Source organism: Protopterus annectens, chromosome 7.part0 (genome assembly GCF_019279795.1).
Source record: "Protopterus annectens isolate FY-2018-M chromosome 7.part0, PAN1.0, whole genome shotgun sequence".
NCBI lineage: Eukaryota > Metazoa > Chordata > Ceratodontiformes > Protopteridae > Protopterus > Protopterus annectens.
Genome location: NC_056739.1, coordinates 1,916,430,599 through 1,916,502,687, shown reverse-complemented (window position 1 = coordinate 1,916,502,687; position 72,089 = coordinate 1,916,430,599).

The following is a 72,089-nucleotide window of genomic DNA, read 5'->3' as shown; positions in this document are numbered from 1 at the left end:
GAAGTACAGAGAAGGTCAGAAGGAGTTGCATTGTGTCTTTGTGGACTTAGAGAAAGCATATGACAGGGTGCCTAGAGAGGAATTGTGGTATTGTATGAGGAAGTCGGGAGTGGCAGAAAAGTATGTAAGAGTGGTACAGGATATGTACAAGGGTAGTGTGACAGTGGTGAGATCTGCAGTGGGAGTGACAGATGCGTTTAAGGTGGAGGTGGGATTACATCAAGGATCAGCTCTGAGCCTTTTCTTATTTGCACTGGTGATGGACAGGTTGACAGACGAGATCAAACAGGAGTTTCCATGGACTATGATGTTTGCAGATGACATTGTGATAGCGAAAGTAGGGAACAGGTTGAGGAGAGCCTGGAGAGGTGGAGATATGCTCTAGAGAGGAGAGGAATGAAGGTCAGCTAGACTAAGACAGAATACATGTGTGTGAATGAAAGGGAGGATAGAGGAATGGAGAGGATGCAGGGAGTAGAGTTGACAAAGGTGGATGAGTTTAAATACTTTGGATCAACAGTTCAGGGTAATGGCGAGTGTGCAAGAGAGGTGAAGAAGAGAGTACAGGCAGGGTGGAGTGGGTGGAGAAGAGTGCCAGGAGTGATTTGTGACAAACGAGTACCAGTAAGAGTGAAAGGGAAGGTCTACAAAAGGGTAGTGAGACCAGCTATGTTATATGGGTTGGAGACAGTGGCATTGACAAAAAGGCAGGAGTCAGAGCTGGATGTGGCAGAGTTAAAGATGTTAAGATTTGCACTGGGTGTGACGAGGGTAGACAGGATGAGGAAAAGTATATTAGAGGGTCAGCCCAGGTTGGACAGTTTGGAGATAAAGCCAGGGAGGCGACATTGCATTGGTTTGGACATGTGCTGAGGAGGGATGCTGGGTATATTGGGAAAAGGATGCTAAGGATGAAGCTGCCAGGTAAGAGGAAATGAGGAAAGCCTAAGATAAGGTTTACGGATGTGGTGGTGAGAGAGGACATGCAGGTAGCTGGTGTGACAGAGCAAGATGCAGAGGACAGGAAGAAATGGAAACAGGTGATCCGCTGTGGCGACCCCTAACCAGGAAAAGCTGAAAGAAGAAGAAGAAGAAGATGAAGTTTATATCACATGGGATCACCCATTACAAGCAGCTCAAAAAACAGATGCAAGAAAGCCAGATATAGTAGTCCATGAAAAGAAGACAAAAGTAGCATTGATCATTGAAATCGCTACACCCACTGACTACAGTGCCTTAAGCACAGAGAGAGACACAAAGTCATAAAATACCTGGATTTTCAGGCAGTGTGGAAAAGATTTCCTGACAGTTCCAATAGTAGTTGGAGCAATGGGTCTTATAAAAAAAGAATTTACAATCGTACTTAGATGTTACTGATATATGTAACTGCATATGAGTTGTAGAAGGAGTCAGTACTGGGCACACTGCAGGTGCTGCAAAGGGCACTTCTGGCTAACATTAAAGAGTGAAACAATACTAATTTCATGAACTTTAAATGTAGTATGACTTAGGAATGGGTTCCGTTCCCATCATGGTATTAGAAACCCAAAAAACTTGAAGAAAGTAATTGAAGATGATCTTTTTAACAATGATACTGTAACTACCTTCTCCACTCCACCATCCAGAAAATAGCTGCACTTTGTACATACCTCAGACATTTCAGTGTGATAAATCATAAAGAAATTATGACCATTGTAATGTATTTGAACTTGCTCTTCTCAAGAATGTGCACTGAAACTTTCCTGGCCAGCCACATCACTGACTAATTAACAGGAGGGCAAAACTGCTTTCACATGCATACTATATACCTCTTCAAAACATTGCTATACTTTGTATACACTTCTGATGTTGGACTCTGATGAATAGATGGAAGGTCCAGCAAAGTAATATATTTCATCTTGCTGTTGTCAGAGTAACATGGTCAGGTGCCCTTACTTTGCCAAAACATCTGAACTGCTTGTACCTATTTATTTGTTTATTTATTTGGCATTTGTTTACTGGGATAGTCAGACTGGGTCAGAAAGAACCCATTTTTAGCGGAGGCCTGGGGAGTAAAGCTCAAATAACTTATTGTACTCTGACAAGCACCCCCTCTTATTCCATTCATGTGTCTTTCCTTATTCTTTATGCTACCAATTTCTGTGTTTACCACTTCTCAACAATATATCCCTCTTTGAAGGACAAAGCTGTTTCCAAGAAAGGAGTCTAGGTCTTTTAACTGCTCATTGTTTGTCACCATATTATCCTCCATCTGGGAAACATTTGGGATGTTAACAGTCTTTATATCTTTTAGCACTATGACTGGGTATCACCCTTCTAATAAGATATCCCTTTTCCTGTTAAAACTGTTCTTTTCATTTAGACCATTTTTATTTCTGTGTTTTTAACTTTTAAAGTTCACCTTTCCTTCATGGTTCCAAAACAGTTACTGGACTTTTGCTCACTCTCTTCATTTACACCTGTATTTATCTTTCAGTTTGACAGGCGGAGAGATTCATTCTCTAAAGAGACATTTAACAACTCAGACAACTGGGAGTCCAAGAAATCCCTTGAACAAAGCTTGTTTCTGTTCTTCGCTGATGGACTTCTGCAAGACGTTTGGAGACTGCAGCTGTCCTTCTGTCTGTCCCATTTGTGCCTCTGCATGGAATATGATTTACTGGCCTCCAATGGCTCTTCATTCTCCTTCAGTACAGGAGCCAAAACTTCTTCTCAGATGCAGAGATCTTTGCCTTGTTTCATGACTTGATTTCCCTGAAGGTCTGGAACAGCTGAATTCTCGGCAGCCAACATCACCAAGTTTGTTACCAAAATCACAGGCTACTGCACTCCCCCACAGACTGTGGCCCAAACTCACATGTGTCTTCTCTTCACCCTTCCAAACTTCTATGGATTTATTCAGTTGGTATAGCTGCATAACTCTATTGTGTACAATGGTTATTCACTCAGCAGATGCACATAGGTATCAGGAAACCATATTAATCTACAGAAACTCTGCACAACTGGACAACTGTATTGTGTGATGTGCAATATCCCAACAAAGATGTGGAAACTGGATGTTTGCTCTCAGCTTGGTAGTGTGTTGTAAAGCTGTGAATGACGTCTGCAAGCTTGTTAGGCCACAATAAAGCCACGTCACAGGTTTGACTTATTTGAAATAGACGGCATATCAGTTGGGTCCAAAGGATAGGTAGCAGGGGTCTGCAGGTAGCAGTCTCTGGAATGGAAGGAAAAAAAATAAGAGAATGGTTTTGGATTTTTGATGTGAAAACATGCGACTGACCTGTAATGTTACCATATGTCTAACATAATTTCCCCTCACAAAAAGAAAATGTTGAAAAAAATTATAAAAAAAAAAATTTAAATATGCATGATAAACTATTTGTTGAGTGCAAAAAATATGGACTCCAGTGGAAAACATTCATAACGTGCATACTATATTATCTGTCAAAAGGTAGACAAACATTTGAGCAATTGACAAGAGATTATGTTAGCAGTGGAAGTGACATAATCATGGCCTGCCAGAATAGCTATCACCTTTTATTTTGGCCTGTCAATAAAAATCTCCCTTCCTCAGATATGATAGTGTAGTATTCTGTCTCTCCCTGTCTTGTGCAATAGCTATGGGGCCATTAGTTGATTGTGGGCATGTTTAGATGGCTTAGGGCCTGTGCTGTATCTCCTCCGCATTTATGTCAAAGATGTATATGCCGTAGAGACTAGTATCAGGTCAGGGCCACTAGAGGTGCTGGTTATAAATGCAACTGCTGTCTTTCATTTAGGTATAACCTGATTTATGTTAGTCCCTGTACATTTAAGTATGCCACTGTAAAATACCACAGTGAACAAATCCTCCACATTTAATCCCAGGAGTTTATTAAAGTACCTAATGTAATCTTAGAAAGTCACTATTATCAGCTGATCTGCACATCACAGTAACCTGTTGCTTGTGTAGGCAGTGAAATCCCCTGTCCAGTCCTTCTTGCACACACTGTTACATAAACATAAACACAAGTGCACACACAAACACACACACACACACACACACACACACACACACACACACACACACACACGCACGCACGCACGCACGCACGCACACACACACACACACACACACACACACACACACAAACACAGCACAGTCCCTGTACCTGTCTCTACCCTCTCATGCTTCTCCCACCCCATAATAGTTTAGTGTCATTAAGGCACATAAATATCATGCCATGGTAGTATAGTGTATCACCCCAGCCCATCACCCATATGACATGTGTGCTATTGCTTCACTTATTCCTAGTGTCCAGTGGTTCTCCCCACTCTGCAATCCCCTAGCACTGATGCTTTTAAGACACTTTAGAGTGTGTCCATTGGTTCCCATCCATGTTGGTTATGCTGGTCAGTGCCTGAGGACACTTTATACAGTAATACTTGGTGCCTAGTGTATCCCCCCTACATGATAATCCCTATTGTAAAATCACTGCCATCATTACACAAAAAGTATTACCTATTGTCTAGTGTATCTCCCACCCACCTGATCTCCATTATAATGTTGGTGTCATCATGGCACTTAAAACCAGTCTCTGGGGTCTAGTTTATCTCCCTGATCTACCATTATGGCACTTCACTTTATCCCTGGTATCTAGTGTATCTCTCCACCCCCCCTGTGTCTGTTTCAATATTAGTGTCAGTAGGGCACTTCATAGGTTCATAGGTTCATACTAGGCTATCTGCCCTAGGGCATTTATAAGCCTAGCCAGAGTGTGTTTGGCTTTCGCCACCCATTTTAAATGAATTTTGCTATGCCCTTTTTCGAGGTTAGTATACTGTGCCTCTGTCTAACAGTTACAAAGAAGTGATACCCTGGGTAAACCTACGATCCCCCATCCACTCATCAAGATTCCTCTTGAAGAGAGTCAATGAAGGACTTTAAAGTTAAGCCTGAGTGTTTAGTGCTTCAGTACCATATGGTGCGGATGGCTTTCTTGAATTGCTCGGCTATGTAGATGGCTTTTTGGAGGAGATTCAAGGGAGAGACCACATGGCTTATCAGCATATGTCCCTCCTCCCAGAATGCCTCATCAGCATGGCTGCAGTGCTAGCCCTTTGTGGTGCTGCATGTGATTGTGTTGGAGAATCATGTAGCACCATGTAAGGATGCTTGCTGAATAGCAAAAAAGCTACAGAGAAGTGTACACAGCAGTGTTCACGTTGTAGTGCATTTTTGAATCCGGTCTTAACATTTTGTCATCTTCTGCAATGTCTTTCACCTTTCTTATTACAAATGGAGTCATCAGTATATTTATTCTCAGTGATAACACCAGATGTTTCCACTTACTTACTTGCATTGAATACTATTTGCAGATGACTCACATTCTTCTTCCACAACTACTGAACACGTCATCACTTTGGATATTCATTTTGGAAGTTCCATCACTGCTGATTTAGTGCAAACAAAACTATATAGAAAACTTTAAGTGACTTGGGGGGGGGGGGGGTAATAATTGCAAAGTTTCCATCCTTTCACCACAGTGTTACTAAATATCGTTGTCCTCTAAGCTGAAACAATGATGACACCAAATATGCTTTTGCGACCATTTTTTGAATAACATTAGACAACACTAACCACATCATGCAAAACTAAGTCATCATTATCCTCTACCAGTTGGTGTGACCAAACCCACTCTGGCTAAAGTATGAGGTCTGTGTGCATAACCAAAGCTGCCTTGGACCTATTTAACAAAGACCCTTAGGGTTATCCTCCCAGTCCAAACACCATAGGTCTTGGGCAAGGCATAATACTACACCGAACCTGACCATAATGAATAGGCCACTGAATTACAACCAGAGTAGAAAACAAAGGAGAAAACCACAAGGCAGTTACCTTTATTGGAGAAGCCTTAAATTATGGGAGGGATGGGTAGGATCCTGTGTGCTGCTGCTGAAAGGTTTACAATGGAATGAGTGGCTCACTTAAATATAATTGAAGGACTCCTGCAATGCCCTTGTTGAGCTCTGAGGATAAACACACTTACTGGTAAGCCTTCCTTGCCCTCTAACCTTAGTCAGTGATGACACCATTTATTGAATAACATTAGACAACACCACAGATGCCAAAACAAAATAACATTTTAACCACATCATGTAACACTCAGTAACCTTTATGATGAAACCAAATATGCTGTTGTGACCATTTATTGAATAATGTTAGACAACACTAACCGCATCATATAAAACTCAGTAACCTTTATCCTCCTCCAGTTGATGTAACCAACCCATTCTGGCTGAAGTTTGAGGTCTGGGTGCATACCCCAAACCTGTTTAATAAAGACACTTAGGGCTTGCCAACTAGCTCAGACATAATATGTCTTGGCCAAGATATTATACTGAACCCAACCTGATCATAATGAAGAGGCTGTTGAAATACAACCATGAGGGAAACAAAGGGGGAAGCTACAAGGCAGCCACCAACCAGGCATGGGAATGGCCTTGGTCTTGGGATTAACTGAATTTGTCATATCAAAGAAAATAATTTCATCTTTTCAAATAATTCTTCAACTGACAGGGTAATGTCCAAATTAAATAAATGAAAACCTGGGTTGTTCCGGTGCACCCCATTAAGGAGATGAAAGTCTTTGTCTGATTTCTCCAAATCTGGGTATTTGAACACCTGGACCCCAATTTAGCTGGATTCCTGAGCCACTCTGTGATTGATAAAACATCTGAACATCTCAATAGCTCCATTCCTTCTGGCTTTCTTCCACTGAAGCCCTAGATTATCTGAAAATCAGAAAATTACCATTTCAGGATACAATAAACAAAGCCTGTGAAGGTTGCAGAGAATTCTCGCCGAATTAATTCTCTTAGAGGCTGTGGTTAAGTCATTCTCCCATGGGTAGTCTCTTGTGTGTTAACAACTGACACGAAACCTCTCAAAAATAAAAACAGGAGACACACAAAAAACAAAATGTTATACTAGCAAATTATTACACTATAAAGACGCCACGTGGTTGTTGAATGAGACAAAACTTGAAGGGCTGCTCTCCTGGTGAAGGAATGTTCCAAGATCCAGATAATTTCTTGCCCTGTAAACAACAATGGTTTTATTGCCTAAATAAGACAAAAAGACATCAGGCAACCGCCTTCACATTCTTTTCAGTACCATTGGGGAATGACCCTCCATGTCTAGGTCAGATGTATGCCCTATAGAATGAGAAGAGTACCCCTGAGGATTTATGCCTTGGGATGAAAGAACTTTGGGTTAGGTCAAGTTAGCGTTCACTAGTTTAAATAGCCTGCTAGATGCTAAAGGTAAATGCAGTGCCTACTTATACCATTATTGGAGTTATATTGTGCAACAGTCTAAACCAGTGGACTGGACAGATAACCAGATATCTAAACCTGTCTAGTTGGACTTGATGTCCTTGCCTTGCCTGGTCCATTTTGGACTTTCCCACTCATTTGATATGAAACTCTCTGTGAATAATCACATCCATCCAGCATAAAGAGGTTAACATTTCACTAGCACGAAAGCCCCACCATAAAGGCAGGTGAACAAGGTTGCCAAAATGGTAAATTTATGAAGACTGACTGATGACAGAAACAGACCCCTGACAATAACGGTGAAAAGAATGCATCGTATTGGCTTCCTGGGAACCTTAGTGGCCCCTTTGTCATTTTCACAATCTTTAAGAATTCGGATGGTAACCCAATGGCCTGAGTACTCTTTGAGCCTAATAAAATGAGCCAACCAGCCTAGGGCTGCCAAATGTATCCATAGAGTATTAGGATAATCCCCCTTAGAACATCTGTGTACCAAAAATGTTATGACCAAAGGGAGTACCCAGCATCTGTGATTTTGGGACATGGAGTTATAAAAACCTCTAAAGGTCTGCATTGAGGAAAATAATCCCTTCTTGTATTCTGAGCCCAGGACTTGGCAACTATTGATCCAGCTATCCTTCTCCAATTAACCAAACTTCTGGAGAAATGGAGGTTCTCAGCCAGCTGTTCTGCATCCAAGGCCAACTGACAAAATCTGCTAAACTGAAAATGGGAAAGGCTATCAGCTATGGCATTGTCACTGCCATGTACATGCTTCCTAGTGAAAGATAAATTATTATGCAAACTCAATAAAACTAACAACCTAATGACAGAGTGTACCCATTTGGTCTTAGAAGTGTGCTTGTTCAGGGCATGAAGTACAGAAGTACAGTGATAATGTATGAACTAAAGGACATCCTGCAATTCTCCCACTGGTCTTTCCACACCAAGGTGGCTACCCAGATAGGGAAGATCTCAAGGAATGCAATGTCCTTCCCTCATTCAGCTGACCACAATGTAGACCATCTGCTGGCAGACCAGCTCCCCTGAAAATATCCACCCATCCTAGTGCCTCCTACCACATCCATGAAAAGGTCAGTTCAGTGGATGAGAACTAAAGTGATTGCAGAAGAGACACTCCATTAAATTGGTTCAAAAAGGTGTACCAAAGGTGAAGGTCATCCTTGACTCTATGTGTTAGGCATATCCTATAGTGCTTGAGTTTGTTACCTTTTAGTAAAGTAGAAATGGGCCACAGGAAAATCCTGCCAGGACCAATGGCCCTGCAGGTAAAGTTCAATAGACTGTGAAATTGCATGATATCTCCTATGTGGACCTTCTTGGCGCCAAAAACTTCAGACTTCCGAGTCTCAGTGGATCTACTTTGTTCACTAGATGGTTGAATGCCCAACCTGGCACATCCATTACCAGATCCAGGAATGTCAGCTCCTGTCTCTGCCCTTCAAACTTATCCCCAGCCGGGGGTACCACCAAGGAAGAACAAATGTCTATAAAAACTTATATCCTTTCAGTGGCCCCTTCCTTGCCTTCCACCCCTATCAAAAAATCATCTAGATAATGAACCACTGATTGCCAAAGTGCTTTTTGTTTACAACTCCAACATAAGGCTGCACTGAAAACCTCAAAGGTAATGCAAATCAATGAGCACATCATGGGCATCACTGTCTCAAAAAAGAGATGACCATTAAATTGAAATCACAGTATGGGCCAGTCTTCCAGCCTGATGGGAAGCTAATGAAAAGGTGCCTGGATGTTTAATTTACAGAGCCAAGGGTCCAAGTACCTCAAAATTACTTCTGCTACATGCTCCAGGGTGGGAAAATAGTCTTTAATTTGATCCCTGAAAATGAAATTATTGACTGCACACCCTCCGGGTGGGAGAGATGGTGAATCAGCCAGTATTCCCCTTCTTTCTTTTTCAGGACTAGGCTATAGGGGGAAATTTTAAAGGTAGACCAAGGGGTGTGCACAAAAGGATCATTTACCGTACCTGCTAAAAATTCCTTTTCAGTTAATCTGGAGGCTATGTGCTCATGTTCTTTAATGAATGAAAAATTACTGAGTGGCTTAGAATGTAATGGAACTGTCGAACCACTTCTGAACTGTTTTTCAAAACCTTCAATAAGAAAGGCAGCCGCATCCCTGTTGGGGTAATCTGCCAGCAAATGAATCACATTATGTAGATTGATTGGGGAGTGAGGGTGATGGAGAATGAGCTTGGTTCCTTGCTGGATTGACTAAATCAAATAGGACCACAAATTCTCCTATACAAATTTTAATCTTGATATTGGTTAGAACGTGAGCGGTAATATGAGAACCCAGGGAACTGGAACTTAAAGCAATTATCACAGCGGTAGGAAGGTTCATAAACAGAGTGATACAGAGATCTGGGTCAGGCTCAGTAGACTCCTTTGCAGCACGGGAACGTTGTAAAAGAGAAACTGGTGTCAGGAAAACCCTTCCTTGCTGAATAGAGGGCAATGCATGCGTGGTACTAAAATTCCTCTCCAGAGCAATGTCATATATTTTATCCCTACCTTCCTCAGGAAAGGAGTTAATAAACTCATCAAGGTACTCATCTACAGTCTTCCCTCTATACATTCTCCCTGCATCTGACACCCTATGACACATTATCTTCTGGTTCAGCTAAAACCTCCACCAATAGTGAAAGGTTTTGTCCTGCTGTGGTGGTGTCCCTTTTAGCCCTTCTCCCTGTTTTCTTTGGAGGATTCCCCCCCTGGATTGTCTCCTCTTCTGAAACTGGTAAAGCTCTCTTTCTGCCAATCTACCCCTGGTCTTGTAATTTGACTGTCTGTAATCAGAAAATAACAAAGCACACTGAACAAAACAGCAACCAAAAGGAAAACATCACAAAACACAACACCTCACTCCTCAGACCAAAACTGGCAGTTATAATATGTACAATAATTTGGCACCAGCTAATATCTGGGTAACACTGACATTGGTTCAAGCCAAAGATATTTAATAGTTACCAGTTCCTTACTTTTTGTTTTTACTTAACTCTCCAATCATTGTGACATTACCTCATCAAATGCCAACCTAAAAGACAAGCCAAACCTTGCATCTTTCACACATTATAACTCTCTCTCTCTTTATATGTATTGGAAAAGGGGTTGAGGACGGATGTATATATGTGTGTGTGTGTATATATATATATATATATATATATATATATATATATATATATATATATATATATATATATATATATATATATATCTACACACACACACACACACACACACACACACACACACACACACACACACACACACACACACATACATATATATATATATATATATATATATATATATATTTACACATATATGCATCCGTCCTCAACCCCTTTTCCAATTTTGCACATGGGGTCACTTCCACAGTGACAATTATCTTGAGCCAAGGTAGCCCTGCCGCAGTAGTTCATTCGTACCACTCACTCACGCACACACTCTCACCTATGGCCAATTTAGAGTGTCCCATCCACCTACTGCTTGTCTTTGGAATGTGGGAGGAAACTGGAGCATCCAGAGGAAACCCATGTGACCGCAAGGAGAACATGCAGACTGCTCACAGAAGGCTATATGTGTGTGTGTGTGTGTGTGTGTGTGTGTGTGTGTGTGTGTGTGTGTGTGTGTGTGTGTGTGTGTGTGTGTGTGTGTGTGTGTGTGTGTGTGTGTGTGTGTGTGTGTGTGTGTGTGTGTGTGTGTGTGTGTGTGTGTGTGCGGTGTACTGAGTTGACTGAGACTGTGCTACCATAATATAACTGCACTATCTAGCAGAGGGGAAACTTCCCCTCAGTACATAGTGCTTGTGGGTTTGGAGAAGCTGCTGGGGGAGTGGGTACTCCCATGGGGAGAGTGTAGGCCACTGCCCACGACCAACAAGCTGGTCTGTTTACTACTGCCTATTATCATGGTGAACTGAAGGCTAATGGAGATTCACTGGAGGCAGCAAATGGACCATAGGTTCTAGTCCACCTTAGGAAAACCCAGTTCCCATTCTGTGAAAAGAATTGGCCAGTTCCATAAAGATAGAGGAGGCATTGAAAAATGTCCAGGAGGGAGTGCAAACAAACTAAAAAAAACCTAAAATAATTAAGATTAGAGAGTCAATAAACTGTGGTGATGCATAATGAGCAGTAGCAGATATGATATCTAAGTGTATATTTAGGTAATTAAGGCCTTCCATAAGAATGATAGGTATATTAAAAGTAAGCAAGTCTGACAAAAGTCAATGGACTAAGTTAACAACTCTGCTTAAGACTGCATTTTATGAATGCAAATACCTTTCCCCTAGCCATCAATTAGTCATAGGTGTTACATGTGTTATACGTGACATTATGCATAGGTAATGACATCAAATCGTAAAGGTGTTCACATCTATTATCTTATACATTTCTGATTTCTGAATGTGCAGCATAACCTAGTTAAGGTGTTCCAGTACAGTCCACCCTTTCATATTTCTTTCTTTGCCAGTCCCGCACCACCATTTCTTCCTAAATGTTATTAACAATCCAGTTTAGCAAATATAACTGTAAGACAGGGGTTAACAGTTTATAGTCAGCATTAAGTAGGTTGATAGTCTCAAAGGCTCTGATACATTTCTGTACCACTGTGTGTACTTCTTTCCTACTTTCTTTTAGCAGAAACATTAAGTAGATAACTTTGGAGTAAATGTGAAATGCCTGGACCAATTTAATGATATCAACACTGCACTGGATAAATTCACTACAATTCAACTAATCTTGTTAAACAAATATTCAGGACTTCACTGCATCAGAATAAAAACAACCCCCTAAAAAAATGATATCAGTTGACATAATTCTTAGAAAATAATGGCCTGTAGAGCTACAACATGGAAAACCTACAAGTATAACACAGATGTTAAGTCTTTAACCAAATATTGAGAAGCGAGAAAGAAATATTTTTTCTGTTATTCTTCTTGAGCAAAGTTGTGCCTGAAAAGTGTTCTTGGACCAGTGTACTTAATGCAGTAAATAAATTTAAAATAAATAAATAAACAAACGACAGAATAAATAACTAAATACATTTTCAATAAATCACAGTATCACCTGTAAAGAACAGACACTCTGGGATTAAAGACCATGGCTGGTCATCCATAGACAACAGGCTAAGCAGAGTTTAACACCAGAGGCTCCAGAGTGCCTGAATGGCATCATTTAGAGAAATAAGTGAATGCATAAACAAATTAACTAAAGAAGGCAGCTGAAGAAAAAATTGTTAGCTCTGAACTTATTCAGAATAATTAATGTAAGGAAAAACTCTGTCAGTAGTTCATAGAGGCTTAACTGTGGACGTCCCCTCTTTTCTAATAAAAATGATACATTCAAGCCACAGGAAAATGGAGGTGAGCACAGCAGTTATACAGATTAGCGTGCACCATTCACATGTAACTGTCTTAATTTAATGCAGGAAAGGTTCATTACAGCCTGCCAGCCCTACATGCTTGGCTTGCTTACTGCTATAAGTATGTTTCATTGGCAGTTTAGCAGAAAGGATTAAGGATATGAGATGATAAAAATTTTGCTCATGCTTTGATTGTATCAGTTTACTTTTGTCTAGTCTGTGAGCCTGAGTAAGTCACTTAACCAGACAGTGGTGTTTGCTGTCTTGTGAGATCATACATTTGTACCTGATGCTTTTACACAATTAATAAATAAATTACATTGTACTACATTGTTTCCTTCACTGGTTGCATATTTTTTAATCTTTGAATGTAGCCCTAATTTTTAATCTTAATTTACCCTCTACCCACAAATTAACAAGTGTACCCACACTAGCAGTACAGTAGTATATGCTGCAGTGGCACACTATTCAGTAGAGAAAAAATGAGCCATCGTGGTCAAAAGCAAATGCACATCAACCTCTGTGGCAAGAATGTACAATGGATGCTGCTTTTAACGCACTTTTAGTAATGGCATGAGTGCACATACATCATAGTAAAAAAACAAACCATTGCAAACATTTTTTCTTTTTCATGATTTATACGTTTTCTTTCTTCCGAAAAATATCTTTCACTTCAATATTACATAAATTGCTCAAGTCTTGCCTTTCCTGAAATTTCTTTCCACATCATGAATAGTATTCTACACGTATTGTTCCAACAAATTCCATTTATTTCTTTATTGTTTGCTCCTTTCCTTTTCAAAAGATCCAACCTGCAATTCTTTAATCCATTTTACAACATTCAATACTTCAGTTGGGGTTAGTTTATATATTGATTTTCACATTCTAGTAATTGCTTTCTTGGTAGCCAGTAACATTAAATTTAGTAAGACTCTACTATGTCTAGATGATCCAGTTTCTGTATCCCAGCACAAAGGAATAATTTCCTTAGTTACAATAATTTGCTTGCCCAACATTTCAAAGTACCCAGTAGAAAAGTTTTAAATTCTGACAACTCTTTACAGTCCCAAAAACATGTCCCTAATTGCTCCTGTCTTTCCCATTACACTTTCAGCATTTTCTATCTACCTGAGGAAAAATTCTCTGAAGTCTGATTGAGGAATAAAATACCTATGCAAACATTTTTATGCAAACATCTTAAACCTTCTAGACTTTGTTTTGGATACTTGGGAGCCATACCAATGTCCTCCCACTGTTCCTTTGTATATTGCTTTTCAGTTGTCACATTCCAGTGTTTTCTAAATTCTTCTGATTCAGTCTTATAGTTATCATGCATTATTTTATATAGCTTATTAATTATTCCTTTTTAAACAGTAGATTCTGTTCTTGACTCAACTAAAAGTTCAAGCAAACTGTTTTTCACCTAACATTAACCTATACCCCTTCTCTTTGTCTGTACTCTGTTATCCATCTTTGGTAGGGAAGGCAGTCTCCAACCCACAATTCAAACATCTAATTAACCTCACCTTTCTCTGTTATGTTCCTTCTCTTGCTATTTACTCTAAATATATTGACTCCTTTGCTAATTTTCTCCAACAAATTCCAGTCCTCCTTTGCCTGTTTTCTATGCGCCTACTTGCAGCCATATCTATTGGTAAAATCTCCTTTCTTCTATCCTGTGTTGGCTTATTTATTAAAATATTGCCTGCTTCTTATAAATACAATGTTCTGTATGGTTGTTCTTGTTCTCTTTCAGGGTCTGCACTCTGCATCCAAAATCCTACTCTTTCCTTATTTTGTGAACCCCTCTCCCCTTTCAATAACATTTCTTTCTACTTTGATTTGTACATATTTGCTTATGTTATGTATGTGAGCCTTAACTGTTTAGCTTTAGGGTATCCCTTCAAATATGATAATATAAAACCACCTTATTCTATGGAGAGAGATAACATATCCAGTTCAACTCTTGCCCTCTTTCCCTCTGAAATAAATTAATTCAATTCCTTATTAATTATGGTTCACAATGTCTCCTCTGGTTGTTAAAAATATGCTTGAACTGTATACAATACTAAAAGAACTATAAACATTTTCACTACTTGTTCCTTACTATCCATAGTTAAAAGCTTCCAACCTCCCAATTTTTGAATTGTCTTTTGATTAGCCTTTTCCCACACATCCTTAGGTGCCATAATAGAATCCTTTTTAAGTTCTACACCTAAGTTCTTCATCTTATCATGTCTCCATAAATATGGTTATTGCTGAACAAAGCATTATGTGGGAACATAGTTTAGCAGTATAACTTTGTTTCTTCTTCATTTATTTTATATTCTAGTAAAAACTGAAGCATGGTCTAAATGTTCCATAATACTAAAATATCATTTTCTGGATTTATGAAGTACAGAATAATATCATCTTCAAATAAGGCTATTTTTTGATTAACTCATTAGATACATCCTTAAATCTGTGAGTTCCTTATTTTCTTTGCCAATGACTCTAAGTATAAAGCAAATAACTAAGGGGAAATTGGACTCCCCTGGCTGGTTCCTCTGTTCAAACACAGCTTGCTAGAGAGGATTGTTGTTAATCTTCTCTGACCTTCTTCATCTTCTTCATTCCTGTTATGCTGTGCAGAAAGAACTTTCTTCTGTTCATGTGTTTGTCATGTTATACTAATTGACTACAATAACAATGGTTACTTTTATATTTGTACTGATATTTGCCTCTATAACTGTCTGACTAAACACACCTTGAATAAAACTTGTTTAAGAGTTAATTGGGAAAGGTCAACAGGCAGAGTAGTTCAACAATACTAAATCTAGTATTATTAACTACCGGCTAAAGCTGGTCATAGACGTAAATGATTAAATTCAATTGCAAACATTCAGCTCAATTGGATTGATAGTCTTGATTTCCAAGACTTCAAACGCATATACACTGTATGATTTTGAGTGGGTTCAGTGTTTAGAGGTCACCCCGATAGAGTCAATTTGGGTATTATCTGGTAAAAAAATTATAAACAAAAATAAACTAAATTTCCTGTGTTACCACTAAAAAGTGATATTTCTATTTAATGAGTCTTGGGAACAGTTAAATATATTAAATAAAAAACAAAGAGATATAGCAATGGTTAGGCATTTCCACATCGGATTTGGTTCAGAATTTAGAGTTGGCTAGACAAGATTAGTAGAGTTGGGTCTTGAACCGTTTTCCTGATACTAAAATTAGATAATTTAACATTTTAAATTCTAGCCTAGGACATATTTAGGGACTCTTGAGATTCACATTAGTTTTATTTTACTGATATATTTCTTTTTCTTCTTGTTGTAACTAACTAGGCATGTTGGTTCCAGAGAAGTGAAAGATTGTTACAGTGTTGTTGTTTGTCTTTCAGCTTTTCCCGGTAAGGGGTCACCACAGCGGACCTCCGGTCCGCTAATGATTGGCAGTAGATTTTTACAAAACGCCGAGGTGCCAGCTCGATGCTTAACCTTCAACGAAGGCACACCCATTTACGCATGCATGTCTTTCGAATGCTACCCAACCATGGGGAGGACATGCAGACTCCACACAGAAGGCACTCCCAAGCCAAGCCGAGAATCGAACGGGAGAACCTCTTGCTGTGAGGTAACAACGCTACCGCCGAACCACCGCGGCATAAATATTGTTACAGTGTAATGCTCCTAAATATACCAGACATAGTACAGCAAATATAAATTGCAATAAAGGAATGTTAGAATGCTGCTATGGCAAACAGCATTGTAAGAATTCAAGGATGATATAGCAAAGTAATCAGTGAAATGATCATTGAACCCTCCCATCTGAAAGAGACTATTACTGGGAATATGAACGTAATGCTTTTTGACAGAACCAAGGAATCCCTTAAGGGTGGATCTCTTCATTTGAATGATCACACAAGGCTTGTTCTATATCAGATTCTGCAGTCTGACTAACTAGAAAGTTGGTTGGGCTTTACCTTTTCCTACATTGAGTAGGTTGCAAAGAAAGTCCTTGTCTTCAGAGTCTTTTCTGTATAGGCAGGGTCATCATTCATATTTATCTCACAGTTTTAGGGCATGACCAGAGCACAACGAGGCTGTGAATTATTTTGAATACGTTTTGTACATTTATTAATACCTTTGCAAGAGGCATCGGTACAAGATACTTGTCAGCAGTTGCAGGGCACCCATTATCTTTAGGGGTAATTCAGTCTTCCGTTCCCTCTTGCAGAAGTTAATTATGGGCATACAAGAAGGGCTCTTCATAAACTCCTTAAATTACTCTCTAGTCTCATGAGAATGGAGACACCCTTCTCAATAAGCCTAGCTTTTCCGTGCAGCTTGCTAAGCTTCCTTCCTCCATTTTTTTAGAAATCTTGATTATTGCTTAAATAATGCTATATAATCACTAGCTAAATGTAACTTTCAGTAGCCTTGGTCAAGTTTCTTAATCCTCTGGGTTTGACCACAACATGCTTATCTTAGATATAACAATTGTTAAATTTTGGGCACATATTGCTCAGATATCTGACATATAACCCTTACTTTTCCTTACTTGTACTCACCTAGTCCCTGACTATGTGATTGTGAAAATTATTCATCTATATTTTATCAAACAAATTAAAAAGCATTGTTCCTGGTATAGGTGTAGCTTTCTTGAACAATGGTATACACACTACTTAAGCAACACACAATAACAGGGAGTAGGTAATGCATATCTTTTCATTCATAGATTCATTCATAGATTAGTACTAGGCTAACTGCCCTTGTGAGCCATTTTAAACCTAGCCAATTATCCCCTGTGAGATTCAAACCTTGTACCTTGTGTTTGTAAGGCAAACACCTTAACCATTAGGCCACCCTCCCAACAAGAAGGGTTCTTCATAAACTCCTTAAATTACTTCTTACTTGTGGTAGGAGTGATGTGTTTAAACCGTAGTTTTCCCAGTATGAGTAAAATAGGATTTATTCTTAACCATGCCATTGTGCATTGTTAATTGCAAAGGGTATTTCTCTAGATTCAGAGAAGTCCTTACCCCTCTATATTCTGTACAGATCAGGACCATCTCTGGATACAATGCCCCCTTTGGGATGTACCTTACTAAACATATCAAGCAGTTAGGGAGACCCCAAAGATTCCTGACAAAAAAAAAAAAGATGATGGGCATAAGGACCTGAGCTATCAAGGGAGGCTGGAGGCCTTGTCCCTGTATTTGGTGTCTTATAGATTCATTGGGGGCAGTCTTTGCCTTGATTTCTGGGACATTAGGGATCCAGTGAGCTAAGGCCATTTATTTCTCCAAAATCAAATAGTCCCTTCAATACTAGAACCAGATGACTCATGGTAGAGAGACAGATTTGTCACTGAAAGACAATCCCTTGTCTGTAACAACCTCCTCTTTAGATGAAGCAATATGACACACTGTCTTCTTTTAAGAAGGAATTAAAAAATGTAAATGGGTATTCAATTCATAAATTTAGCTTTCAGTATGACTGACATGTTGCTCCGTGAAAAAGGAGATAAAATCTATTGGAGGGTACTGGCAAAGCATGAATGGACATGTGACTCAGTTGCCTTGTACATACTATGATTCTATGATTGCATAGAAATTGCGATATTGCTTTTGGACATACACTGATTTGTGTTTCATTATGGTTTCTGATCTTGCTAATGGGATATAGTGAATTTCACCTCCGATTTACTATACAGTGCACTTTAGTGGTAAGAAAAGCTTTTCCATGGTATATTACATTAAACTTCTTTCAAATGAACAGAGTCAAAAACATGGGAGAAAACCCAGCTGTAGTACCTGGAAACTGAAACATTGTGCTTTCTTTTTCCAAGACAGTGACTTGTGGGACTCTTTAAATGTACATAGTTGCTGACTGTGGATTTTCCTGTCTCTGGTATCTTTCTTGCAAAATATTAACAGCCATCAAGGGTTCCAGTTGTATGTTTGAGACCCTACTGTGTAAGTCCTAAAACTCTGAGAAATTACATGTGATTAGGGAGAAATATACACTAAGTTTTAAACTGCTATATCTTGGAGATCTCCCATTCATAGGGTTCGTCTATATAAGTAACACAGATGTGGGGGTGGGGGGTGGCTGTTTGACCTCTTGTAAAAAGTGGTCTTAATAGGTAAGAGTTTGTTTCTCATGCCACTATTGCATAAGCAGAATCACAATTATTTATTTTATTTTTTTATTCTGGGGACTCAGTATAATACAAGCAGACCCTTCTTCTGGCACAACATACCTGCAGCCTTACTTTATGAAGTAATTAATACTGTCTGCTTTTTCACTTTCTTTCTACCTTTATGCACTAAATGAAAAGAAGGGTAAAATCTCTGTAAAGTGGAGGCTGCTAAATGAGCATAAAGGCTTGCACTACACAGTTATAGTGCAGCCTACAGGGCAAAACACGTTTACTAAAGCCAGAAGATCTGAGTTTGATCCCTAAAGATGTTATTTGCACAGTGTGTGATTTTATACAGATAATATGCCTGTGCCAATACTTCAGGGTCACTACTGGAAATGGACACATGTCCATTATTCTTATTGTCATTATCAGGGAACAAAAATAAAACAAAAATGTACAGCATGCAGAAATTAAGAGCACTTGAGATTTAAACCAGTGCTCTATAAGTGACAGGAGGAACATAGATGTCACCTTTACTACTTAATTTACTGCGCAGCATAATTCAGTGTACTTAACCTAGATTATTACATGATGTTTCTGGCCTGAAATAAAATTAAACTGGGAAAGTAAAAATAATATCATGTAAAGTTCATAGTGAGAGAGATAGATGTTTCGTATAATTAAAAAAGACAACTTTGACCTACAGCCTTGTCTTTTGTATTTTTCATTCTCTGGCGCTTCTCTTCTCTCTGCAGAACAAGCAGAGACAATAGATAAATATAGTATTTTTTAATTTTAATTTTACTTGCTGTATTATTGAATTTAATACACCGACTGAAGTGAGATAGCTTCAGTCTAGCAAGCTGACAAGTACATTATCTCCATGTTCACAGAAAGCTGTCAGGAGAAGGCTGAAAGGGAAAACTCACCTTACAGATGCAGACAAAAATGAGAAAAGCCAAGTGACTAATGCGGTCTAAGTTTATTTGATTTGTGGACTGTAAGAGGTTTGTCCTTTTTTCCAGCTTTTCAGGTGTATTTCACTCACTAAACTATATGGAATACATTTACCTATTTTGTTTATTAATCCACATGCTAATAGATAGTTAGACTGCTTCAGTGAAAACTTTCAGCTGCGTCTAGTATTACAGAGCAAGGGTGAGGCACTAACATGGTTTTCAGTTATAAATAAACTGAACAAATGAATAAAGTGCAGTACTGTTCATAGAATCATAGGATGTTACTAGGCTATTGGCCCTGAGGGCCTTACAAGCCTAGCCAAGAATTTAGCCCATGTTCCATCAAGTCAGCACCCAATGTCCCCATCCAGTAGGGACATAGGTGGAATCCCAGGAGTGTATTTTCTGTTCCCCATCGAGTTATCCAGGTTGCACTTAAAAAGCACGCTGATTTACTGGCAAAGCGGTTTGGATTTATTCCTGTCAGCAGGGCTAAAATTGATCAGACTTTAATTGACTTGAAACTTTATGTTTGCAAGCTTAATATGGCTGTGTTTTTTAATGCAAATGGTACTAATGTGAATAATGTTTACTCAAGTAATGTTTTAAAAAGATCTAGCAAATTCAGTCCCCCACTACATGGGGTTCTTTTGACATATGAACAAGTGTGTGTAGTAATGAATTCAGGAACATTATCCAAAAACCAGGGAAGAACTATGTTAACTTGAGTGAAACTGAAAAACAGTTGTCTGACTTTATGTATGACAAATCTTTGCGTATCATGAAACCTGATAAGGGGTAGGGGTGGTTATAATGGACCTAAGTGATTGTAACAATAGGATGAATGCATTATTAAGTGATACTTATCAAGAAATCTCTAGAAATTAACTTAATGTGGCCTATGCTAGAATTAATGTTCAGCTATTAGACATGTTGTTCCAAGGGCAGATTGATTTAGATGAGTATGATTTTTTGCATAACAAATGGCCCATGATAGCAGGTATATTTGGGATTCCTAAAATCCATAAGGATATACAACTCCCCCCCTCCAGACCTATTGTGGATGGTAATAGGTGTAAGGCTTACTACATTTCCAAGTTTATAGACCATTGGTTAAAAGCTTCTGTGGGGTCTATTTCCCTGATTTGCAAAGACTCCTGGGATTTTTTAAAGAAAATAAGGAATGTACCCTTTCAGGCTGATTATATTTTGGTTACTATTGACGTTTGTGACCTATACTCTGTCATCCCACATGACACTGGGCTTAGATGGTTTGAGGATATTTTGGCAGAGATAGGTATTTTGTCCCAAGATCGTATTAACACTATCAGTGCCCTCATGGAATTGGTTGTCTTAAACAATTTTTTGTTCTTTGAGGAACAACGGTTTAGACATGTCAAGGGTGTTGCAATGGGGGCAGAGTGTGCCCCCAGTTTTGCAAATCTAGTTATGAGCTTCTGGGAAAAACATTTCATGTTTAATTCTCCTTTTTGCTCTGGGTTTGCTTTTTACACCCGCTTTCTGGATGATATTTTTATTGTCTGGAAAGATAGTGAAGAAAGACTTAACAGCTTTTTCCAATACATTAATTCCACAACGTCATTTTTAAGATTTGTTCATTGGTATAGTGATTCAAGTATTTCTTATTTGGACATGACTGTTACTAAGGATTTGAGAAAGAAGTGTCTAGTATCTAATATTTTTTTGTAAAAGCACATTTTCTAATAGCTATTTACATTTTGATAGCCACCATTCTCATTGCCAGAAGAAATCAATGGTAAAAGGCCAACTGGTTAGGTTTGCCAGAATGATTTCTGAGGATGAGGTTTTTGAGGATGAATGTTGGATTCTTTTGGAAATGTTTATTAAGCAGGGGTATCCCATGGAATTTTTAAAACCTACATTTGACGAAGTGGCAAGTAAAAGGAAAAGTGGATTTTACTTCCCTTTGTTATATCATAATAATAGGGGAGTTCAAGATAGTGTCACTGGGATCTTGGATGTGGGCTCTGATGCTACCACAAGTGAAATTCAGGTGTGTGATGGAAATAAGTACAATAGGTCCTTTATTTGTATTATTTCTTTGGATAGTCATGAGATTGTACAAACAGTGAGAAATAATTGGCTACCAATATCTGTGACCCCCCCCCCAATTGTGTAGATTATTAGGTGATAAACCAATTGTGGTTTATAGGAAGGACCTTTGTTTCAAACAGTTATTGGAGAGAACACATAGTAGGGATTGTATTTCATCTGGTACCCGAGGTATGTCCAAGTGTGGATGTTGTAGAACTTGTCCTCATATATTAGTAGACTGTCAGTTTTTTCTTAATGGGTTTAAGGTTCTCATTAAGGAGAAATATAATTGTAACACCAAATGGGCTATTTATGCTGCCTGCTGTTTGGATTGTTCTGCCTATTACATAGGCAAAACTATTAGACGAGTGAGAGAAAGAATATACGAACATGAAAGTGATATTAAAAATAAAAAAGACACAAATGCTTTGTTCAGACATATCCAAAAAAAACCCTGGACACAAATTTGGGTATTTTGTCATAGAACAGCTTAAAAGGGATAACAGGGGTAGAACTGTGGAAGAACATTTACTTGTAAGGGAATTGAAATGGCAGCTCAAGCTAAATTCCCTAGTGGAGCCAGGACTTAATGATACTTGCTCCATTTCACCTATTTTATTTCTAAAAGGTTTAGAATGTTAATGTGATTGTACTTGAACTTTTAGTATTTTTATTTAAATAGTTTTTATCTTAGAATGTATTGTTCACAGTTTTTATTAATATTTGTTTAATTAATGAGCTTAGAGTCATGTGATGGTTTTAATTACTATTTATACTGATTGAATGCACTGGTTCATTGTTCTGATGATGTCCTGATGGATGAAAGCGATAAACCTTTTGCTTCTGTTGCTGTGTTCCATTAAACAGTTTTCACTAGTTTTTCAGCTTCTGGTATGGTTACAGGATTGAAGGATGCCTTGTAGGCCAGACATAAATCACCTCTCAGCAGTCTGTAGGAAACAGAGTATAAAGATAGGTGAGGTGATCTGCAAAGGATATTGTATCTACTCCTTGTATTCTTTTTCTGAGGAACCTCTGTGAATATCCCATAGTTATTGCATGTGCCTAGTCAGATACATATAGAAATGAGTATTATAGCTAATGATGGGTCTGATTATAACAGAGTGCAGTGGCATAATGAGTTCCCTGGACCAAGATGCCATGCTCTTACTTATAAGCTAAGTGATATAAAATGATTTTCTTACAGCCTTAGACACATAGTGATTGAAAAACAGGTTGCTATCTAGATGAGTCCACAGATGACTACTGTGTCTACTTTTAGTGGTACTTTATCAAAGAGGTAGTTTTTTTGGGCGGCTGACTTCCCACAAGGTACTATTATGCATTTTGTGGTAATGAGTTTTAAGTCATGGTGTTGTCAGCAGTCATTTGTCTCTGTTAGACCTTTCCTGAAAGATTTTAGTATCCTGGCAATTTCTATGATTCCTTCTAGTCTTCAATCAATTGCACACTTGCTAAGCTGGAGGCTCTTGACAATGGTCTTGACTTCTGAAAAATAGATGCCAAAGAGGAGAGGACCCAGTACAGAGCCCTAGGGGAACATATGGGTAAACAATCTCTTGTGGAGCTGGTCTCTTCAATTTATTTATTTATTTATTTATTTACATTTATTGACCGGGAATTTCGACTGGATGCAGGTCCATTTTCAGCAGAGGCCCGGGGAGAAAAGCTCCACAAATTAAAATATTACTGACATAGATACAGATGAAGAATCCTAGCAATTAAAATATTACAAACATAGTTACAGATGAAGAACATAGTACATTCAGTAGATAACTAGCATCTGTTCTATCCACAAAGTCATAGCAGATATTAACAATTGTTACAATAAGAAGTTACTGCCATATAATAAGTAGATAGGCATGGAAGTATCAGAGCTTGCTGTAATCAAAGGTAGTTTGTGGGGTGGAAGAGAGGTAGAGGGTGGATGGAGTGGGAGAAGTTAGAGGGGAGAGTTACAAGGGCATAGCCAGCATGTTTTTAGGTGCGCATTAAGTAAAACTTTGAAGTGGGTGCATGATGGTAGAGAGGTTATTGCAGGGGGGATGGTGTTCCATAATTTGGCTACAGCGCTGGAGAATAGTGCTTCTCCAGCAGTGTTATTGGCTCTAATAACCTGTAATTGATTTTTGTTGCTGGATCATAGTGGTCTGGTGGTGAGATAGGGTTGGAGTAGATACTGGAGGGATGGGACCTTTAGAGGATGGTTAACCAGTTTGTGGGTGAGTGCGAGTTGATACCATTGAAGGAGGTGAGGGAGTTCTAGCCAGCCTAGTTCAATAAGTGAGAGACAGTGGTGACTGTGGTAGGATGCCCCGGTGGCGAATTTGGCGATTTTGTTGTAGCAGGTCTCGAGTTTATTTAGATTGCATTGCCTTAGGTTGGTATATATTGGAGAGACATAAACTAGGGTGGAGATAAGGTGCGAATTTGCAACTGAAATCCTAGCTGCTTTGATGAGGAGTTGCTTATTTCTGTATAAAGCTCTTAGTTTTTGGTGGGCTTTGTTTATGGTCATGGATATGTGAATGTCAAATTTGAGATTGTTGTCTATTTCAACTCCTAGCAATTTGGTGTGATCTGTTGGGTGCATAGTGGTGTTGTCTTTTGCTGTGATGTTAAGTCAGAGTTGTTTTGAGTATGTTTGGTGGGTTTGAAGATGAGGAGTTTAGTTTTGTTTGGGTTGAGTATTAACTGGGCATTGGATAGCCAAGTTTCAACAAAGGAAAAGGCATCCTGTGTGACCTTTTGCAGTTCGGGTAGGGACTGGGCTGAGCAGATGATGGTTGAGTCATCTGCATATTGTATGAGTGTGCTATGTTTGGTGGCAGAGGCTAGATTATTTGTGAAAACATAGAAGAGTAGGGGTCCAAGGATGGATCCTTGGGGAACACCAATAGAGACAGGTAGTTGGGGAGATATGTCATTTTGCCATACAACAAATTGCTGGCGGTCAGACAGGTAACTTTGAAACCAATTGGTGACTGATTGAGAAAAGGATATGTTATGGAGTACAGAGAGGAGTTGTTTGTGTGGGACCATGTCAAATGCTTTAGATAGGTCTAGGAAAGTAGCAGAGGAGAGATGGCCATTGTTTTTATGGGGAAGGATAGTGTTAATAAAAGAGAGTAAGGCAGTGGTGGTGCTATGGTTTGGTCGGAAACCATGTTGAGTATTAGAAAGGAGGTTGTTAGTAAGGAGGTAGTCTGAGAGTTCAGAGTGAATGCATCTCTCTAGTATTTTGGAGAGTGGAGATAGAATCGCTATGGGGCGGTAGTTGGTTAGATCTGTGCAGGGGCCGCCTTTGTGAAGGGGAATGATGTGTGATATTTTCCATAGTGTAGGGACGTAGCATTCTGACAGAGATTGGTTAATCAAGATGGACACTGGGTAGGCTAGTGCATCAGCTGCAATTTGTACGAATTCACTTGGGAGGTTGTCTACTGCTAATTTTGTGGGTTTAAGTTTAGATAAGAGTTTTCTTATGTTGGAGGTAGGAATGGGAGAAAATGAGAAGAGTGTGGGGAGATTAATGGGTGAAGGTGTGGGGTGTAGGGGAGGGGGGCTGTGTTGTCTAGCTAGTGATAGTACGGTTTATGTGAAGTGTGTGTTGAATGAGGTAGCAATATTTTCTGAGGAGTGAGGAATGTTACGTGTAGTGGTATTGATTTTACCTGGGTGGAGGATGGAGTTTATGGAGGTCCAGAATTGTTTGGGGTTGTGTTGGGAGGAGTTGAGAGCAGACTGGTAGTATTGGATTTTGTCCCCCTTTATTAGCTTTTTTTGACTGTATTGTGTAGTTCTAGGAATTTCTGTCTAGCTGAGTGGGTTTTGGTTTTGCGCCAGTGTTCCAAGGCTTTATCTCGGTTTTTCATTTCTGACCTAGTGGTTTTCTGTAGCCATGGGGAGGGTTTGGCTTTGGTTCTGGTAAGTCTTATGGGGGCATGGTTATTTAGGATGCTTAGGAAGGTAGTATTGAAAAACTGGACTGCGTCATCTAGGCTGAGGTAATTTAGAGGGTGCCAGTTACATTCTTTGAGGGATGAGATGAATGTGATTGGGTTAAAGTGTAGTTTTTTACATATTTGATGGTAGATGACAGGTTTAACTTGGTATAGGTGTGTTTTGAGTAGGAATGTTGAGGAATAATCACTGAGGCTATCTGAGAGGCAGCCTGCTATATAGGACTGGGGAAGCTTGCGGACTAGTATCCAATCCAGGGTAGTGTGCTTGTTGGAGCTTTTATTTATTCTGGTTGATGACTGGACTAGTTCGGTGAAGCCATGAAGGTTTAGATGCTGGATTGGATGGTTGCCACAACAGGATTGCCAATCAATATTGAAGTCACCTAAAATTATGGTCTCTTGAGGGTAGCCCAGCTGAGGAGGTTTTCTAGTGGAGTTATATTTTGGCCAGGTGGGAAGTAGCATCCTATTATGTTGATGGTTTTATTTTGGTTTATTTTCAGGTTGGTATGTATTATTTCTTCACTGGCAATTTGAGGAGCTGATGGGTTTAGAATCTGGATGTTTAGATGCTTAGATGCTGTTTAAATATTATAGCTATACCAACTCCTTTCTTGTTTAGTCGGTCTAGTCTTAGTATGTTGTAACCATTAGGGAGGATTTGCTCACTGGTAATGTGAGGTTTTAGCCAGGTTTCTGTCAGGATGATTATATCTGGGAAGTATAAGTCTATGGTGGCATGGAGTTCGCGGACTTTGTTGGCTATACTTCTGATATTTAGGCTTAGCAGAAGGAGGTCATTTGGTTTTCTACTGGCTGGGATTTGGGAGATGTGGTTGTTAGTCTGATTATTAGCACTGGGGTTGGAGATGAAGGGGCCAGGGTTGAGGTGGATGTCTCCAGTGAGGGAAAGTTTTGATATGCATGAGGTTATTAGTTTTATCAGTTTGTGAAAAAGTTTGCATTTTAGGGAAACTTTATGACTGCGTGCAGTCGGTAACAGATGTGGTGACAGGGTTATTTTGTTAACCTGTATGGATGCATTTAGTTTTAGTATTTTAGTTGACAGAATATGTAGGGGATGCATAGGGATGGTTCCTGAGTTGGTGGAGAGGAGCGGAGTGAGGGTGTGTCATGAGCGATGGAGTGAATAGTTGTACAGTGGAAGTGGTTGAGTGGGGGTATAATGGAGTTTTGGTAAGATGTAAGATATGCAAGGAGAGGGTATGCAAAGAGTATAAGTATGGTATGCTTATTCATGTTAGTAGAAGAGGAGGGGTAGTAGTGGGAAGATGGTGGATTTAGAGTTGGGAGTACTGTTGTGGTTGGTGGTAAAAATGATGGGAGGGGTTTGTTCTAATAAAGGTAGGACCACAGGTGGTGGGTGGGAATTGTGTGTAGGATGGGGAGCAAAGCGGGCAGAGACCTGTTAGCTGCTCTTAGGAGGGGTTGTGGGCTGGAAACAATCAGATAACAGAGAATAAAGGCCTTTATATAACTTCTGTCCTATGCATTCCTAGTGGGGGAGGAGGGTAGAGACTAATTGCAGGAGGAGTCCTGTGGCAGTGATTGACAAGTCTCTCAACCAGATTCTGGAAGATGGACAATTCAAACAAAAACAAACAATCAATTGACTCAAACTGTAGGTAAGTGATATGGAGAGAGTACCAAGAAAATAGATGAACTGCTTTTAAGTAAATGGCAGTACAGTTCAAGGGGGGAACTAAACTAGCACAAGTTAATTATTTCTGGTGTTACTAATTCTGGGGTAGTGCAGTTTAGTTTGGAAGTGGATAGCTATTGCCCTATAAAAATAGTCTAATATTGACTGGTCACAGATGAAACTGGGGAAAAAAGCACAGTTGGATGTAAAAGCCATAGATAAAAATTTAAAATTTTGCCTTGCTACTCAGAGAGGTACAGAACCCAGCAGTGTGTCATCAACTAGAGTCTGAAATGGGGTCTTACAGCATTGGAGTTAGGAAAACTGGGCTAGCTAGACAGGCCTCTGCAAGTGTGCATGCTTTAAACAAAAAAAACCTCAGTATATAAAGGCATTAACATTGTCTTTATGTTGAAAGTTAAGATATACATTGCGTTTAATTTGAAGAAAAGCTGTGCTTGCCGAGAAGCCTTTGTAAAATTTTCACTGGAATTGCACTTCAGCAATAGTACTTATTCAAGTTTGGAGGGTGGGGGTGCACCTGCAGCCCAAGACGTTTAAACAGATTGCGTTTAATTTGAAGAAAAGCCGTGCTTGCAGAGAAGCCTTTGTAATATTTTCACTGGAATTGCACTTCAGCAATAGTACTTATTCAAGTTTCTCAATGAAAAGCACTGTTACTGCATATGGATTCAAAATATCATTCCTTTATTATTAAAATCTCCAGGTGTTGTTAAAATCTCCAGGTATGTCCTTAAAAACAGTTGATTGAACGCTTTCTTCCCTCTAAAGCAGGGATTTCATCAGAAACTTATTCAAGTTTGGAGGGTGGGGGGGTGCACTTGCAGCCCAAGACATTTAAACAGAGCAAGCACACTTCACAGAGAGGGGAGATGACTGCAGAAGAGAAGTATTAGTGCGTTTTAAAGATGGCGCCGTTATCAGGCCCTTATAATCCTAACTTATTGGGTGTTGTCTTTGAGTCAGCTGACTATCCAGTGAGTTACATAGCAGTTTATGCCTAATTCTATGAGTTTGTTTACAATACCTGATTGTTTATTGTAGCAAATGCCTTTCATAGGTCAAGGTAAGCAGTATGCACCATTTTGCTCTCATCTATTGCCTTGATGACCTTCTTAAAGAAGTCTACCAGGTTCAGTAGGCATAACCTTACTTTGATGAAACCAAACTGGTTTGGGCCTAGTATCTGAAGGTTTTGTATGCCATTGTTAATCATTTCCAGGATAATTCTTTCCATGGCTTTGCATATGAGACTAATGTTTCTAATGGGTCAGTAATTTCTGGGATCCATTGAAGGTCTACCCTTGTGCAGATGGCTGATTGTTGCAGTCTTTCATTCATGGTTGGATAATTACACCACTGTTGCTGTTAGGTCATATTTAAGGCTATTTAGGAAGTATCCTGGGATATTATTGGGGAGTATTGAAGGTATATTCTTGGCAGGATTTAATATGAGCAAGGTCAAACTGTTGTGTTATTTATTAGAGCTCATTTTGACAAATAAATCTTTCATGTTTGATAATAAATATTTTATTTAGAAAGTAGGAGTAGCTATGAACATCATGTGTTCAAATAGTTATGCGAACATGGTGCTTGCCCAATGGGACTACATGTATGGTTTTAATGATTGTAATTCTTTTAGAGAAAAGATTTTATATTACAACTGATTTGTGGATGACGTGTTTCTTTTGTGGGGAGGCACAACTCAGGAGTTGAGATCCTTTGTGAGTTATTTAGAGAACAGTACAGATTTTTTAAAGTTCATGTATAGTGACTCAAATACTAACTCTGACTATCTTGATGTCAGTGTTCAGAGACTAGAACGTGGCTTAGTCACCAGACTATTTGAAAAACCCTGTAAGGTAAATAACAAGCTACATTCTAAGAGTATGCACCCCAAGAAAACTAAAATAAATGCTATGAAGGGGCAGTTTTACAGGTCAGCAAGGTTACATAATAGAGATAGTGACATGCACGTCCACTTTGATATTCTGTCTGAGGAAGATAAACGAAGAGGATACACACAGTATGAAGTTGAAACTATGCAAAATGATGTGATTGTATGTAGATCTGATAGAGCTAGACCTTACTACGACACAGAGAACGTTCATATGAACCAGCATGCAAGATGGAATGATAGTCTTAGGATGTCTATTACATATTCAACAGATGTAGATTCTGTCTGTAATATAATTAAAAGACATTGGAAGGTTCTTACTTCAGACCCTAAGTTTAATGAGATTTTAGATGAACAACCACGTTTCATCTATAAGAATAATGCCTCTTTGAAGAAACGTTTGTGTTATAAACCTCTATCATTGAATACTTCTAGTCATGAAGCTAATATAGCTACATCAGGGACTTGTGCCTGTGGAGAATGTAATGTCTGTGACTATATTAGGACTGACAATGCCTTTATGCATCCTATGAATGGATGTCTGTACACTTTTAATGTTTCTGCTGACTGTAATCGCAATAATTTGGTGCACCTAGCAGTGTGTGAAATATGTGATTCTTACTATGTGGGCATGACCACTAGACAATTAAGGAATCTCATCAGGGAACATGTCTATGCTATTAATAGAAAGGATAACAGGAATGCTCTTGCCAAGCACGTATTGAAAGAAGGGAGTGAGCATGTGTTTAAATTTTTGGTTTTGGAACTTGGCAAAATATCAGGTAGAGGTGGTGATGTTAAGACCTACATTGAATGTTTAGAAATAAAATGGATTTATAATCTAGCTGCAAATAAAGGTAAAGGCTTGAACTGTAGTGTTCCCTTAAAGCCTGCTTTGAGATCTAGGGCTTTAAGGTAATTGCACCTTATTAACTGTTTAATTGCTCCCATATAAAGTGATGGTGAACTGTGTATGTGGTAGATCTGATGAAGCAACACTTGTTGCTAAAGCGCTCATCTCACTAGTTTCTATTGGATTTTATTGTGGATTTTATTGTGTTTTTCATCGTTCTATTAAAGTGTACTTTTGGTATACACTGGTATTTCGTTGTTTTTTCCAGTACTTATTTTTTGAAAACCAGTGTGCTCAAGACCATTTATGTTTTCGTTTGCACTTTATACTAATGTTCAACATATCGTGGCTATGGAGACATTGCTGATGATTTTCAAGGTTTATTCCTATGTCTCATTTCTTTTTGGAAGTGATTTGACATTGCCTTAATTATTACATCTGCATGTTTGAGCAAAAAATAAACCAGCAGTACATGAGAACAAATATGAGTGCTTGTTTTGCCTCATTAAATCAAATGTATGTATTACAGTGAGATCTTTTTGAGCATGATACTAAGTATAAATGATGTATTGATGACTTGTTCCTTGTTTTCTCAGGTGACCTATGCCATTTTTGAAATTTTTAATCATACTAATGGTAACTATTTTGAAACACACTTATAATGCAAACACTGTTAGAAACTCCTTGTGTTCTGACTGAAGAGTGCTCTCAAACAATCTGGAAATATATTGCTGATAAATATAATTCTTGGCACTTTAACTTTCAGAGTTCTGCATTGTCTTAATTTTTGCCTGACTGAATTATTTTATATATTTGCTGACTGAATTATTTTATATATTTGCTGGCATTGTTTTTTGTTTCTGATCTCTTCTGAAACTGGTTCCCCCCCATTCCTGTGGTGGTGTTAAAGTTTATAAAACTGGTCTAACAGCTTTTTTGTTATCTGATTGCTTCAAGTCTTGCTGATTTAAAATAACCCCTGTTTGTAAATTCCTGCATACACTGTTAGAATCTCCTTGTGTTCTGAGAAGAGTGCTCTCAAACAATCTGGAAATATATTGCTGACAAGTATAATTCTTGGCACTTTAACTTTTCAGAGTTCTGCATTGTCTTAATTTTTGCCTGATTGAATTATTTTATATATTTGCTGACTGAATTATTTTATATATTTGCTGGCACTGTATTTTGTTTCTGATTGTATTACCTCAGCAAGAGCCTGCCTGGGTGTAGTGCAGAGTCCTACAGCAGTAGTGAGAGAAAAGGAAGACTTTGAGTAGATTAAGTACCTCTGTTTTGCTTTTTATTGCTTATTCTTGCTAGCTGCATTATTCTGACCACTTTTGTTAACTTTGCTACTTATTTTAACTGTTTTTTTTAAATTCACATACTGTTTTCACTTTAATTGATCATTTTTAAGTGTTTTTCAACTGTTTAACTGTTAAGGGCTGCACACTCAAGTGCAATAGCCATTTTTCTGCTTTAAAAATTATTCCTGTATCAGTTTTAACTTTTGAAAAAAAAACAAAAAAAAAACCAACCCCCCCCCCACAAAATCCTCTCTCTATATTTATTTCCCACCTTTCTAGAACCAGTAGAGTTTGGTTTTCAGATTTTGCTGAATTCCGGGCTGCTTGTAAGTTTCTGTGTTGCCCAGACCTTTCTAAGGTAGAGGGAAGCTTCTCTGTTCATCAGTGATAGTGGTGAGCTTTGAATAGCCTGTTACTGGAGGCATGGTTTCAGCTCAAAATCTGTAGTTTTATTAGCCATTTTGGGCAATTTCTATTCCTTTCATCTTTCTGTTTAAAAACCCATGTTTGCAAATTTTTTTGCGCTTGTATTACCTCAGCAAGAGCCTGCCTGAGTGTCCTGCAGAGTCATACAGCAGCAGAGAGAGAAAAGGGAATCTTTGAGTGGATTAAGTACCTCTATTTTGCTTTTTATTGCTTATTTGTGCTAGGCGCATTATTCTGACCATTTTTTATTAACTTTGCTACTTATTTGAACTGTTTTTTGAATTCTTATACTGTTTGCACTTTAATTGATCATTTTTAAGTGTTTTTCAACTTTTTAACTGTTAAGGGCTGCACACTCAAGTGCAATTTTTCTGCTTTAAAAGTGTTTGTATTCCTGTATCAGCCTATCTGTCACTGGAGGAGTGGTTTCAGCTCAGAATCTGTAGTTTTATTTGCCATTTCGGCTATTTCTATCCCTTTCATATTTCTGTTTAAAAACCCGTGTTTGTGCGGATTTGCGCCTTGTGCAGCAGTGTTTAACTATGGTTAAACTATTCCCAGTGCCAGAAAGTCTGCTTTTCAGATTTTCCCGTAGAACTAGCCAGTTTTTTAGTTTTAGCACTCAAAGCTGTTTCTTTGTGCTCAGCACTGTCCAAATCTCATTGCAAGCACTAAATAATCTACAAATTACTGCAACACTCAACTTTGCTCACTTATCAAGAGGAAATTAGTTCTTAGTACTTAAATTAATATGCACTAACCAGGCATGTATAAGGGTCAGCTCCCGGTGTTTTCTCCTGTCCACCTGCTGAATCTGGGCATCTTGGGGCAATGTAGAAATTGCCTCATGTACACTGACAACCCTCTCTTCCTGCCAACCCAACACTACAACCTGTGAGAGATGCACTTATATAGCCAAACTGGAAGCCAAGGTCTCTCCAGCCAAGACTGGAATAGACAGTCAAGAGGAGAAGGTAAACACCATACCATACTCTACACATAGTCCATCAAAACCTGCACCGCCCAAACCCACACACAGTAAAACAAAACACGCACCTACATTTGTGGAGACTCTCAATAAAAATCTGGCCAAACAACAGAAACCTCCAAAGCTGAAACGCAAGCAACCACCACCCCCCAACACTACCCAAATGACACATAGCCCACACAATCAGTGTGCCTCTCAACCTCAACCCATAAGGCAAAACAACATACCCAACACACTAGTCATTGGCGATGCTATAGTCAGGCACACTGACGTCCCTCTTACCAGGCTAAACAAGGAGAATGTTACTGTCAGCTGCCTGTTGGGTGCCAGGATCTGCCAAATAATGCACGCACTCAAGTCACTCCACAACAAGTACAAATATGACTCTGTCATTGTCCATGTTGGAGTGAATGACCTGAGACGTACTTTCCTGGACTAGATGAAAAGAGACATGGAGGATCTCTCTGACCATGTGGCCCAGCAGGTATGACACTAGCCCTGAGGAGCATCCTGCCATCATCCAGAATGATACCACAGTACAAGGACAAAATGATTGACTTCAGCAATTGGCTAAGCTTCTGGTGTCATTCCAAGGGGATCCAGTATCTGTCTGTCTGGGACGACATGATCAGCAGGCCACAATCCTTCGCCAGAGATGGCCTTCACCTGTTGCCTCTGGGATTCCAGATACTGGTTAATGCTCTTGCCTCCCCTATAGTGCCTTTTTTTAGGTAAGGCTCAAACATCAAATGCACCACCATAGTAGATACAAGCAAGTGAAATCTAAGGGTAATGCTACTCAATGCTAAAAGTCTAAACCTCAAAATGCACTCACTCAAGGCACTCCTTAAGATGGAGAACATCAACATCTGTGCAGTGACAGAGACCTGGTTTAAGGCTCCAGAGAGCACCCCTGCATTACCAGGCTACAATTCTTACCACAACTTTCGGCCACCTAACCTGGACCAAAACACTAAAGGAGGAGGTGTGTCCATATTCATAAAGGATATCCACATCTCCAGGCTAGTTTCTCAACATAATGCATCCAAAATTATTCAGGTACAATTAACATTGGGCAAGACTGCAATTCAGGTTGTAGCTTGTTACAGATCCCCCGCCATGCCCCAGGATGCCCACTCCATGTTTCTCAATATACTGGATAATATTAAGGTACAACCCAATACCCTAATATTGGGAGATTTCAACTACCCCACCATCAACTGGGAAAACTACTCATGTGCTAACTCAGCTGCCCAATGTTTTCTGGAATTCATCAATTCCAATGCCCTGGATCAGCTTGTTCATACCCTTGCCAGGGGCAGCAACATCCTGGACCTGGTCATTACCAATATGGGTAACAGATGCTCCATGCCAGAGGTCAACTCCTCACTGGTCAGGTCCGACCACAAGCTAATCACCCTAGACATCCATATACCGCCCCACCCCCCATTAAGGAAACCACCATAAAAAATTTATCCAAAGCCAACTTCATGCTTCTTAAGTCAGAAGTGGCCAACTTCACATCACCCACACAGATGGAAAATAGAAACACGACTGCTGAATCATATACAAAAGCACTGTATAAGCACATACACGAGTGCATGGACTGTGCCATCCCCAACAGAACCAAGACACTAGGCTCCAAAAAAAGGAAGCCAATCTGGTGGTCCCCTGCCATAAACAAACTCTACAACAGAAGGAAGAAACTGTTGCTAAAATGAGTAAAATCCCATGATTGCAGGAACTCCCTAGTCAGCCTCAGCAAGAAGCTGAGATCCCTCATAAAATCCTCCAAAGCTAGTGATGAAAATAAAATCACCATGGTTTCTCAAGACAACCACAAAGCTTTCTACAGCTATGTCAAGAATCTCAATGACAACACTCAGATCTGCTTGGAACTGCAGCACAATGGCACTACATTTACTGAATCAACTGATATTGCCAGCATCCTGGCAGATAGGTTCAGTGCAAACTTTACCCCCTCTCACCTCCCAAAGGGCCCATCCCCATAGCAGAAGATTGCAAAGCCCCTGTAATCATGGATGCACACCTAAAGACCACACTCTCTAAAGCCAAGAACACAGCATCCATGGGACTGGACAACATCCTAGGCTGTGTTCTGCATGAACTACAGAACGAACTGGCACCCCTCCTAAGTACCAAGTTCAGTCATAGCCTCACTTCAGGCTTTGTGCCTATGGAATGGCACACAGTGATGGTTATCCCACTCCACAAAGGGGGTGCCACCACTGACCCTGGGAACTACCGCCCCATTAGCCTGATGAGCCTGGTCTGTAAGGCCATGAAACGCATTATCCTGGAGCTTATAAGCAAAGACATAGGTAACCTCCAAACTCTGGACTCCACTCAGTTTGAGTTTGTAAAAGGTAGATCATGCCTCCTAAACCTGATTGACTTCTTTGAAGCAGTCACCAAAGTCAGAGACAAGGGTAAGGTGGTGCACACAGCCTATCTTGACCTCACTAAGGCTTTCGACACCATCCTCCGCTCTGGTATTATAGATGAACTCACTGGACTAGGCATAAATCCATATGTGACAAGATGGGTGGTGAACTGGCTCACTGACAGAACCCACACAGTGCAAGTAGAGTACCACAGGGTTTGGTCCTGGGTCCTCTCCTGTTTGGTATCTACTTCTCTGAAGTCCAGGCTAATACAGCTGGTCTCTGGCTAATGAAATTTGCAGACGACTGCAAACTAAGAGCCATAATAGAATCACCTAAGGATGTGGACATTCTACAAAGAGGCCTCACGGAGACTGATGCTTGGTGTCAAAGTCATGGCCTAAAGCTCAATGCCAAGAAGTGCATTGTCATCCCCTTTGGGAAAAACACCATACCAATAAACCACCACATAGGCGGTGGTCTACTAAACACTGAAAGTGTGATAAGAGACCTTGGGACACAGGTGGACAGTAGTCTTTCCTTTGATAATCATGTCGCCACAGTAATCAGGAAATCCTTCTATGTGGCACACCTCATCACAAAGGGGCTCTCCTCCAGAAAAAGAGAGGTCATCATTCCTCTCTACTCATCCCTCATTAGAACCATTATAGAGTACAATGCCCCATTTGGCATGTACCTCGCAAGACATCTGCAACAACTGGAAAGGCCACAGAAATACCTCACTAGGAGGATTACCGGCCTCAAACAAATTCCATATGCAGACCGTTTCAAAAAACTCCAGCTCTACTCCATCACATATTGCCTACTCAGAGGCAACCTCTGCCTAACATACAAAGCCATATATAACCCAGGTCTTATAGACATGCTCCACTTTAAGAAATCCCAATCTCTCCGAGCCACATGTTCCAAGTACCTAAACCTTGTCACTACAATAAACAGAACATGCTGGAGGGATAGATTCCTGTCCCAGAGACTTCCCATGCTCTGGATCAGGCTACCCATTCATGTCAAGCAGAGCTCCTCATTAGCCCTTTTTAAGAGAAATCTTGACAATTGGATGGGAAACAGGAAATTCACCCCGGGGGTCACTGCTGTGACGCTGCTCAACAGGGAAACAGGAAAATAATTTTCTTGGGTGGCAAAAGCCAGGAAATCTCATTTAGCTAGGCTTATATAGGCCCTAGGGCTGATAGCCTAGTACATACCTATGAACCTATGAACCTATGCTGTTCATAATTTTATATATATGGAAACCATCCATATAATCAAATGTTCATACCACTGAACATTTTTTACAACAGCAGAAGTGATCGAAAAGCTTTTGTTGGTGTTAAATTTGGACAAGATCACAAACAGTTGGGACCAAGGAATTTGCCCTTTCTTCACTGCAAAATGATCTCAGAGTTGATACATGTAATTTGCAGGGGATGTTGGTGGAAGGGGGGGAGCTTGCTCCTCTGCCAAAAAAAAAAAAAAAAAAAAAATGAGTTTGTGTTTTTTCCATTGTTTTGTGTTTTGATCCTTTTATATCAATGTTTTTTCTTTCAATTTATTTATACTTCAATATTTCAAAGTACATTCATATATGTGTATATATATATATATATATATATATATATATATATACATATATATGGGTCTACTTTCTTTTAATGAAAACACACATTACCAAAACTCAAATCATGGACACCAAACTAATAAAGCTGCAGTTGAACAAAACTTCTGTCTATCAAAACTCACTTCTACGAACACAGATCACCACTTCCAGGCTGGTATTGAAGAATAGGTGTTGTGTTTTTCTTTATTTGTTTAAAGAGTTACCGGGAATATATGTTTTATAGCTTTCTGAGCTTTTTGGTGTAGATCACGGTACAGTGCGGATAAGGAAATTTACCCTTTCTGCACTGTAGTGTGATCTTGGCTATATATATATATATATATATATATATATATATATATATATATATATATGTAGATTGGCTAGTCCTGGGACCATTTTCAACAATGATTTGGGTGCAGAAGCAGAAACAAAGTGCAATATTTACATAACTAGTTAAAGTCTGCAATATTACACAGCAAAGTCAAATGTTCAGCATTGTAGTACTATAGGTTACATGACATAAGGTAATGTTACAATGCTGGAGAATGGTACAGTTATGCTTTGTATTACATGTCAGTACAACACCATTCTTAGACAAGGAGAAAGAAGGATTTCGGGCACATATTTACATAGTTTGATTTCTGCATTAAGATTCAGTCACATTAGAGAAGTTACTATTTGGACTTTTGTGACAGAGAGTAGAAGTTAAAAGCTCTAATACAGTTACAACTAAATTGTATAATAAATACACTAGTGTCTTTTTACATTGTGCAAGTTGACACCCATTACATTCATATCACTTAGACAATATGGTGAGTTGCTTTGCGTTAGATGTCTGTGATATAACTTTTTAGATGCAGTCAAGTATACTGTATAACTTTATATATATAGAGGCTCTAAACACAAAAGACATTAAAAAGGCATTTTGAAGGTAAATTATTTTCCAAGACAAGATCTTCAGTATGTGAAAAGTGTCAGTGACAATATGAGACAATGTATTCACAAATAATTATTTTTTCATGAAATAGAATGTTTTCTTTGAGGACTTGTTTAAAATAGTAAAGTAATTCCATCCCATGCTGTTTATAGACCTGACTGTTAAGAATGTAATATCCAAGCATTTTGCTACATCTTACAGAGGGGGGCCAGCATAGCAGAGAGGGTGGTACGTAGTCATCACTTTGTATGTGTCCCTATTGCAATTCGGAAAATAGGTCTGAGCAGTATCAAACTGATATGTAGTTATCTATCTTGCAAATACATTGCATGTAGTTGTATTATTACTGCTACTCCCTTAGTGGATATCAGGCAATAGAAAAAAAAAAAAAGAGTGTTACAGCTCTAGCTGCAAGGGGGGCTTGTGTACTTGGCAATATAGCAGCAACTGTGCTTCTTTTGTTTTTATTTTATTTCTTAGTTCTGTGTGAAAAGTAATGCTAAATGCATTGTCTGCATTCTTTTTCCACTTTACTCAAGTGTCCTCACGAGTGGCATCGAGGAATAGCAGCTGCAGGACTCATGGTGATTTAGATTTGCACGCTCAGCATGTTCGGAGCGAGAAGCGGGTGAAGAGAGGAATGGGAAAGGCAATCAGCTCTTCTATATACTTGTGGTATAATTATCCCAAAATAAGATATATGAAGGAAACACCCTGTTGTACTACATTTAAGCTTATTCATCTGCTGCTCCTTGTCCATTTCACTGGATTAAACAATGCAGTAGGCCTTTCTACACTTCAAGTTACCTTTCTGTATTAAATATCTTAAGGCTGGTGTACAGATATGCCTTACATCACTGTTTGATTTATTTAGTTCTTAATAAATTTGAATTTGGAAGAAAGGTGTCATGCTTCATGACATTAGTCCCTGCTTGCTCTTACTATTTGATTTACTTATTAGAGGAAGACACTATAATTATTACTTTTACAGCTTGCATTTAAATGATGTTGTTAAGTGTGTGTGATACTGAAAGTATTAACTGTATATAGTACAGTGAAGTATTAAGTAATATAAAGAACAGTGAAGACAAGGAACATTTTAAACACAACAAGGAACTACAATTCACTGTAGTGCTGACAAGAGGGGTGCACATTATTTTTAAGCATTTTTCATTTTGTTTTACTTTGCAATAGTTATGTTGTTTTAAACCATAGTCAATAGTGATATACCACTGGGAAAATAGAAGCAGATAAGAGCACTCAAATATTTTATATATTTCTTTATTTTTACATTTTGCAGAAGCTTTTACATACTGTATTACTGTATGTAAATGATTGTCTTACATTAAAGCTTGTTCTAATATTTTATCTCTGGTACTGTCACATGGAAGAATTTTATGAATTTGCCTTAGAGGATGTACTCAGGAACATACTTAACACACTGCAACAACTGCAATACATATTATAAGCACAACAGAAATTGTATAACTTGTGACAAATTAAAAGACTTTTTATGCATAGTGCATTGATAGCTATTGACTCCTAGTAATGTATATTCATGCAGTACCTTTCAAGCATTTAATTCTGTTAGTCAATATGTATTAAAAAATGGATTTTGGAAAGAGACCTGAACTCTCAAGCATTTTAATCTAAGGGAACTACAATTGTTAAACTGAACTAGAATTCAGAAAACTGTGCTTTTTTTTCAGCCATAAACTGCAGACAAAGCAATTAGATCATTTGAAACATGTTCTACAGTGCAGTCTGTTACTGATAATACTGCAAATGTAGCATTCAATAGAACAATTACGACAGTCTGAGAAAGCCATTGAGGATATAAATCCATTAGATAGCACTTTGCATCATGATGACAAAACTGATTTTGTCCATAAAAGAAAGGCAGTGAAAATGAGAAAAAAGGGTTTAAACTAAATTGTTACTAGAAGCAAAAAAAGTTGGAAAGAATAAAGCAATGCCTTTACACAGATATATTTTCTAGGTCTGATAATGATACATTACAAACCAAGCTATGAAGAAGAGGAAATAAATGCATGTAATTTGTTCCCTAATGCCATCATAAGAAATCATGTAGACATTAGTGATATAAATGCCAATGACAGAACTGGAGTATGGAAATGAAGACCAGGCTTTTACTTATAAAACTAATCTTTTGGTGACTGTGCATGCTATTAGAAACAAAATAGATGAAGGGGAACACTTAGATTACTCTTCTGTAAAATATTGATGTACACAAGAAAAGAAGTGAGGGGCTTTATGTGGAATGGTTGAACCTCCAAAGTTAGGTGATGAAACAAGACAGCATGATGTTGCAGTCAATGCTGTAGACGATGTTATAACTGAGAATGCAGTAGGCCATACTTTTATTAGGTGAGTCTATTATCAGAGGCATTATCCATAATTGCATTGAACAAATATCAGAAGTTACTGTAACTGCATTAGCACGTATAAAGTTGTATGATCTTCAGTTACTTTAGAAAGAAAAACATATTAATGGTAAAAGTACATGTAGTCATATTATTATATATGCAGGAGTAAATGATCTGGGGTAACTCCATTAAATCATATGCAGTGTGCCATGAAACAAATATGCATATAATGCAAGTAATGAAAATTATATTTCCCCTGCATTTTTTGATATTCTTCCATCTCCAAGGTTGTCTGACTACTATTTCACCACATCTGGGCTATTTAACAACTGGTTAATCCAATTTTGTTACATCAAAAAGTACCAATTATCACATCTTGGGGGAAATGCAGTCATGACTATAGAATATTTTCAAGAGATGGCTTGCACTTAACTAACATGTATCCAGTTATCTCAGTAACAAAGTTTCTATACTGGTTAGTACTTTTAAAGAAAAAATATGGAAGTGTTCAACAGAGTTCAGATACTCAATATGTAATAATACTATACAGATCTGTGTTTGTAGTGCAAGAAGTATAGTCAAGAAGAAAAATGAACTATTCTCTATATCACATTAAATACTTATAATAATTGATTAGCGATTATAACTGAATAGCAATAGCAATATTGTATTTGGAGAATATGTTAAAATTGAGGGTTTATGTAAGGAAAGGCAGAGCAATGGTATTTTATTGTTAGTCAATCCCCTAATACAATAAAAAAAAATTCAGTATTTTCTGATGTGGAAGTCCTGGGTGTATTTCTGGTAGGGCTTCCTCATTGTAGAATCTTAAAAACTGCTAAGAAGTTAAAAAAATAGCGATAAAGAACATTTCACTTTTCTGCTAATCTGGAATATATAGTCCTCTTCAATCCAGTAATAATTATTGGAAACTTTAATTACCCCATTTTAAACTTTGAGCATAAGATTATTTCTTCATTATGTAAACATAGACTTTTAGACATATTTAATTTAAAATTATTATCACAGATTGTACTGTTCTGTATTAGAGATAGCTAAATGATGACTTTGCTACTAAAAAACTACAAATGTGTTATTACTAACCTCAAGGTAATCAAAGGCTTCAGAACATCAGATCATAATGTTATCATTTTAAAATCAATAAAATAAACTCACATAAAGCCAGCAAAACATTTTCTCTATGGACTGATAAACTTTAAGTAATGTTGATTGGGCAAATACTGCAAGCACGGTAAATCAGGAAATGGTGAAATCCTTTTTAATTTCTCCAAATGTTTTGATTTCTTATACCATTACAAGAATGGGCCACATTTTTTATGTCAGGGTATGATTAGAGCTCATGAAATTACTAATGCTTTAGTCTTTGTTGTTAACCAAATGTGCTCTTCTCAGCATTAGCAATGTACTCAGAACTACCTCCTCCTGCAGTTCATACAGAGTTACATATATTGGTAGCATATTTAAGTAAGATTGAAAATTTAATTCTCTGTTATTAGCCCGGTTGTTCCTCCTAGTGCTATTGGAACTATTTGAGTGTCTCTATATTACATTGCACTAGTCTCTCATTGTATATACTGGTATTTTATACAAATACATATAAACATACAGATACAAATATTTCAGGCAAGGGCATTAATGCCCATCAGGCCTGCCAATATACCAAAACAGTTGTTCGCATAAGTGTCTAGGCTGTTTTTAAAAATATATAAGCTAGTGCTTGCTTAATGTAATTTGGTAGTCTGTTCCATGCGTCAACTGCACTCTTAGAGCGCAGTTAGTACACTTATCATTTTATTAGTTTGTGTCTCGCAGTACATAGGGCATTCTAATCACAGGATGTTGTTATTTCAATGATTAATGATATTTTTGTCTTCATTTTATTTAACTACTACATCTGTTTTCTTGCTTCAACTTTCTTAACTGTTGGCATTGGATGATCACAACTTTTTCATTTTTAGTAATGCTTTGTAGATACGTAGATCTAGCTGATAACTGTCCTTTAGACCTTAAATATAGCAGTCTCCTTTATATTATATTTATATTTTTTACCCCCAATATAATCAAGAAGATACTTCTTAAATTTATCTAAAAAGTCAGACTCCCTAACCTACAATGTTAGTTCATTCCACAACCCCAGAACCACAAAGGCTAATATATCTATTTCTTCTTACAGTTCTGTTTTTATTAAGTTTATAAATAGGTTCCCTGTATGTTATTCTAGGGCAATGTTCTTTCAGTTTTAAGCCTAAATCAGCCCTCAGTTTGTCATCTACTGTAGCTTTGAAAAAAAAAACACAGTTTGCCCCTTCCTATTCTGTAAAGTTTACTATAAAGATTAATTTGTTTAAGTCTATCGCCGTATAACAAGTTTTTAACATACCTTATTCTTTAGTTAAACATCTTTGAACAAACAGTGAGTTATAATTAACAAAATATTAAATTATACTCAATGATGGGTTGTATTATAGACAAAAACATTGCTTTTAGGTCCTCTGGTGTCAATGGTATTTAATATTAATATTGCTTTAACATTTCAAGTACAACATTTAACTGTAAAATTGTTACATAAAATTGCACCAAAATCTGTAATCTATTTAACAATTTCAAGTCCTTTTCTCCCAAATCGTTATACTTATTTTCTGATCATCTCCAAATTGTATTACTTTACATTTACTATGATTGAATTTAGGACCCATTTGTTTGCCTATTCATGAAGCATATCTATTTAAATAATTTACATCAACAGAATTACTTACTTCTATCTTCACCTTATGATCATCAGTGTATTTACACACCCCAAATTTTCTGGAGGTGCACAGTTCCCAAAGCACCATGTTAAATAAAATATGCCCAAACTGACCCTTGAGGAACACCTTTGTGACTAGCAACCAGCCTGATGTTACATGGTACTGATATAAAAAGGACTCATCCAATAGCTACATTGTTTACAGTTTGACAACAAACTAATAATCCAGTTTAATATCTAAAAATTTACATTTAGTTTCTCCAGACACAGTACAACTTTTTTTCATATGATAATGTGTCAAATGTTTAGGTTCCATCAAGTTAAACTACGACACCAGCTTTCTCTTGATCTGTCACAGAACTTTGATTGATACACCAAAGTTAATCTACCATTAATAAATCCATTTTGCTTTAATTTGTATCCCACTGTTTCAATTTGTTGCATTAATTAAATGATTGTATAATTGGATCACTTCACTTATAAAAAGGGTTGATGGGTAGTTTGTGATGATTCTGATGAAGTCCTGTTTTTTGTAAAGATGAAGGTGCTTAATCTGTTTATAACTTGTCTTATTGTATGTTTGCAATAAATATATTTTTTATTTTCCGTATTTATAGTGAATTTCTTGAACCCCGGCTTTCAGGTTGCTCATTATTTGACTTATTAGTTGCCCTATAGTAACTGTCCTTGCCCTTTATTATAAATCCATATTTTGTACCATTAATCATTGGTGCATTGGTGTATATATATATATATATATATATATATATATATATATATATATATATATATATATATATATTTGCATCAGTTAAATATTGTAATATGCATTTCTCAAAACATTTTTCAATGCTTGATGTAAGAAGTATTAATTTTTAATTAGCTATAGTTTTTTATCAACTCCCTTAAAAGTGGGGACAATATAAGACGTCTTCCATGTAGTTCATTTTACCAATGCTTCTCATCTACTTGTGCGATGTAATTTTTGTACAATCCCCTAAGCAGCAGTTTTGCTATTCTGTTGTGCCTTCCAGTGTCCAGACTCTGTATTGTTATTGTTATTCTCCTTAAGGATCTGCATCCAAAATCACAGTCTTTCCTTGCTTCTTCAGCTTTTCCCATTTCATCATCATCCCTTTCCTCTTTGAATTGTAGGCTTCTACTTGTGCTATGTATCAGAGGCTTAACTTAATCGGATAATCCCAAACCACCTTGTTCAAATGGAAGAATCAGCTTATCCCACTTGACTCTTGATGCCTTCCCATCCCAGATAAAACCATTCCGCTCTTTATTAATTGCTATCCACAACTTCTCCTCTGGTTGATTAAAATATGCCTGACCTGTGTATAAAACTAAAGGGAGTAAAATATTTTAACTAATTTCATCTGTTATTCATATAACAGAGCTTCCAATTTCTCAGTTTTTGTATTATATTTTGTTTAGTCTCTTCCCACACATCCTTAGCTGTCGAAACAGAATCCTTTTTAATCCATATTACTAAGTACTTCATTTTATCATGTCCCCATAAGTATTGATATTGCTGAAACATTTTGTCTGTGTGTACATAGTTAACAGCTATTGGTTTTAGCTTCATTAGTTTCGTATCACAAAAAGATTAGAAACTGCCTCAAAATATTCCACAACACTGAAATGTCTCTTTCTGGTAATATCAGGTATACAATAATATCATCTGCAAATACGGACAGTTTTTCTTGACTAACATACCAATTATATACTTGAATTTCTAAGTTTCTTATTTTCTTTGCCAATGGTTCTAAGTATAGTGCAAATAACAAAGGGAAAAGAGGACACCCTTGCCTGGTTCCTCTGTTTAAACAGAAATTACCAGAGAGGAACCCACCCACTTTAATTTTCACAGCCGATCCTTCATATATCCATCTAATAAAACTTATAATTTTATCAGGGAATGAAAATGCTTTCATTGCCCTGCTCATAAACTCCCAGATTACTCTGTCAAATTATTTTTTGCATCAAGACCCACCAACAACAGTGGTATTTTCTTATATTCAGTTTCCCTCTGGATCATCAATGTTCTGTTAATGTTGTCAAATGTTTGGCTCCCCTCCCCAAAACCACATTGATCCATATCTATCAATTTTGACATCATCTTTGCTGTTCTTCTATTCATTATAGACATAAACATTTTATAATCATGGATTAGGATTGAAATGGGCCTCTATGAAGCTGGATCTGATGGGTCTTTACCCTCTTTAGGTATTACAGCCACCTCAGCTTTCTTCCAGGATGTTGGTGCTTGTCCTCCTCTTAAAATACTGTTACATAAAACCTTCCAGACCTTTATAACTTTTCCCTCCTTAACTTCCAAACTTCTACAGGAATACTATCCATTCCTGGGGACTTTCCTATGGATTGGTTATATATAACCATTTTTATATTATCTCCTCCTATCCTAACTGTTAGTAATTCAGCCTCATCTACCTCTAACCTTGGCATATTTAAATCTTCCATAAACATTTAGATTATTACCTTTTCTTGATCTCCATATTTCTCTGCTTTATACAGACTTTCATAAATTTTCCAAAATATTTCTAGTTCCTCTACAGAATCTCTTGTTATGTTCCTTGTTATAGGCTCCCCAAGCTTGGCAACAATACCTTCTACTTTCAATTGCCTGCGTTATTGCACTAAATGTTTTTGTGCTGTGACATTATTATCAAAAAAAAAATAGTAATGTATTCTTGATTCCCAATTTGACTTTAAAATTTATACTTCTGGAATAGTGGTTGACTGTCATGTTTAAGAGAGCCTGTTTTGATCTGTTGCATTTTTATAATGGGACCTCTAGCCTCTGATAGTTTATATTGAATGAAGCCCAAGTGCTTTAGCTAAACATACATTAGAATGTGAACCTACACATAGTTTTAGGTTTGGTCCAGTTGAAGCTGTTAAAGATAGTCTACGTCAAGGTGATTTCAGGAACTGCACAGAGAGAAGGGAATTGTGGTGGATAATTAATCTACAGGCAGATAAATTTCCTGGGTTGAATGAAAAGGTTTCTTTGAAGCCTGTTTTAAAATCCAGGGATCTTCCCTATTATTAGAAGTCAGGGCTCTTTAATATTGAGATGTCTTTTAATGGAACATAATCATATTGGCTGATTTGTAACTGCTTTTACTATACCTATTGCATGTAGTTTGTTCTTTTTGAATGGTCTGAAAAAGCACTGTTGGGTGTGAAAGCGCTAACCATTTTATAAGCCTTTTCATTTTATTAAACACATTTTATTTTAAGGTTTCTACCTGACGTATTTCTGTGCTAAAGTTGGTTTGCTTGTAGCCTTTTAAGATGATGACTTTAAATCTTTGCATTATATATGATGCCCATATTCATGAACTATTACATTATTATTCTGTAATTTGACTGAGATGGTGATTTTGTAGTTACTGTGCAAAATACCATTTGGGCAGGACTTGAACATTTTAGCTACCTTCGATCACTAGGAGTTTTAACAATAGCATGTTGAACATTGAAGCAAAATATAACAATCAGCCAGAGTGTTGGCTCATAAGAAAGGTTTCTGTCTGTGATGCCATTGGTTTGAATGGTGGTTTGGCAAGCAAGGAAGAAAATTGCTTAGCTAGATGACTATGTTACTACTGCTATTGAATGGGCAAGGAGCGGGGTCCTCTTCACTGCCTGGTGAACATCTGGTAGAGACAGGGAGATATTGCTGCGGGTAGACACACATTTATGGGAGGATGCGGCCATATAGTTAGACATATACTGAAGCACATGAACAGTCCTACTTTAGCAGCCTTATGTTTTAGATATCCATTGAGGAACAGGCAAGGTCAAAAGGTATTCAGACCCTCAGTCATGCTACATAATTGCATGATTTCTCATTGTCCAGTATTCTTTCATAATGGATTAACATGTTCAGTGTTGGTTGGGTTACTGGGCAGTTGTGGTGTATACCTGATGGTTGGCACATAGTTAGTATCTATGGTACAAATGCATGTACACTTGCCTTTGATATCAGAATATCAAAATGATGTGAGGTGTCTTCATAAACACTGCGGTGCAGTTGAAGTATAAAAGGGAAAGCACTTCTGAGAGGCCATCAGTCCGATGAAGTATTACATTCAGGTAGCCTTTGGTTTGTCAGTAATGGCAATGAATGACTGAGGAAGACAAATCATAGGCAGTCTCTCTCATATTATTTTATATTTTATTTTTATTTATTTCTACTTTGTTAACTTGATTAGTCCCACTAAGTCAATGGTTTCTTTTCAGGAAAGACCCAAGGTGGTATTCTTATTGACTAAGAAAAATTTGGCCAGGACATGAAGAAACTTCTACTCTTTTTTTTGATAATTGTCAGGATATCTTTTACAAGAAGTGAACTGGAGAACCTCTTGCTGTATGGTGACTGTGCTCTCTGGTTATTTATAATATTTATACTTGTTTACTTTGGGTGGCCACGGTGGTGCAGCGGTTAGTGTTGTCACCTCACAGCAAGAGGTTCTTTGGTTCGATCCTCAGCTGGGGTGCCTTCTGTGCGGAGTCTGCATGTCCTCCTTGTGGTCACGTGGGTTTTCTCCGAGTACTCCAGTTTCTTCCCACACCCCAAAGACATGCTGTAGGTGGATTGGACACTTTAAATTGGCCCTAGGTGTGAGTGTATGCATGTGTGTGCCTTCTGTGGAAGGTTGGGTGCCGGGCTGGCAACTCGACACCGTAAAACTCCACTGCCAATCATGAGCAGACAGGTGTTCCACTGTGGCGAGCCCTAACTGGGAAAAAGCAAAAAGAAGAAGAAGACGATACTTGTTTACTTTGATTTATGCCACTAACCTAGGAATGTGATTTGCAGTATATATTACTGAAATAGTTTTCATACACTTTCAAATATTATTTAGTTAACATACCAACTTCAGTCTCAAAATATATAATATACTTCAGGATTGAACACTAAAAGGTTTCCTGGCCAAAACTACTGTAGTTGTTATAAATGCCACAATTGGTTTCTACGAGATATATCCATAGTGTGAATGTGATCTATTATGTCTTCAGAATGAAAATTATAATAATAATAAAAATATAAAAAAAGATTTTTTAAAGAATGCTTTTTATTGAGTTGGTCTAAAAAGTAAAAAATAAGGAAGAAGAGTGAAAACTTTGCAAAAAAAACACAGACAAGCTGATTTCAGAAAAGCATTTGAGGTTGAGTTTTCTGATTGGGATAATTAGGTACCAGAAGAAGTAGTAGGAATCAAAAAAACAACCTGAAATGCTTTTCTGAAATCAGCTTATCTGTGTACTTTTGCAAAGTTTTTACTCTTCTTCATTGTTTTTTACTTTTTAGAGAGACTCAATAAAAAGCATTATTTTTTTTTAAAAAATCGTTATTTTTTTACATTTTTATTTTGCATGTAGGAAATGATGTACGGAGATGTGAGATTTTGTGTGTGTGTGTGTGTGTGTGTGTGTGTGTGTGTGTGTGTGTGTGTGTGTGTGTGTGTGCGCATGTGCATGTGTGTATATCTGTGAGTTATTTGGAATGGATCTGGTGTGTGTGTGTGTGTTTGTGTGTGTGTGTGTGTGTGTGTGTGCGTGTGTGTGTGTGTTTGTGTGTGTCTGTGTATGTGTGAGAGTGTGTGAGTGCACGTGTGTGTGCATGCGCACCCAAGTCTGTATTAGCGAGACAGAGGAGAAAATGCCAAAATGTCCATAAAAAACATAATAATAATTATAATAATAATAAACATGTTGTTACATGTATCATGATGCAGACTTGTAATATATTTAAAATCTGGTCTTAAAAAACAAAGACAGCCAAGATTAATGGGTCAGTGTGCAATGTGAAAATGCAGCCTTGTGCTGTTCATAAATGCCAGCAGTGCTCTCAGAGACCTGCCATTTGTAGCTTTATGTAGACAACCTTAAATGCAAATACACTTTCAATACTAATAAAAGCTTACTTATATTTAATACAAGAGCAGTTTTATTTTTGTTTACCTCTGTAACTTTATTGTATTTACTTTAGTCAGTGATCTGATAAATTTAAATTATCAAAGTGCTTATCTGACTTCTGCTAATATTTGAGTTTTAAATTATATTCCTGTTTAGAAAAGGTTGAAGTACTGGCATTGTACTTTGTTGTATAGCTGATATGATAAAAGAGACAACCTCATTTATTAAGTGGAATCTGCTGAGAAGCAAACTGCAACATGGGAATGCCAGTGCAAATACTTGTAATTTTCAATGTGAAATAACATGGCTGATAGGATTAACTGGCTTTCCCATAATAATCAGTCATTTCACACTTAGTTTTGTCAGATGAATGCTATCATTTTATGTTGGCATTTTTGACATTTTAAAAATTAACATTTAAATAAATTAGTTTGTATTACAACTTCATGACATTTAAAGTAAATGCTGAGAATCTACAAGCTCCCAGATGCTTGCTTGTTAGCACATAAGCTGCAGGACATTCCCTCACTAATCAATATTACACATAAACTGTGAAACAGGTTTAACCAAACATTCTGAAACATTGGCCAGTTCCACAAATGCACACAAATGGCAACATCATGAATAAATAACCAACATCTTGAGCAGTATGGCTCAAAACTATGTTATTTAAACAGCTTCCCTTTGAGCACTTCTATGAAATGACTGCTATATACAGTTCATTTACAGCCAGGTACAAAAGTAGGCTTTATAATTTCATTTATTTAAGCCAGCATAACAGGTCAGGATCAATATACATAATAAATGTTTTCTTTTTCTGATAATATTTACTTTTCTAGATAATATTTACTTTGTTTAAACACCTATCATAATAACACAACTCTTACTTTTTAGTAGCACCAGGATTTTCTTTTAGAAATAACTTACTTTGATGCTATTCCCTTACTTTGTATTATTTGATTCAAAACAGCACTGACTCCTTTAGACTGTTTCAGAGCTTGTAGACCAGTCTGTAAGAATATTACTACAATGAAAATCATGTTAGCTATACATTTTGTTTCTTATTTCCTTCCCTTATTTCAACATTAAATATGACTGTTTATAGTATTCCAGTCTATATGTCTATTAATGCTCAGAAAGTCAATATCAGCCTTCTTATATAGTGTTATCTTGGCTGGGTACAAAACATTATTTTTCCTTGTGTTATACAGAGAAAAATATCTGGGTTCATAACTGGCAAAAAAATGCATTCAGCAAGCACTTTTCAAAAAGCCAAAATGTCCTATGAACACACTTTGTCAGTATTGGAAAAAAAATGACCAAACCTTTTCTTAAACACATTTTTGATGATTTGTCTCCAAACGCTGCTCCAAAAATATCCTTTTACCATAAATAAAACTGGTTACAACAAATCCACACAGAGGACACAAAACATTAAAGCATACAGGCACAGAGCCATACAGTTTGACTATATTCAGATTTATCTTCTTTTGTTCTTTAGCAGCATATTTCTGGAACTGTCTTCAGAAAGTGCAACCCTCTGATGTCTTTCAGGAACTAAACTGACATACCATCCCCAGTCCTTTACCCAAGGACTTAAGCACAGAAAGCACTATATCTGTTTTGCCAAGTTTGTTTATTTCCACAATACTCACAGAACACCATCTTTTGCCTTGTAAATCTTGAAATCAGTTTCCTGTATTAATCTAGTCTTACTCGTGGAATAGCATGTTTTAAATGTTTTTAACAGAAAACTCATAGCTGAATTTCTGTGATCAATTCTTTACTTTTCGTCAACAAAATGGAATATTAGCTTTTGAATATTTAAACATATTACAGTTCCCTCTTCACAGAAGACACATACATCTTCTGTTAACCCTACTAAATCATTATCTAATTGCACATTTTCTATTGCACTGCATCTAGGCATTAGATCTGAATTTAAATATGCTTTGTCATTTTTACATTGTACATTAAACTGATTTTTTTAACTCAGTGGGTTATACAATCATTTTATATTCCATTTGTTTAAGCTAACATATAAGGTCATAACCAATATGCATAATGAATGCTTTCTCATTCAAACTATATTTACATTTTTCACTCATCCATTGCAAGGCTAACTCTGCCTTTTCATTAGTAGCATTGTGACATTCTCCAAGAAGTAACTTTATGTTATGATATAAAATGGAACACTTTCTTTCTTCTCTTGTCACTATTCACTGTAGAAATGTCTTGCAGTGCATGGAGCATGATGGTTATGCATTAATATCTGGAAAAGATAAATCAGTTAAGCACTTCTGCAGGACAAAAACCCAGTCTTAACAAATGCTAAGCATCTCCTGCTTCACTTGTTAAGATCAGGCATCATGCTAGGCAGTTAAAGCTGCCATTTCTGACCAACAAACAACAGCAGCAGAGTTAAAAACAGATTTGTTTCTGTCTATGTGTGCCAGTAATGTGTCCCTGACTTTCTGTAACATAAAAGACTGTGTTAACGCCTTTCTGGCAGCGCTCGCTAAGTGCTTTATGGATTTCAAAGTTGGTAATGCACTCAATGTTTTTTATTCTGTAACTAGTAGTACATGGAGCAAATAAACCTCCATGTACTACAAAGAATTATGTTGGGATCTCGAATGGTTACCCATTATTATATGTTTTTGACATGTATGCCAAGATTCACCTCTCAAGCTTTACTCTCAAGGTGAATTTCTTATCATCCATGTCACAAGCATATAGTAATCTGGTTATGAATGGCAACTGGCTCATAATCCTCCATAGTAAAACCAGATAAATCTAATAATAGAACTGTATACATATATGTTCTCAGAAGATTAAGGACCTTCTAACACTGTTCATTTCGTTAGACTGAAAAATATTTATTTTTTTTATAATTTCCATTAACAAATAATATGACTTTAACAAACAAGTTATGAATTTCTTGTAATGTGATTTAGCGGTAGGCAGTGCAGTCTTTTATACAGTGTGAACCCTGTCTAGTTCTAATAGAATCATACCTTGCCTTATGTGAAATCCTAAAAATGTCCCCCTTTTTTATAACTTTTCTATACTCTTCACACTGAATTGTCAATCCCGCTGTTGTTTTGTAATGTCCAATAATTATTTAATACATTCCAGATATATAATAATTGTCTAGTTAATTTAACTAATTTGCAGCTTGCACTATTTGATCCAGCATCAATAAAACATTTATCATTTGCAATACAAATTATTTTTTTTTTTAATTCTCATACATTGTTAGAACTATTATAAGACAGAGTTTAAGTTATTCAAAGTCTTAGCAAAGTGAATGAGACAATCATCTGCGTGCTATAATGACTGGACATCTCTATGTACCATAAGAAATCATATACCTTTAATTAATGAAATGTTAAAACTAGTTGATATCTTATAATTTGATAACCTTCCACAGTCAACCTCTCTTGAAATGATATTTAGGACACTAAAATGACAACAACTGCAGCCTATCTTCATAGCCTTTATTTCTACCTTCTCTAATTCTGTCACTGAAAAATTGTTGTACTCTCTCATTTCTCAAAATTTGTATCGTATAACAACACAGTGAACTTTTAGATTCTAAAATAGGTTTTTGCATTGGTGACTATAGCAGAATAAAATCAGTACTTGTTCAAGTCACAGCTTTATATATAACATGTAAACATTTCTAAGTCTTTCTTCACAAATAGTGCTATAGTTGCATTAAAATTGAAATTGGCACCAAATTGTTTTATATGGCTCAGCAATGCTAGCTACTCCATTCTCTTAAAAAAGCTCATTTGGGTACTACATTTCTGAATTGAATACCAGCTGATGGAGCTAAAACTGATTTTAAACTGGTATTCCTTTTATCAGTGCTTAAATTTTTTAGACTATAAATAGAACATTGCAATTTTTAGCATTTTTTTCTAGCTTGAAATCATCACTAGATGTATAGCAGTTGTACGTCATAATATCCAAAATAGTAAACTAACTAATTATGGCTGCATGAGTTGAGCTTAATAAAACTCGGGAAATTTTCTTCTCTGTGTGGGAAATTAGCTGTTTATTCTAAGTCTGAATTATCTCTGTCTTAATCAATTATAAATGCAGTTTGATATATAACTGTAAATAACAAGCTTAATTAATCATAAAGTGCTAATGAGTGATCAGGATATGGGCAGGTCTGTATAAATAATTGAATGATGTAGCCCATTATATATTGCTATATTATATAACTGTTACATACTGTGAGATTAGAAAAGCAAAATAAGTAAAAACAAGACCATGTATGCCTAAGTCCTATTTTTCAATTTAATGAATAATCAGTTAAGTATACTGGACAATAAAATTTAAAAATATTTTCCAAATATGCAAGGTATGTGTATTGGTTTGTAATTTGTAGAAACATCTCTAATGCTACCTTATATAATGAGATAGATGTTTGTCTTTCTTTTATAGAAGTGTATTATAAGAATTTTGTAAAGGTTAATATAAATAAATAATGTAATTTTTGAAACAAAATCGACTTTAAATTATAGATAAACTATTCAGGAATTTTATCAGTCTCTAGTGCTGCAGATTTTAATTTTGGAAAATTCATAGTAAATGTTAACCACTACAAAATTATGAAACTAGTTTGTATAAAACGATTAGAGGGAGAGTTACATAATTAGAAGTATCCATATCTGGCTGGAAGAAGTACATTAAGAATATATAGCTCAAGTTGTTAATAAATACTGAAGATTCGTTGGATATAACATAATTACAAATTACTTTTTTTGTTCCTAAAATTACAAGCCATAATAATTCAAAACTGCCTAATACTTTTACCACAATACTGGCAACCTTAAATTATCTCAGATTTTCCACATATGGATTATTTTTAGCTAGTAGGCAAAATCATTTTGTTCTGTTATGAAATTAATTTATATTAGATTTCTACTACTTGGGTTTAGATGAGCCATTTCTTCTTTAATATATTTAATCAAATGAATATTGGATCAAATATTACCATGCACTTTATCATGAAACCTGTACCATTATCTCTCAGCAAGACTACTGTTGAATTATGATTTCCAGTTCAAATAATACAATTATCTTTGATTTTAGCACTATCTGTAATAGTATAAACTACAAAGCAATTATCCCTCCCTGGTTAGGTCAGATCACAAATCAGTCTGTTTGAAGTAATTACTGGAACAGACACCCTCCCAGGAACAAAAATTATAAAAAAACTTTACCAAAGCTAACTACAGCCTAGTAAGCAGTGGAATAAAAAGCTTCATACCACCTGCAATGGAAGACATCAATGTTCACTGTGCAGAAGTGTATGCAAATGCCCAGTACAAACATTTAAGTGACTGCATAAACTATGCTGTACCTGACCAGATCACAACCATTTCCTCCTATAAAAACAAGCCACTGTGGTGGACTTCAAGTATAAACAGGTTATATAGCAAGAGGAAGAAACTGTTGTCAAAAAGCAAGAGGGATATCACTCTGCAGAGGAAGAGTTTCTTCCTAAGCCTAAACAAGAAAATCAGAAATCTTGTGAAATCTTCTAAAGCAAATTACAAACTAAAATTGCATCCCTAGCCATGGATAATCATAAGGCATTCTTTAACTACATCCAATGTCTAAAACAAATGTCCAGGTATGTGCCAAATTGGTTGTAGATGAGATCACTCATACTACACTGGAAGATATCACCAAACTGCTAGTTGACAGATTCAGCACAAACTTCATCCCCCCATCCCCACCTACTATATCCCAAAGCATACCTGACACCAGTCATCTGCCTAGTACCTCTAGAGAACAGGTCATCTCTGCACTTGCCAAGGCCAAAAATATGGCCTCAATGGGAACAGATAATATCTCAGTCTGTTTGCTAAACAATCTAAAAGAAGACATAGCAGACCCACTTGGGATTCTGTTTAATCATGGCTTGAGAACTGGCTATGTTCCTGCAGAATGGAGAATAGCAAGAGTAATCCCCCTGCACAAAGGGGGAGCATCAACTGACCTTGGGAGGTACAGACCCATAAGTCTAACCAGCCTCATCTGCAAGACCATGGAGAGACTTATCATGAACTTTATCAACAAGGACATAGGCAACCTTCAAATGCTAGACTCATCCCAGTTTGGGTTCGTTAAGGGTAGATCATGCTTATTAAACCTGGTGGACTTCTTTGAGAATGTCACCAAAACCATGGACAAAGGTAAGATAGTGTACACAGCCTATCTTGACCTTACCAAACCTTTCAACGCAATTCCCCACTCTGTCATCATTGAGAAACTCTCCCAGATAGGGATTAACCCTTATGTTACTAGATGGGTAGCCAACTGACTCACCAACAGAACACACTCTGTCAAAATTGTTGACTCCACCTCCACCAGTAGATCTGTCACCAGTGGAGTATCACAGGGGTCTGTGCTGGGTCTCTTACTGCTTGGTATCTTTTTGTCAGAAGTCCAGGCCAAAGTAGATGGCCTTTGGCTCATCAGGTTTGCTGATGATTACAAACTGGGAGCAATCACTGAGTCCCCCACCAATGTCAACATATTACAATAAGGGCTTATACAAACAAACGATTGGTGCCAAAGCCATGGTCTAAAACTAAATGCAAAAAATGCATTATTATTCCCTTTGGCAAAATGGAATTCCCTACAAATTAAAATATCAACAGCTCCCCACTAAGTTCCAACCCAGTGGTGCAAGACTTTAGAACACAGGTTGATAGCAATCTGAACTTTGACCACCAAGTTTCCACAGTGGTAAGGAAAGCCTTCTATGTAGCGCACCTGATAAGCAAGGGCATACCATCCAGGTCAAGGAATGTCATAACTCCACTGTACTCAACCCTCATCAGACTACTAATAGAGTATAATGTACCCTTTTGCATTTACCTCACCAAACACGTACAGCAGCTGGAGAAACCTCTGAAGTTTCTCACTAAGAAAATACAGGGACTCCAAACCATGACCTAGATGGACAGGCTGAAAGCCCTGTCACTTTACTCTGTATCATATAGGCTGCCGAGATGTGACTTGTGCCTGGCCTATAGTGCAGTCTCCAACCCTTCCCTAATGGAAATGCTGCACAACTGCAAGTCAAATGGCACAAGAGTCACTCGCTCTAGGGATCTCAACCTAGCTTTTGACATTAACAGAATATGCTAGAGAGACAGATATGTCTCCTAAAGACTGACGCTTCTTTGGAATATACTTCCTGTTCATGGAAAACAGAGCACTTCACCAAACCTATTGAAATGCAACCTGGATAATTGGATGGGAGAATGCAAATTCACCCTGGGGTGGAACCCATGTCCCTCATTGACAGGGGTAGCTGGTGTTGATGACAGACCAGCTCTGTTCATAAATTCATTCTGCAAATTAACCAGAAAGAAGAAATGGGGATACTTGGGATTAATATGTCTAGGCATGTAAAGCCTTCAGGGCCACTAGCCTAGTAACTTCCTATGAACCTACGAACCTATCCTTCAGACATGACATTCCAAATTTAAGCAAAATACTATGATGGTCTATGTTTGTGGTAATATATTTAAAATACCAACTAAAACATCAGAACCAAGAATGTTTCTGTCTCATATAGAATATGACACTATTTCTAAAAAAATAGAAAGATTTTTATAAACATTACTACTGTCATTTTAGTGGCAAATACATAGCGAGGTAATTAAAAGCTCCCATAATTTAGATAATTTTAAGTTTTCCCTCCAAAAAATAGACAGCATTACTTAGGAACTAAATTTGGAATTATATAATAAGTAGTAATGATCCCACTGATGTAATCGATTTATTGAATAAATTGAATGATTTCACTGGCAAAAAGTTAATTACATTGATATTTTTAATGTAAACAACCATGCACCCACCATGTGAGTTCTTACTTTATAAAATGTGTTATAGCCTTTGAGAGCTAATACCATTATTGTTTCCCTGTGTTTTGAAATATCATAAAGTCATAAACAAATACTTATACAAATGATGTCATTGCAAAGAACATGGGTTATGACCCTCAAAAACATGACAGGAGTCCAATTTTTTCCAAAAGGAATACACTTAAAATGCAATAAAACAGTTAATGTTTGAAAGATCATATACGTGTACAGTAGCTTGGGTGGGCTTTTCTTGCAGTTTTTACTAAATGTTTTTTCTGTGTGACAAATATTACCCTTTAGTTTGGATTTTAGTTGGGTTATTTTGCAGGTATCTTAATATTTATGTGCATTAGTTGGGTTTAAAGCCCTGTGTTTCTAAAACATAGCCAAACAATCCAGTTATGCTACTCTGATGAGGTCAGATAAAAAGGCTGAAATATGCATGTTCCCAGTTAGTGGTATTTGGCTTTAATGGTATGAGTGTGCCCATAAAGACTTATAAAGTAAAAAGTCATGGACATTCAGAAACCATATAACTGAAACACTTGATGTCCTTAACCTGATGTTTTAGAATGAGTAATCCTGGTGCTGTTTGAGCCTTTATTACAGGAGGTTTAAGGCATCACACAATGAAAACTCTAGCTTGGCTGGGTTTTACTTGCAGTTTTTTATTGAATGGTTTATTTGTGTGACCCTTTACCCTTTGGTTCAGATGTCAGCTGGGATATTTTGCAACTAGATTAATGTTTATGAACAATGGCTGGGTTTTAAGCCATGTGTTTCTAAAGTATAGCCAAATAATCCACTTACACTGTGCTGATGATGTCATGAAAAAGGTTCATAGGTTTATAGGTGCTTACTAGGCTAATAAGCACAAGGGGCATTTTAAGCCTAGCCATGCATCCCTATCTTTGACAAGTTTTTGTACCCTTGCTAAGTGTAAGTAGGGGCCTGGATGATGAACCATTTGATGGCAGCCTGCATCCAATAGAGACATAGGTGCCAAACCAAGGATGAGTTTCTTGTTCCCCATCTAATTGTCCAAGTCACACTTGAATTGGGTTAAAGGGGAACTCTGCTTCACATGGATGCGGAGTCTGTCCCAGGGAAGGGGTTGTATCTGGGATACATACCTGTTTCCACAGCAGGTCCTATTTATATCACAGCAAAGATTATGTCTTTTGAATGGGTAATTCTGGTGCAGTTTGTTTTTTGGATATGCAGAAGGTCCATCAACATGGGGTTTGACAATACCTTGTATGCCAGGCATAGATCTCCCCTCAACAGTCTGTAGAAGAGAAAATACAGGAGTAGGGCCTTGAGGCAATCTGCACAGGACATGCTGCTTACTCCCTGTATTCTTTTAGCAAGGGAACTCTGTGGACATTTCATTTGTTGGATAATGCTGGATAGGTGCATACCAAATAAAGTATTTTATTCAATGATAGGTCTGACGAATGCTGAACAGTGTGAAACAATGACTTCCTTGGACCTGATGCCATGCCTTTGTTTATAAGCTACACAACACAGAATAATTTATTTAATACTGTAGACACATGATGGTCAAAGACTAGATTACTGTCTATGTGTATTCGCTAGTCACTGACTGCTGGGTCAGCTCTTAGGGGTGTGTTGTCAATACAATAGCTACCAGGGATAGTCAGTGTTAATCTGTAAAGTACATCCATCTAACCAAGAATAATTGGAGCAACTCAGGATTAACATGGCTAGGCTTATAAAAGCTCTAGAGATGCTAGTCTTATGAACCTATGACTTCTCAAAAGATACTATTATGCATTCCTTAACATTTAGTTTTAGTCCATGGCTCTGACACCAGTTATTTGTCTGTGTCACCCTTCATGGAGAACATTTGTGTCATTGGGGGATTCAATGACTGCTCCTAATTTGCAATCATCTTCAAATTTAGTCAGCCAGAGGTCATTGACATTGTCCTTCATTTCAGAGAAGTAAATGCCAAAAAAGGAGTGGGCCCAGGACCAATCCCTGAGGGACACTGCTTGTGACTGCCCTCTTTGTAGAAGTGGACTCCTTAATTCTAATTTCCTGAGTCTTGTCTGTGAGCCAGCTGGCTATCCACCAGGTAACATAAGGGTTTATACCTAATCTCTTGTTTGTCAACAATGCCTGAGTGGGGTATTGTGTCAAATGCCTTGGCCAAATCAAGGTATTCACTGTAAACCATTTTGCTTTCATTCATTGTTTTGGTGACCTTCTCAAATAAGTCCACCAGGATGAGTGGGCATGACCTACCCTTGATGAAACCAAACTGTGTTGGGTCCAGTGTCTGGAGGTTTCCGTTGTCATTATTGACAATTGCCATGATATTTCTTTCCATGGGTTTGCATATGAGACTAGTGAGACTTATGGGTCTGTAGTTTTCAGGGTCTGTAGATGGCCCACCTTTCTGCAGAGGGACAACTGTTGCTGTTCTCCATTCATGAGGCAGAAAGCCTTTTTGGAAGCTACAGTTAAATAGCAATTCCAGAAGGCCTGATAGGTCATGTTTTGTGCTATTAAGGAGGCATCCTAGGATAATGTCTGGGCCCAATGATGCAGTATTCTTGGCCTTAGAGAGATTATTAAGAACATGTTCCCTAGTGATACTAGTGGGAGTTATATTTGATGGTATTTCATGAGAGAAGTTCTGGGGGGAGACAGATAAAGTAGGAGCTGAATTTGTTAGCCAGTAGGTTTGCTATATCTTCTTGCTCAGTATAGGTGGCTCCATTAACAATGAGCTCTGCACACAATTGTGTATTGTCTTTGAGGTTGCAGACATAACTAAAAAATGTCTTGTGGTTTTCCATGGTCTGCAAGGCCACATTTACCTCATATTTGGTACTTGGTAGACTTTATTTGTCCTCTGAGTTTATAATAGTTTGATGAGAGTGTTTTTATTCTGCTGGGTGCTGCACCTCCTAATTTTTGCCATGATTTTCTTCTTCCTATTACATAGCCTGTTGGTGTTGTGATTTGCTATGTCCGAAATACTTTCAGTTTGGCATTGCATAAAAAAGACGGTATGGGGGAGTATAATGTTTTAGTTAATATACGAAAGCCTAGAGGGGGAGGTGCAGACCATGCCTGGCAAAGCAGCATGGTCTGTTGACCATCTCCTTCCATGCTGACAAAGATTGCACTCCCTTAGAATGATACCAGAAACTAAGCCAATTATTAAAGTCAGCCGTCCTCAGTTTGTACTGTAGCATCATCCTTGGAGAAGGTAAAATGTTGCTCAATGCTAGGCTCATACTGGCCTGGGACACATATTCCAAGAGCTCCATGATGTTTCTCTTCATATAGTCTAGGGAAGTACATCTCAGTTATTTTACACCCATATGGACTATGAGTCATACTGGCACTTGTGGTCCAGTGACATGAATGAGTGCATAATGTGGTGGATCCTGACCCCTGATAAGCACCTGGCCATGACTTTCTCCTTACTTAGCCTGGTGAAAGGACATCAGTGTGTCTCAAAATGGAATCTCCAGTATCTAGAATGCTGGATTGTGTGGTGGCTTGCATTATAGGCTTAGAAGTAGAGGCTCCATGAGATATGCCTCTATGTGTTAATGTAGGTATTGATTTGAAAGAGTGCATTTGGGGCTGCTGAGTGTATTTGTTATGTATGCTTCATCTAGGAGGTCTTTGGGGGTTTAGGAAGATTACATTTAAGTGCGTCAGCATATGTGGGTCTATGTGTCTGCTCTGAACTGTGTGTGATGGGTGCAGCTTGTGTACTACTAACAAGCTGATTGACATTAAGAGTGCTATTATGGGAGAGCTTTGCCACCAACAACATTTTGTAAATACATTTTTCACATATCATATCAGTTTGTTTGAGTATTAACTGGTTGTCAGTAAACATGATGCAAGTTCTACATTGATTCAGGATGCACATACCCACCAAGCTGGTGAAGGAGATAGTAGAAAAGTTCGTATCCATGGCAACAGACCCTTTTTTATTGATTAGACGATTGGAGTGAGAATATAAAGTAATGTCAGGAGTACCTGGTTTACAACCCTGGGGAAACTGGTTGCCCCTTTACAGGAAAAGTGTCAACTCAAGGTGTCTGCATCTATACAGGGCACTACCAAACACCTGAGAGGAAGTATTTAGGGATATATGCATGTCTACATCAAGCAAGTGGGGCATGGCTTCAGTAGTCTGAGCAAACCCATAAAGAATTACAGAGTAATGGGCATTCAGAAACTATGTCACTGAAATACTTGATGTCCTTGGGTCTATATCATGTGATTGAAGAATCTCTTCTTCGAACACATAATAATTGACACATATACAGTGAACGCTGTAAACCGCGAATGGCCACATCCTCAAATTTTTTCCTTGGGGAAAAAATTCAGTTGGCTGTTATCGGGAATTGCCCTTTTCTTCAATGCAGAGTGATCTCAGAGTTGGTATATTTAGTTAGGAGGGGGTGTGGCGGGCAAAGCCCCTCACTTAATTAGCATTTTAAAGTTTTTTTATTTTATGGCCATGTGAATTTTTTCCCCGAGGAAAAAATTTGAGGATGTGGCCAGTTGTGGTTTACACCATTAGCTGTATATGTGTCGATTATTATGTGTTTAAAGAAGAGATTCTTCGATCACATAATATAGACCCAATGTCCGTAAGGTGTTATTTGCATATATCTGATGAGCCTCCATTAGTCTAAGATGAGGTCTTCCTGTACCTTAAAGACATACATATTTGTGTACTTACACAAGGATGGTTCCACTGCAAAGATAAATATCCCAACTTGCCATGAATTAGCATATACCATTCATGCAGGTCCACAGGTAGCTGTGGGGTGTGTCCATATTTGTTAAGGAACATATCGTTTTATGACAAGTACTGCTGGATATCATACTGAAACTTCACTGAGAACTGTAAGTCCTACTTTATATCCTCTTTGAGCAGACTGGTTGTGTATGACAGACTGAATGTCTTTCCATCAAAAGAAATGCAGTAATCATAGGAGACATTAACTGCTCCACTACAAAAAGGCATAACTATGCTGTTAGCAACAGGTATGTTCAAAGATTTCTCCATTTTATTAAACTAATCATGTTGATTATATTGCTCCCTCCCCACTAAGGATGTTAATCATTTTGGTCTTGTCATTACCATCTTCTCCCCTTCCTATTCCACCCCTAATGTGATTACGCCCTTTAGTAAAAATCTGATCACTTAGAATAAGCTTTTTCCCCTTAAGACACACTTTGAAACCCAAAAGACCTGTAATATGTTATGATTACTCCATGCAGTCCTCTTATTCTTTACAGACCTTTGTCACAGCTATAAATGGTGCAGTTCTCCAGATAACATCAGGATGTGATGCTATTGCATACTGCTTCGAACTCTATTCCCTCATGGGCAGATGCATTAAGAGTATGCTGCCATTTGACATAAGAATAACTGTAAGTTCAGACATAAGACCATGTAGTGGAACAAGCTTTACAGCAAACAGAAGGAACTTACAGCTACCTGTAACACATATCCACTCTCTCAATATAAAATGGACTTAAAATTAATAAGTAAAATCCTCAAGCATACCACCAAGGAGTGGGAGACCAGAAATGAAGTTAGAGTGACTACAAACTCTAAAGATAATACAAATGACTTCTTCAGTTACATTAGAAAACATAGAAATATTGATACTGCTAAGCTGAACTTATCTGCAGTGAGGTGATCCCAAAGTTATTGCTAATATCTTCACAGACAAATTTGGTGCTAATTTCATACTCCACAGAACAGCCAAATGTTCTCCTTACTACTAAACATCCCATCCCTTCCCAAACATCCTTGAACTAGATTATCTCCAAACTACCCAAAATCTGAAATACTAGCACCGTGGGACCTAATTATTTTATAACTGTCTACTAAGTGTCAAGCATCACTTAGCCTCTTAAATCTCTTCAGTTTAAGTCTCTCCTCAGTTATGTCCTTGAAGTGTGGAGCGTGGTTAGTGCTGTACCATTTACAATGGTACTCCCCAAATCAGATTCCAGAAACTATAAACTATTCAGCGCCACACATATCATATACCAAAATATGGACTGCATAAGAGCTGGGCTGATAAATAACAGTATAGGTGACCAATAAACCCTGGATTAAAGCCAACAGAATTTGCAAATGATAGGCGATGCCTATTAAATGTAGTCAATTTCTTTGAAAGGGTCACTGAAGCTCTGGCTTTGGGCATGACAGTGCATGCTGCTTTATTTTGACATTTCCAAGGCCTCTGACATGATTACACATGCAGACATCATAAATAAATTTATTTAGTATAACAGACCCACAGGAAGTCTACTGAATGTTCAACTTACTCTGTGACTGTAACCACAGGTGTTAAAGTGGAAGATACCTCCTGTAGCCCATGGGCTGTCGCAAGTAGGTTTCCAAAGCATTCTGTCTTGGATTTCTTGTTGTTTATCATCTACTTCTCAGAAATGAAAGCAGATGTCAAGTGACCAAGGCTAACTGGGTTTACATACAATTGCAAGCTATGTGCAAATGTTAAATCTCCCTCAGAAACTACAGTATTCAGCAGGGTTTGTATCAGAACAACTCATGGAATGTCAGTAGGAGACTCAACTTATTTGCCAAAAATACAGTACAGTTACCTTTGAGTAAGACTTGCACCCTGCTTTTGCAACACTGCTGGTAACCATCTCAAAAGAGGTGACTCTTACTTGGGACATGGTCAACTAAGTTGATACCACCCATTTTTTAGATGGGTTCCTATTAAAGTCATCAAAGCTATTTACATTGAATACTGTTAATGTACAAGAAAAATCTCCAAAAACTACTTTTGATAAATTTCACTAAATGCTTCTTTTTTTTTTTTTTTTTTACAGTGGAGACAAGCTCCCGCTGCAACTCCAAGTGTGAGAAGATCCCAATTCCCCAACTTATATCACACAACACTAGGAAAAGTGAAACCTGTAAGATCACCAAAAATGTTTTTGGTGGTTTTTTTCACCTAAAATGCCTTCCATAATGTGATATCTTATCTTTTAGACTATTATATCTCAGTCGTAGTTAAGAAGTCCTTGTACCTCGCTCAGCTGATTTTTAACTCTCCTTATTTTCATGCAGTCTTAGGGGGCAGTTTGATAAAGCCTATACTTTTTTTTTTACTGTGTAGGCATCGTGCCCCACTGCCAACACAGGCGCAAACATCTTTAGATTCATTAAGTGCTGCTGAGTGGTGCGCACCAGAAACTTCCGTGGCATGCAAATCACCTCATAAGCAGGTGAATAGCATGTAAATGAGGCAGGTAGAGTGATCAAGCAAGCAGATAGGCAGCCCTGCAGACCCCATGTCAGTGTCCGTAGTGTACACAAAAAAATTCTATATACAGGACTGTACACAGACAAAAGGAGCTGTGAAAATGTTGGTAGACAGACAGAAATGGCATATCACATACACATATGAGCAAAACTATCCTATTCGTGTTCCAAATGGTGCAGTAAATATATTAAAATATATTTTTTAATAATCTTAGCATGTTCAAGCAGTGTGCTGCAGTGCACAAACATGCCTTATTAAAAAAAAAAAAAAAACTGGAAAAATCAAATATTAATATCATGAGACAGAAATGTATTAAAGGACCCTGTGTGTAGTATCTACAATGGTGTACTGGTGCTGTTGCTAACGTGGAAGAACTTGGAAGCATGTAGTATCCAGGTTGTGAGCACAGATCCCTATGCAAATGAGGTGGAGATACTGACTAGCATAATGGGGTAACCGTGTCCGCATATCCCCTCCATGTAGGCAGAGAAACTATGTTGGTGTCACAGAGGAGGTAGCTAACATCAAGAGATAACTTCTAAGCTGATTGGATCTTAGCTGCACCTGTTTGCATGGCACGCCACCAGTTTTGAGCGTGGAAGTCTGGGGTGTATGAGTGTGTGTGTGTGTGTGTGTGTGTGTGTGTGTGTGTGTGTGTGTGTGTGTGTGTGTGTGTGTGTGTGCGTGTGCAATGCCTTCTAAGCTTTGTTTACCTATGGGGCACATGTTTGCGTGGTGTGCTGTTGTGCTGAGTGTGGCAGTTTGGGGTGCATGTGCACTAACTACTAAGCAGTGTTTACTTATGGGGCGTGCATTTGAGCAGTACGCTGCAGTGCTCAGAGTGTCTAAAAGGCCAATGATGCATTAATTAGAGTTGATCCTTGCTTAACTTCAACAAGGGCCATTAAATGATGTCAATGCTATATTAGGCAGGTGCACTGAATCATAGGTAGCCAATCACACATGCAGCACTTACAGCAGAGCACTATAAAGTATGCATATACCCTATGATCTGCTTTTCCCCCATACTCTGCATCATTGGAGTACAGACTTGGGAATTTTAACAGAAAGAATGTTAGGGGCTGCTGTAGGTCTGCTACATTTGTGTGTGTTAGATGCTGATGTCAATGCTGCTGCTGCTGACAATAGACCTAGGCAGAGACAGAGGAGAGTGTTCAGGGCCAGGGTAACCTTCCAGGAGCTACATGAGCTGGAGATTGTAGGGCATTACAGGGTGGACAGGCAGGGACATACTACAAGAACTCAATGAGCTCTGCCACCCTCAACTTAGGCCCAGAGCCAACAGAGGGGAACACATCACAGTGGAAGCAATGGTATGTGTAGCCCTTAGGATAATACCCACATATACCTTCCAAAGAACACCTGGGGACATGATGGGGGTCTCACAGGCATCAGCATCCAGGGTACTCCATCAGTTCCTGGATGCCATGCTACCACATGCCAGTGAGCACAATTCTTTTCCCCTCACCCCTGAGGCAAGGACCAGCAATAGGTAACTCTTCTACCATGTAGTGCACTACCCTGAGGTACTGGGTGCCATAGATTGCACTCATGTACACATCAAGGCACCACCCACTGAGAAGGGTAGAATCTATGTCAACCATAAGGGATACCACTCCATCAACTGCCAGGTCGTGTATTATCATGAATGTTTGTGCTGGCAGCCCTGGCAGCTATCACGACTCCCATATTTGACACACATCACAGCTATACCAAATGTTTGCTAGCGGGCACATCTCACATGGCTATTTGTAGGAGATGATGGCTACGCACTAGAACCGTGGATGATGACACCCATCAGAAATGCACGCACACCCACAGAAGAATGCCATAATGAGGCACATGCAGAAAAAGTAACATCATAGAGTGTGTGTTTGGGTTGCTGAAGTCACGGTTCTGGTGCCTTGATATATCTGGTGGAGCCCTGCAGTACTCTCCAGCCACATGTGCACATATGTTCACAGTATGTGCCATGCTACACAACATGATCCTGCAGAAGCAGCTGCGGCAGGATCAGCATAGGGAAGGGATACACAGCCCCCCACCAGTGCCTAGGTCACCACAGCCACACTCACAGGAGGTCTCGGAGGAGAAGACCCCTGATGATGTCCCTTTAGGCAGACGTAGGCAGGCCAAGTACACCCTGGCAATGGTTAAGAGACAACGGATAGCACAGACACTGACAACCTAGGGCTCCATGGACTGACACTTTACTTTTACTCACATACATATAATAAAATAGCTTATGCCAGGCGACCCACAAAACCTGTATGTATCCATGTATTGGCTGTATACCGCTTGCCTCACACAGAGTCAGTCCTGAACTAAAGATCTGTCAACTGCATTTGCAAGGTAAGTCTGCCGATGATTCTACTAAATCTGTTACTCCCCTTCCATAACAACTCTTAACAATCTAACACAAGCTGCCTTCTCTTCCACTGAACAGTGGATGCTCAACAACCATCTAGCCCTTAATGCTACCAAAACAAAACTTATGTTATTCAATGCATCCAAAACCTCTACCCTAGAGAAACAAGCCTTCATAATTACCAGCAATAATAATACCCCCTTAGAACTAGTCTCTGACACAAAATTACTAGGAATTATCACTGTCAATCAACTAAAATTTGATAACCATCTACAAGCAAATATTAAAAAAAACATGAAAAATTAGGTATGCTTTACAGCCACAGTTGCTTTATTCTCCCACCACCAGGATTACATTAGCTAATACATACCTCATCCCATCCCTTTTATATGGTGCATCTATCCTAACTAGCCTACAATCTTCCCTCAAAACAAAACTCTCATCTTGTTATAACAAAATATCCAAATTTGCTGCAGGTCATAGAGCCTCTTCTCACCAGTGTACTTCCCTTCACCAACTAAGTTGGCTAGAATTACCAAACTTCCTCACATATACCCAGCTCATCCAAGCACACAAGTTGATTCATAACCCGTCTCTCTGCCCCTCCCTAGCAAATACCTTTGAAATGCATAAACCAGATAGACTCCTAAGATCCAATTCCCAAAACCTAATTAAATTGCATAAACCAACACATCCTGCTGGGAATCAATTGATGTCCTTCTCTCTCTTGCATGCCTTTGGAACACTCTCCCTTCTCCCATCTGCACCATCAGCAGTTTCTCCTTGTTTAAAACCTCACTGCACTCGCACCTTACTTCACAATGGAAATGCTCTTGCTCTCATCCAGCCTAATTCTACCACACTTTCTTCCTAACTTTCCAAACTTTGTTGCCTGTCACTACCTCCTAAAATTTTACATCCCTTGGGACATATTCAACCAATGACTAAAAAATTACCTCATTGTAATTCCCTAAAAAAAGGAAAAAAAAACACTCCTTACTGAATTAACCTGATGTAATTTTCCTAATGAAAATTATTTTTTATTTCTGCATTATGTAACATCTGTTTGTACTATACAAAATATGTATTTAACATTTAATTTAAATCTATATTATGGATCTGTGTTATTTTTGTACTATGTGTTTGTATTTCTCTGGAGCTTTTCTCCCCAGGACCCCATTGAAAATGGGCTCCTTGTAGCCCAATGGACTATCCTGGAAAACAAACTGCAAATAAACAAACAAACAAACAAATAAATAAATAAATAAGTCTCTAACCTACACACTAATTGTAAGGATTACTATAATAAGGTATCATATGTATGAAGCTACTGCTGTTATGCAAGAAAATATAGTGGGCTATTTGGTCAGAGTTAACATTCACATGGAAAAACTGATACTCAGTCCAATAGTATGTGTTCCTTAATTATTCAATATGTCTCATGGTTGGAAAATTCACGACATCAGGCAAGGAAGATGTTAAACAGTGATATTTGGATTACTGTCTACCCAAGCTGATTATGTGCTGTTGTTCCCCCACCCCAGTGCAGTGGTGTACCCATATAACTGCTTTAACAGAAAATCAGCTATGGTATAGTAGTGGACCAAGCAATCTCAGGGCTGTAACATAGCTAGCGCTCACACATTGTATGTCTCTCTTCATGCAGGATAACAATGTACATATGTATGCTTTTGATTGTGTGATGGATGACCCCCTCTCTGTCTAGCGAATTGCGTGGCTCAGTAGACTAGGGAAGCTAGCATGGGTGATGGAATTGAGGGTTCTAATATGGAATTATTCACTTTTGCATATGAGGCAATACTATGTTGGTGTTTTCTCAGAATGTCATATGTCCCAAACTCTCAGTGCAAGAAATCTGGACAAAGCCAGAAAGATTGGGGGGACAAAGGCAGAAACATACGGACAAAGTTTAAATATTGGTCACATAAACCTTGCTGGAAATAAAGGTGTTGTAGTAGTACATTTACTCCGATGGATATAAAGTCTGACACACAATTGTTTGTCTGTAGTAAGTAGAGTGTATTGATGTCAACATTTAATAAAGCACCAGAAAACCACAAATGTGTGAGGAACAGACCAAACATATGAGGCAAAACTCTGGACATTCTGTAAAAATCAGGATAGGTGAAAAGTATGCAGAATGTCAGACTGCTGGTGGTGTGACATTACCAACCCCAGTCAAATATTTAGTACAGCAGACAGCTGGGGAATGCTGTGGACATTTTGAGTGAAGTGAAGTACTGCAGAAATAGGGGCGGATATTAATGTCTGTAACATACAAAATCCTGGATAGGAATACAGGTTGGTGTGGCCTGGAGTCACATTATAGGTACTGACAGTCCCACTGGGCATGCCCATACACTTAGCAAAAATGAGCGTAATTCTTTTGGCCCTTCATTGACATGACCTATTATGTATAAATGTCTATATATACAGACATATATGAATATCCATCCATCTGTCAGTATCTCTCTCTCACATGCATAGTATATCTCTCACTATGTAGTATAAATAAATATACATAACTATAATTATTTATTATTTATTTATTTCACATTTGTTAACCGGGTTAGTCCAACTGAGACTGCAAACAACCCATTTTCAGTGGACACCCATGGGAAAAAGCCCCAGCAAACATAAGTAAAGATAAAGTGAGAACATACAAATATTAAATAGTAATCAAATATACATATTAAAATGATACATAGACCCCCACACACATATATATATATATATATATATATATATATATATATATATATATATATACAGAACACATATACATATCATACACACACATGCACACACATACACACACACACACACACACACACACACACACACACACACACACACACACACACACACACACACACACACAGCTACTTTTATATATACAACCCTGTTTTATACAGAAATATGTGTGTGGATGTCTGCATTGTCCGACATACCTAATAATGGTGAGTAATCTGCACTATCACACAGCCAGAATGTTGTTCAAAGGATCCAAACTAAGGGTGCAACAGTACATAATCCACTTACCTACAGACCCCTATGCCTGCTGGATGTCACCACGTAGACAGACACAGGTGAGCAGGTGGTGTAATGTATAATGGTGTCAATGCAGGTATGGACAGGGCACATTATCCATGCCCACAGTGTTGCCTATCTAACTTCAAGCAGCCAGATATGGCCATATTGGAAAGTGTACACACATAGCTAGGATAACATCAGTTATCTCACTGCTAGGATACTAAATGCAGATAACTGTATGAACCAATATCACTCTGCAGGCCACAGATGTTGTTCAACACAAGCCTAGTTTGTGTAATGCACAAGTACTGTGCCTGCAATCACATATGCAACAGGCGTAACCTGTGGTACATGTGATAAGTACTGTGATTTATTGTGTATAAGCCTAGATAGGTAGGGGATCTAATCTCACTGCAGCCAACTTGATGTGTGTGTGTGTGTGTGTGTGTGTGTGTGTGTGTGTGTCTGTGTGTATGTGTGTGTGTGTGTGTGTGTGTGTGTGTGTGTGTGTGTGTGTGTGTGTGTATATATATATATATATATATATATATATATATATATATATATATATATATATATATATATATACCCCTGTAAAACAACAGACATGCCCTCATGGGTTATCTGCCTGCAATGGTTATGCACTTTTTGGGCTTGTAACATGCTGCTAGCTTCCACACTGCCCTATTCTACAAGGTCTGCTGATGTCAGCTACCTTAAGACTACCAGCTGACAGTGTAGTACCAAGACTTAAGTTGTGGTGCATGCGATAAATACTGTGATCTGTAGTGTGTAATACTAGATAGGTATGGGTTCTAATCCCACTTTGCCCAACATGGTGCTTGTGTATATCCATATAGCATACATATGATAACCTATGTGAAGTTGACATAGCTAGGGTTTTGCATCATTTGATTTGTAGCGGGTGATGTGCCCCCCCAAATGACTGACCACAACAAGGCTTGCTTATATTAACAAGCATTATATGTTCTAAACTGATAGCACTAGCAGACATGAGTTGTGCTGTGTGCATTGGGTACTGTGATCTGTAGTGTGTACCAGTACATAGGTAAGTGTTCTAATCAAAATACAGCCAACTTGCAGTATGTGTGTAGCTTGGCATGTCTTGTATACAGTGAGTGGAAGTGGTGCTATCCCCAATGTAGCCATGTTTGTGTGTGAGACTGTTACAGCAGTATACATCATGTTATGGTGCCATTGCACTTGTGAACTTAACTAGCATAATGGCCATACAGCCCTCACAATCAGAGACATCTGTATACCCCTCAGTAAAGGACTAGCACATATTGCCCCAGTTCAAGAGGGATTCAGGCAGACACTGTGTGTTGAGATGATGACTGCCTAGACAATCAAACAGATAGCATGCACTGAGGTGCTCTGTGTACCATTAGGCAGGGTCTGTTTCAAAGGTGTGTTTATGTCTGCTAGACAAATGTTTCACACAAGCATGTAGTACTAACATCACACAGTAGGTGAATGTACTTACAGTAAGTCATCCATCTATTATGCTCCCTACAGATAGGCAGCATATGCACACCAGCAAGGTCACACCTTACCCTGCAGCACACCTTATCACAAATTATAAATGCATGAGTATGCAGACCACTGCCATTGTCCTTGGTAAGCTGTCATACAGATGTGAAACTATGGAGCCATGCTCATATACTGCTGTACCTTGCTGAAGTCATATCTCTGCTGTGCTGCCATGCCATGCTGTGCCACTTCACTGCTGCCATGTGTCCATAGGTTATCCCCTTAGACTCCTGCAACAGAAATATTCACAGGTCTGCAAATTACCTGTCATTGTGTAACAATACTTCCAGTACAACATCATACAACATACGCTCCACAAAAGTATGTTGCATACGCATGACACATGCCAGCATACAGTATACATGCACATGCACTAGTACATTTCATGCACAACAGACTTCCTCGCAACAACGAACACATTCGTGGTTGGGGTGAGAGGTTGGCATAATGGTTAAGGTATTTGTCTTATAAAGCAAAGGTGCAGGGTTTGATTCTCACATGGGGTAATTGGCTAGGCTTAAAATGGCCCACAAAAGCAATTAGCCTAGTACTAATCGATGAGTCTCCCACAGGGCCACCTAGGACCATGTGCTCATGGCCTGGCACATCATGGTGTGGACAGCACACTCCCCTCTGTAGTGCTGGCTGTACTGCCACTACAGGAGCGTAACTGTGCATGACTACATGGACTCTCAGCAGATGGTGCTGCTGACCTATGTCCATGGAGCCAACACCCAACTCTAACCACATATTCT